We start from the raw sequence: 65,489 nt of genomic DNA, 5'->3' as shown, positions 1-65,489 counted from the left end.
GATTGAGGTTGCCAGTAGCATTGTGCGAAGATTTCCCCCTCCTCCTAAGTGTTTTTGGATTACTGGCCAGCTGGTATTATTTTGTGGGGCACACCAGGCGTTTAGTTGTTGAGTTATGGTGGCTCTATAATATGCTGTTATATTAGGGACTCCCATGCCCCCCTTCCTCTAGAGGAGAATAATATGGAAGCTGCTATGGACAAAAGTATTTTGATATACGGAAAATCAGCAAATATGCTGAGTTTGCTGAACGGTATGCTGGGAAGGGCATGGGTGAAATAAAAAGCTATTCATTCTGTAATAGCTATTTATTCATGCAATCGGGCGCTCGTGGGACGGACTGGAGCGACCAGTACGACACCGCCCCCACGTCCATCCTCACAACAATCTCTTCTCACAGCCTTGTACGAGGAATGGCGGCTATTCCTGCCCAGACTTACAGAGAACTTGTGGGAAGTATGTAATACAAGGAAAAGGAGGGCCGACACGTTACTAAATAGAAGAATAAAGCACTTTATCTGAAAAACATGCAGGGTCCAAATACTTTTGTCCATATAGTGTATGTAGCCTTACTGTCCGCCTGCAGTAATATAGAGCCACAATGTCCCCCTGTATGAATATTTAGCCATTAAAGTCCCCCTTTAATAATATATAGCCATATTGTCCTCCTACACTAATATATTGCCCTTAGCAATAATATTCCCCTGTAGTAATATATAACTACACTGTCCCACTGTAGAAAATAATGTCCCCCTGTAATAATAAATACCCATCCTGGCCCCTATAGTAATATATAGCCATACTGCTCCCTGCATTAATAAATAGCCAAAATGTTCCCTGTAGTAATACATAACTATACGGTTCCCCTGTAGTGATAAATAGCTGTACTGCCGCTCTGTACTCATATATTGTCATAATGTCCCCCTTTAGTAATAAATAGCCATAATGTCGCCCTGTAGGAATAATTAGCCATAATGTAGAAATATATAGTTAAGGCGACCAGATTTTCCCAGGGTCAAAGTGGGACAAAGGAATGTGGACAGGGGGGGGAGTTATCATAATGTATGATTTTACTTCCGTTGTTATAAAAAGTACAGGGCCGCATCTGCATCCAAAAAGCAGTACCATTGGTGCAGATTTTGACTGGAAATCAGCTGATTTTATATTATTCAGTGCCCCCCCCCCCCCCCCCCCTCTCCTCCTCCGAAGGCTTCTCACTGTCAGCGCTTCTCGGTTTACGGGTCCCAGCAGCCTGTAGTGGCCTCACCTAACCAACATCACCTGACCAGGCCATTCAACAGCATTTCTGCCATGTGTAAACATACCCTAAGTCAGCTATAGGTATGCTGCCACAAGCAGAGTGGCCCAGTAGTAGTAGTGCCCCTCACAGTGGCCTTAGTAGTAATGGTGTCCCCTATATCTATTCCAGTAGTAATAGTGTCCCTCACAGCGGCCTTAGTAGTAATGGTGTCCCCTATATCAAACCCACTAGTCATAGAGTCGCTCACAGTAGCCTCAGTAGTTATAGTGTCCCATATATCAACTCCAGTAGTAATAGTGACCCCCACAGTGGTCTCAGTAATAATGGTGCCCCCAACAGTAGCCTCAGTAGTAAAAGTGACCCCCACAGTGACCTTAGCAGTAATAGTGTCCCTCCCATCAACTCCAGTAGTAATAGTGACCCCGACAGTGATCTCAATAGCAATAATAACCCCCAAGGTGGCCTCAGCAGTAATAGTATTACTACTGGGGCTGATATAGAGGACACTATTACTAATAGTGTACCCTATATTGACCCCAGTAGTAACGCTGACCCCCACAGTAGACCCATTAGAAATAGATCCCCCCTGAAACCCATATACTCACCCTTCTCCTGGTCTTCAGAGCGTTACTGCTCTTTTTTTCTGCACTGCTGTGGGCAGAAGTGTGTGCACCCGCAGCAGCACCTCCTCCCCTCTCCTCCCTCTCCTCTCCTCTTGCAGAACAAAGTAGGAGAGGTCAGGGGAGGAATATCCTGGATTCACCCACTGTCTTCAGTGTTTGTATCCAGCAGCGGCACCGCTGAATGATTACCAGCTGAGGAGCCGCAGCACCTTGACTGGTAATCATCTCAATGTTGATCAGACATCTCAAAAGCGGGGCAAAAGCGGGACAGACAGCCTGAAATCAGGACGAATAGCTGTCCTGCTTGGGGCACGGGGAAAATGGGACACAGGGTCCCAATGTGGGACTGTCCCGCCTAAATAGGGACATCTGGTCACCTTTATATAGCCATAATGTACTAATACATAGTCCCACTGTCCCACTGTAGGTATATATGTATATCGCCATACTGTCCCCTGTAGTAATTAATATTCAAATGTAACCATGCAGTAATATATAGCCATTATGCCTCCCTGTTGTAATAAATAAGCATACTGTTTATTTTGTAGTAATCCGGGACAGTTGGGAGGTGTGATATCACACAACAAAATGCTGGGACTTGTAGTCACGCCTCTTATATTCTCTAACTGTAATTTCCTTTGTTATAGTGGTATTTGGGGACATTTTATTTGTTTTCTTTTGATCTCTGCTGATCAGCTGATTCCCGGAGCCGCAGTAATTTAGGTCAGCACAGGAAGTAGAAAGTGCTGACTGTAATGCAGTGGTACAGATTAGTATTGCAGGTGCAACTTCCCTTGAACTCAGTGGGAGCTGAGGCTGCAGTACAACCCAGGCCACTGTGCTGCAGTCAGCATCTTCTCTCTGCGCTGACTTCAGTGACAGCGGCCCCAGGAATCAGCTGATCGGCGGAGATGTCAAGAAGTGGATTCCTGCTGATTATTTATTGATGAGGAGAGAACTACAACTCCCAATGTTTGCCCTTGGCTATAAGATCTCATCCAAAAATCTAAGTGTAAATTAATCACACCATGTCTGTGCCTATTCATTTGTATGTATACACATACATTGACATACTTCTTCAGATCTATTCCATTAGCCTGAAGAAGAACCCTGAGTAGGTAGGAAAGCTCACTATAACATCATGTATTTTTGTTAACCACTAAAAGGTATATCTACAAGATTACGTGGTTTCTCTTACTGAGAACAATCACATTTTCCATAGAACTGGTACGGCTGGAATGAATCTTGTAAGGAGGAGTGGGAGGTTCGGATTAGAGAGGAATGTAGTCTTAGCAGAGCAGAGAGATGGGTCGGGTGGTAGACTGAGATGAGGGGGGATATGTAGGGTGGCACAGGATTGTGAAGAGCCTTATGGATGAGAGTGATACATTTAAATTGTATTCTATATTTGACAGGCAACCAGTCTAGTGACTGGCACAGGGTGGAGGCATCAGTGTAGTGACTGGCACAGGGTGGAGGCATCAGTGTAGTGACTGGCACAGGTTGGAGGCATCAGTGTAGTGACTGGCACAGGGTGGAGGCATCAGTGCAGTGTCTGGCACAGGTTGGAGGCTTCAGTGTAGTGACTGGCACAGGGTGGAGGCATCAGTGTAGTGACTGGCACAGGTTGGAGGCATTAGCGTAGTAACTGGCACAGGGGGGAGGCTTCAGTGTAGTTTCTGGCACAGGGTGGAGGCTTCAGTGCAGTGACTGGCACAGGGTGAAGGCTTCAGTGTAGTGACTGGCACAGGGTGGAGGCATCAGTGTAGTGACTGGCACAGGGTGGAGGTATCAGTGCAGTGACTGGCACAGGATTGAGGCTTCAGTGTAGTGACTGGCACAGGGTGGAGGCATCAGTGTAGTGACTGGCACAGGGTGGAGGCATCAGTGCAGTGACTGGCACAGGGTGGAGGTTTCAGTGCAGTGTCTGGCACAGGTTGGAGGCTTCAGTGTAGTGACTGGCACAGGGTGGAGGCATCAGTGTAGTGACTGGCACAGGTTGGAGGCATTAGCGTAGTAACTGGCACAGGGGGGAGGCTTCAGTGTAGTTTCTGGCACAGGGTGGAGGCTTCAGTGCAGTGACTGGCACAGGGTGAAGGCTTCAGTGTAGTGACTGGCACAGGGTGGAGGCATCAGTGTAGTGACTGGCACAGGGTGGAGGTATCAGTGCAGTGACTGGCACAGGATTGAGGCTTCAGTGTAGTGACTGGCACAGGGTGGAGGCATCAGTGCAGTGACTGGCACAGGGTGGAGGTTTCAGTGCAGTGACTGGCACAGGGTGAAGGCTTCAGTGTAGTGACTGGCACAGGGTGGAGGTTTCAGTCCAGTGACTGGCACAGGGTGGAGGTTTCAGTGCAGTGACTGGCACAGGGTGGAGGCATCAGTGCAGTGACTGGCACAGGGTGGAGGTTTGAGTGCAGTGACTGGCACAGGGTGGAGGCATCAGTGTAGTGACTGGCACATGGTGGAGGCGTCAGTGTAAGTTGACAAAAGGATGAGCCTGGCTGCTGTATACAGGATGGATTGGAGCGTTTAGTGAGGAGAAGTCTGATCAGCAACAAGTTGCAGTAATTAGGTTGAGAGTTTTTGAAGTCTCCACTGTTAGGAAAGTGAAGAATTCAGGAGATGCTTTTGAGGTCCGGGAGACATCAGCGAGCGAATGACTGAATATGGGAAGAGAAGGAAAGGGGAGAATCAAATATGTTTCCAAAACAGACTGGGATGGAGATACCAGGATTAGTTTGGTTAGTAGGCGGCGGAAACACCAGAATTTCGGTTTTTAAGAGATTCTGTTATATGGCTCATGTATTCGACTGTGATTTCACCGTGTATTTTGTGTGTGTTGCACGAACGTGTGATACATGGTAAATGAACTCAGTGGACTTTCCTTGATCCATGCACAAAGGCATGTGGAGTCTGCGTATCGATATGTCTGAGAAATCGCAGTTCGTACGCAGCGTGAGCCCTGCACACTTGTATGGGCAGTGTATGATATGCTGTCCATATGCAATACATTACATATAGGCAGCATTTCCATACACATCCCCACTCTGAACAGAGCGGGAAATTAAAAAAAAAAAAATCACACAGGGCACGTCCGTGGGCCTGTTATTCACTGGCGTGCGCAGTGCCATACTCAGCCCATACGCGGTCTCTGCCGGCTCTCTGCCAGTAGAGCATATGGCTGCCGGATGTGTAAAACGCTGTGGGGAGACCCGTAATGTTTTATACATACGGCTGTGGGCATGAGCCCTTAGAGGGAGAGATGACATAGTGTTAGAAATAGCAGACAGACAATTACTGGTGTTTTGTAATAGCGAAGATGGGATGTTACGGGAAGAAGTATATAATTAGGTATTGTCAGTGTTAAGATGATACTGATAGTTTGCCCAATAGAGGCCATGTAGATTGAAAAGAGGAGAGGGCCAAGGACCAAACCCTGAGGAACACCAACAGCAAGAGGAAGAGGAGAAGAGGAGCCGGCAAATGATACACTGAACAAGTGGTCAGAAAGGTAGGAGGAAAGCCATGAAAGTGCAGAGTCCTAAAGGCCAATAGAGCGGAGCCTATTGAGGAGAATTTGGTGATTGGTGGAGGTCTGCCACTTGGTACCCCCAACAATCAGATGTTTGCCAGGCCACTATCACGATGTACAGAGCAGGAAGCTCTGTACACCCTCTAGTGGCCAAGTATGGTATTGCAGGCACAGCTCCCATTGAAATGAATATGGGCAGAGCTATCTGTTCCCTGCCCTGCACACTGTGACAATGGCCCAGCAAACAACTGATTGGCAGGATCTTGTGTGGCCAACTCCCACCAATCATGTTTTGATGACTTAGCCTGAGAATAGGTCAGCAATTTTTTCTAGAGCTGGAAAATCCTTTTAAATTATAAGTAAGTTTTAATGAAAACTTTTAGGGCACCTACATTTCTTATTAAGATGAGTACAGAAAGCTGAAAGTTTAGCGAGACTGCCTGGTGGTGAGACATCTGCCCAGCATATCTGTCCTATATACTTGCCCTGCTTTAGGATGTCAGAGTAGCTTGATAACCCTATAAGTAAAAGTAATCACCAATAAGGATTAGACCTGCCGGATGCTCACTACTAGGGAATAAGCTGCTATATCATATCATCCGCCCTTTCTGTATGAAACGTTGGCACAACTTGGCATAAAGCTAGTTCCCATTGCGGTACCTCTTGCATGAAGCTGAAATTCTCCCTTATACAGGAAATAGCTGTGATTAAACCAATAGTAAAATCAATTGGTTCTTGAGGTTAAAGACCCACTAAAATGTTTTCATACACAAGGGAAATGCTAATACCCAATTGTTAACTTATTTATATATTTGCAAGAGGGATCTCAGAAGAGACTCCTCAGAATTATGGGTAATATTAAGTATTTCATGGGGAATGCAGGTATCTACTAAGATGTAAGACAATGTGATTCAGGAGGCAACACAATTTGAGTGAAATCTTTAATCCCTTCCTGTACTGTGGTGTAATTAAGCTGTTGGCAAATGTGCCTAAATACACAATAGTCTATAATTACTGCACTGTAGTCAGGAAGACACAGGATGTATGGGACCAATTGTGGTGATGGAGGGAAGGATTGTCATTGACAGTCACCCTCCTGTGCCGGTGATTAAAGGGGTTGTCCCGCGGCAGCAAGTGGGGGTATACACTTCTGTATGGCCATATTAATGCACTTTGTAATGTACATCGTGCATTAATTATGAGCCATACAGAAGTTATTCACTTACCTGCTCCGTTGCTAGCGTCCCCGTCTCCATGGAGCAGTCTAATTTCAGCGTCTAATCGCCCGATTAGACGCGCTTGCGCAGTCCGGTCTTCTCCCTCCGCTCGTGCCGGAGAGCTGCCCCTCGTAGCTCCGCCCCGTCACGTGTGCCGATTCCAGCCAATCAGGAGGCTGGAATCGGCAATGGAACGCACAGAGCCCACGGTGCACCATAGGAGAAGACCTGCGGTCCAGCGTGGGTGAAGATCCCGGCGGCCATCTTAGCAAGGTAACTAAGAAGTCACCGGAGCGCGGGGATTCGGGTAAGTACTATCCGTTTTGGGTTTTTTTACCCCTGCATCGGGTTTGTCTCGCGCCGAACGGGGGGGGGGGGGGGGGGGGGGGGGTTATTGAAAAAAAAAAAAACTCGTTTTGGTGCGGGACAACCCCTTTAAGTTAAGGAAAAAAATCCCCCAAAACACATTTAAACCTGTAGATGGTGCTACTAATATTAATTATGGCATCTGCAAAGGCTAGGGGCCACATTTTTTTATTTTATAGTGACAGCTCTGGGTATAAAATGTACTACATGTCTCCTAACCATCCAATTTTCAGTGAGATAGTCACACATTTTGAGAACTGTTCCACCGCCCCCCGGAAGAAGGAGACATGTGCTGAGGGGGCAGATAATAAAAATCTGTATTTGTATAGCGCCAACTTATTCTGTAGCGCTTTTAAGCACAGACAATGCAACAATTACATGTGATATACAGTCACTTTGAAACAAATGGGGTAGGGGGGATACAGGAGGTACAAGGATGGGGGAACACAGGCAGTACGGGAATTACATATGGAAATCACTTATTAGGAAGCAAACAGGTTAGAGGCAGTAAGGAGGTGCAGGGTAAAGGTCGTATGCAATAAGCAGAGTGGTAGGTGTTGGGCGCCATAGGGAGGGGCAGGGTGACTAGATCAGGAGATTTGGTATGACCTGAAGAGGTGCGTTTTTAAGGTGCGACTGAAGTTTCGTGCATCAGCAATTGTCCGGATGCCTTGGGGTAGAGTGTTCCAAAAGGATGGTTGCTGCTCTGGTGAAACCCTGTAGGCAGGCATGTGAGGTTCGTATTAGAGGGGTGTTTAGTCTGAGTGTGTTAGTGGATCGGAGTGAGCGGGCTGGGTGGTTTACGGACAGGAGAGAAGCGATATACGGTGGTGCGGTGCCATGGAGAGCTTTGTGGGTGAGGAGTTTAAATTTAGTTCTGCAGTGGATGGGCAGCTAATGCAGTGACTGGCATAGTGCAGAGGCATCTGCGGAACGTCTAGATAGAAAAATGACCGTAACTGCTGCATTTAGTATGGATTGGAGAGAGGAGAGCCTGGTGCGGGGAAGGCCAATAAAGAGCGAATTGCAGTAGTCAAGTCGGGACTGAATTAAGGTAACAACAAGTGTCTTTAATGTGTCCGTGGTGAGGAAGGGACGGATTTTAGCAATATTTCTGAGATGTAGGTGGCATGTTCGGCCAGAGATTCGATGTGGGGGGTAAAGGAGAGGTCACAGTCCAGAGAAGAGAAGGGGACGAACAACTGAGCCCTGAGGGACCCCGACAGCTAGAAGAAGTGGAGAGGAGATAGAGCTAGCAAAGGAGATGCTGAAAGAGCGGTCAGAGAGATAAGAGGAGAACCAGGAGAGAGCAGTGTCCTATTAGGCCTATAGAGTGGAACATAGTGAGGAGGAGGTTATAGTCAATAGTGTCAAATGCAGCAGAGAGGTCGAGGAGGATTAGTAAAGAGTAGTCGGCTCTACACTTTGCAATCAACAGGTCATTTAAAACTTTTGTGAGGGCAGTTTTGGGTGAGTGTAGAGGGCAAAAACCAGACTGGAGTGGGTTGAGGAGAGAGTCATAAGAGAGAAAGCGTGTGAGGCGGGAGTAAACTAGGTGTTGTAGTAATTTGGAGATGAAGGGGAGGGTTGAGACGGGTCGGTAGTTGGCAGCTTCGGTTGGGTCAAGGGTTGTTTTTTTTAGCAGCGGGGATATGATAAAGTGTTTGAATGAGTAGAAGAAGGTGCCAGAGGTTAGGGAGAGGCTGCTGATGGTGGTGTGGTAGGTAATAACAGCTGGGGAAAGGGACCGAAGGAGGTGAGAGGGAAGAGGGTCGCTAGCGCAGGTGGTGGGGCGAGCAGTGGAGAGCAGTCTATACTTACCTATTTCGCTCCCCACCACTTGGTTTACTCCTCTCTAATTCCCCACTCAGTTCTGGTTAACACAAAAACTTGCTGCCTAGCAGCTATGCAGCCAGACCCTGGCCTCAGCTGTACCAGCAGTGAGTCCAGGGATTGGCTACAGCGATCACGTGATCACGCTACTCAGCTGATTTTTTAAATTTTATTATATAAAAGGGAGGCATTATTGAGTTACTGAGAGGGTGATGAAGGGACATTACTACTGTATGCAGGGAATTACTAAGTGAGGACACTATTAGTGACTTTTAGTGTCCCTCTCACAATAATAGTGTGAGGGGTACACTGAGGGGCACTATTACTGTGCTGGGGCCACTAAAGAGTACTATAACTGTGAGAGGATTACTAAGGGGAACTATTTCAATAAGATGGTCACTATTAATGGGTGTCTTATTCACTATTCAAGAAATTTTCATGAAGTCTTTGCAAATGCATTCAATGAGGTTATTTACATTTCTGTGACCATAAGGGTATAAAATATTACCACATCACTAAATTATTTGTTCTAGTGTTTAAAATTGGAGATGTGAGACAATGAAATTAATAAAAAGTACCGTAACCAATTTATGGTTGGAAGGTGAAATTTGTAAAAAACGTTCCACACATGTATTAGGAATTTTTATGACAAAATATGAATACATGGGCCAAAGTACATGATAAATAACTACATTTATTGTAATTTCACGTTTGGCGCTTTCTCTTTGCCTGCCATCTGTATTATATCTCTGGAGCGTCTCTCTTGATTGTCCAGCAGTAGCCTACTAACATTGCCTGGCTCCATTTCCCTTCATACCTTTTCTCATTGGCAGCAATGTCCTGATGGCATCTCTCACTGTGTTCATCACTGACGACTCCACAGTTTTCTGGGAAGAGGTCGAGGTGGGCATGGAGAAAGGCAATCTTCAGAGACATGTGAACCCCAGTCTTGTGGTAGCACATGAACATCTCATCTACCAGCTCTTTGTAATTGGATGCACGCTTGTTTCCAAAACTCCGGAATAAACCCTCTTAAATCTATTCCACGCCGCCTTCTCGTCAGCCTGAAGACCGTCACGGAACAGATTGTCCTGGTAAAGCTCCCTCATCTGTGGACCAACAGAGATACTCTCAACTTCGCATGACTAATTGACCCCTTGAGTGGCACGCCGGGGAAATTTTCCGGGAGGAGCTCCACTGCTCATAGCAACGTAGCCCGGAAGATTTCAGGGCTATGTATCACTATGGGAGCTGCAGAGCACAATGCCACAAGCTGTGGCATTGTGCTCTGCCTGCACAGACCCACAGAGAACAAAGCAAGGGCTTTGAAAAACCAGCAGAAGATATTGCCGATATGCAGGCAATCTCCTGCTTTGTTTACAGGTTGCCATAGAAACCATCGGCTTGTCAGAAGCAAGCCGATGGTCTCTGTTGCAGGGAGAGCTGGTGTTTGGCTGTCAGAGGACAGCTAGGTACCAGCTCTTACAGCAGAGATCAGAGAAAACCTCCGATCTCTGCTGTGTTAACCCTTTACATGCTGCTGTCTATGTGACTGCAGCATGTAAAGGGCTGTCACTGCAGCATGTAAAGGGCTGTCACCATCGGACCCCCGGAATGTGATCAGGGGTCCTGATGGGTCCCTGTGAAAGTCCCCTAAAGAGACAAAAAAAAAAAAAATTTTATAAAAAAAATAATAAAAACACTTGTCTCCCTTTACTTTGTAAAAAATCAAAAATACAATCACACATGTGGTATCCGTGTGCGTCGTAAAGACCCAGAGAAGGAAGTTAATACATTATTTAACCCCTTAATGACATGGCCCCTTTTTTTCTTTTTCCCCCTTTTTTTTTCCTCCCCCCTGTTTAAAAAATCACAACTTTTCCCGCAAAAAACAAGCCCTTATATGGCCGTGTCAATGGAAAAATGAAAAAGTTATGGCTCTTGAGACACAACTGCAAAATTAGTTGAAATTCAATGATTAGACCATTTTAAAAAACCTGCCCTGGTGGGCACGACAGGGTGGTAGGAAACCCGCCACTCAAGGGGTTAATTGAGGAAATTTTGATGTCAAAAACTTGAAGCCTTCACTTTCTTGTTGCAGGCTCTTTACACAGTTTTTCATTAGTCCTAGCTTGATGTGTAGCGGAGGGAGTAAAATCTCCTTAGAATCAAACAATGGTTCATTGTGTACATTTTTTGTACCGGTTGACGTGTTTCTCTTGCAGGCCAGTCTTTGTTAATGTCCTTTCTATTAGATTTAATGCATTACAATTCTCCGCAATCAGTACTTGTATAATAAAAAGTAGAGCTAATTATCAATTTTGTCTGTCATTTTCGTTTTTAGCAGCATCAAATCCATATAAATGTACTATTTTTTTACATGTATAATGTTATTGTTGAGCAGTGTTATATATGGTACCCGTGTATCCTGTGCACATTGTATTCCGAAACACATTTCTTATGATTTTAGATCTAAGAAGCTGATCAGTTCCTGCACTATAGAGGCTCTTGGCAAAGGTTCTCAAATCAAGCTGCAAATCAGAGCGGAAATGTTTACGAGTAGCAAGAAATCTCTTTCACTTTCACTCTGGATGCTTTATTTCAGATTCAACAGATCCAGCTGTACTATATAGACCTAGCATCAGTATACAGAACCGACTCCTCTATACAGAACTGACTTCACTATACAGAACCATTATGGATTCCGTCAACATGAGAGGTTATATCAAGAATTTCAGTCTGGATAATTGCCTCTATGGTAATCGGGGATACAACCGGGTTCTCCTGCAGCTATTTGGTTATGCTGGTCATGGCAAATCCTGCTTCATCAACTCCTGTAAGTATGTGGTGGATGATGGACCCTACAAGGTCTATGCTAAGGTGGCCGAGGCAGAGAACGCCCCCAAGACCATGATAAGAAATGCGTATAAGCTGACAGATACCATCACCCTGGTGGACAACCGAGGATGTGTGATAATGGATAAGAAGGAGACTGGAGAAATCTACGCTCAGTTGGGTGAGTGCAGGAGAGCTTTTACTTCTTTACTAAAGTGTCATAGTGTCTGTGGAGCCGTGTATCTAATCCTATCATGTGTGATACTGTCCAATGAGCTTCTGTATCTGCCTATGACATGAGATACCAAACCGTGAACTTCGCAGCACTACGTCCCTCACAAGGCTGGTCTTTGATGTGTTCGACTACTCAGGGTACACCAGTCCACTAAAATGAAAGGGGCGCCACCAGGCCCTGACTGCCGGTTCGACCGACTGTACAAATTACGAGTGGGCCACTCTGCTGCATGGGCTTTGTGGGCCACCGGTGCCGCCTGGCAGTCCTCTATGGCAGAGTTTGCAGTTAATTGTAACTGCATATTTAAGAGGTAGATACAATTAAAAGTAGCAGTGCTGATGCAGGAAGCCGCACTGGGCCCTCTACATTGCCACCCAGCATCTTCTATGTGACGCAGGCAGCACGATTATGTCATCCCGTCACTTGCATCGTTCCACAGGATGTCGATTGGAAGAAGCAGATGAGGGAAGGTGCCGTGGGACAGCTAAGTAAGTTTATTATTTGCATCTAGGAGACATTATAGCTACTGTAGGAGACAGGATAGCTACTATTACTTGGGACAGTATAGCTACTACTGAAGGGGACATCATGGCTATTAATGAAGTGGATTTCATGGCTACTACTGCAGGGGATATTATAACTGTTACAGGGAACATTATTGCTACTACACGGGACATTATGGCTATTATTATTACATGGGGATATTAAGGCTACTACTAAAGTGGACATTATGGCTATTACTGAAGGGGTCATTATGGATATTTGTTACAATAGAAGGACAATATGGCTATTTATTACTATAAGGGAACATGATGGCTACTACAAGGGACTTTATGGCTATTTCTAATGAGGACATTATGGCTACTTTAGGGAACGTTATGGCTTTTACTGAAGGGGGCATTATGCCTATTACTCCAGGGGATATTGTGGCTATTACTATAGGGGATATTATGGCTACTATGTGGGGCAGTAAGGGTATTACTAAAGGGGACAGGATGGCTGTCTATAACTACAAATAGGCCATATGGCTTTTTATAACTGCGGTGGGAAAGGATGGCTATTTATTATTACATGGGGGCATTATGGCTATTTCTACAGGGGAACAGCATGTCTCCTTATATACTACAGAGGGACAGTAATGTTTGTTGTTTATTACTCAGAGAGCACTGTGACTTGCACTGTTATACAGTATTCAGGAGAAGCCAAGTGTGGCACTATTAATAGTGATGAGCGAGCATACTCACTAAGGGTAATTGCTCGAGCGAGCATTGCCCTTAGCGAGTACCTGCCCACTCAAGAGACAAGGTTCGGGTGCTGGTGGCGCGCAGGGAGCTGCGGGGGAGAGCGGGGAGAAACAAAGGGGAGATCTCTCTCTCCCTCTCTCCCCCTGCTCCCCCCTGCTGACTGCCGCTACTCACCACTCCCCCGCGCCGGCACCCGAACCTTGTCTCTTGAGCGGGCAGGTACTCGCTAAGGGCAATGCTCGCTCGAGCAATTGCCCTTAGCGAGTATGCTCGCTCATCTCTAACTATTAAGAGTTTATCTTAACATAGGGAATACACATATGAAAAAGCAAAGAGCCAAAAACATTTGTGTGGCAAGTTTTGAAGAGACAAGTTATGTCCAAGAGAAGCTGTCACATCGGTTTGGACTGGATGGAGAAGAAAATGACAATGCTAATTTGGGATGATGTCATGTGTTAGTCACATGTCAGAATATCATTGTTTATTCTGCCACTGGCTGTCTTTGATCAGTCATGCAGTCACTGTATGGTTTGTAGAGTGATGATGAGTAGCTTGTGAACTGACAATACCCATCATACTTTACTATTGTTCAGATCTAATTGGGCTGTACAAACTTAACCAGCAGAGACTGACTTAACAGTTTATCCCTTTATTGATTTTGAATCTGGTTCTGTATTTATGTCCTGAGCTTGGTTTTGATGCTGTACTTATGTTATTTCCTCCACATGGCTTGTACTGTAAATGCTGTGGATTTCCACAGAAGGACAATGTGCGGCTACAAACTGACCTAGATAAGCTGGGGGCTTGGGCAGAAAAATGGCAAATGAAGTTCAATGTTGATAAATGTAAGGTTATGCACATGGGCAGCAAGAATGGATGTTACCAATATTCACTTAATGGGGCACTGCTAGGGAAAAGTGATATGGAAAAAGACCTGAGGGTACTAGTGGATTGTAGACTAAACTGGAGTAACCAATGCCAGTCAGCTGCTGCAAAGGCAAATAAAGTTTTGGGATGCATTAAAAGAGCTATAGGGGCGAAGGACGAGAACATTATCCTTCCATTATATAAGGCACTTGTCAGGCCTCACATGGAATACTGTGTACAGTTCTGGTCTCTGGTGCTCAGGAAAGATGTCACAGTGCTTGAGGGGGTTCAAAGAAGAGCGACTAAACTGATACATGGAATGACGGCACTGGAATACCCAGAGAGGCTATCCAAATTGGGACTATTTACTCTAGAAAAAAGAAGGTTAAGAGGCGACCAAATAACCATGTATAAGTACATGAGGGGACAATACAAGGATCTCTCCCAGGATCTGTTTACACCCAGGACTGTGACTGCAACAAGAGGATATCCGCTACGTTTAGAGGAAAGCAGGTTTCGTCACCAACATAGAAAGGTGTTCTTTACTGTAAGAGCAGTTAGACTGTGGAACTCTCTGCCTGAAGACGTGGTGATGGCAAAATCCTTAGAGGAGTTTAAAAGGGGACTTGATGTCTTTCTGGAGAGGAAGGATATTATAGGCTATAAATCTAAGGTTATTTGTTAATCCGGGTATACAGGCAGGTAGGAACTATTAGGGGTTGATCCAGGGAACAGTCTGATTGCCATTAGGGAGTCAGGAAGGAATTTTTTTCCCCAAAAGGGCTAATTGGCTTCTGGCCTTTGTTTTTTTTTTGCCTTCCTCTGGATCAACACAGGAGGATAGACAGGCTGGACTAGATGTACATTGTCTTCATTCAGCCTTACGAACTGTTACTATGTTACTATGATTGGCTGCGGAAATTCCATAACATTTACATTGTGTGTGAAGCTGCTCTAAGAGCTAATTCCCATAGGCATATGTGAGTTGCTCCTGAGATTACTGAACGCAAATTGCATTAGAGATCACACAGACACACGTCTGTGTGCTGCATGATACGCGTACCAGCATGTAAGAAATCTCAATAACCCAATTGGCTATATTGGGTCCATGTGTTGTCCATGAAACACATGGTTGGTAAATATACTTGTGTAAATGGACCCTAAGGTTGTGTTTACACATAGTGGATATTCCACAGCAGAAAAATCTGCAGCAAATTGGCACCAAAATTCTGCATTAAATTTGGTGCAAATTTTGAGACAATTTTTTTGTGCGGATCCGCAGCAGATTTCACATGTTCATTTGTGGAACTGCACCAAAATATGAATTAAAATCTACACAAAGTGGTGCAGATTTTGATGCCGATTTGCTGTGTGAAAATGTCCAAAGTGTGGACCACTACTCGTGGGCCAGTGTTTTGTGCTTCTTCCTATGCTAAAATTTGTCAGCCAGCCCCCGTGTGGTACTGCCCACTGTTTTACCTAGCATGTTTTACCATAATGGGGGTAGATGGGGTGCAAAAAAAAGTTTTGCCAAGGGTCCGGCTTTGATCCCTCATCATTTAAATTGTGCTTGTTTTATTTCCTTAATTACACAGGGAACTTCCTACCACTGAATTGTAAAGTGAATTGGCAAACTGGCTTTAAGGACATGATGGAGACTCTGCTGAATTCAGAGAGACAGGATCAGTTGTCCGATCTGATTGTCCCTGTGCTTATCTACAGGTAACCCTGGATATCATGTTAATTGGCAGCGAATGGAGTCCTGTAAAACATTACATTTAGTAGAGAATACAATAAATAATCCCCTAAATATGTTTCTGGGGGAGCACAAAGACAACTAAAACCAATCGTTACTGCTCCTAGAAGGCTGGTACCCGGCTGTCCTGGAGACCCTACTCATACAGCAATACAGAAATGGGTTGTCGGATTACAGCATGCCCCTTGTGGGGACTGACTTGGTAGCCATTTTGGTCATCACCCTTCTTTTCCATAGACAAATACATCTGACAAGTGACAGATAGAACACATTTGAGCACAACACTGAGTATTTTTCCCTATTTGGTGTGTTTATCAGTTGAAAGAACAAAAAACAAAGTCAGCACTTCCAACAAAGTAATTAAATTGGCAGGAGGAAGTATGTCATGGCTGCAACAAATACAGTAACAGAAACACATGCCTCAGGACTAGAGATGAGCGAGCGTACTCGTCCGAGCTTGATGCTCATTCGAGTATTAGGGTGTTCGAGATGCTCGTTACTCGAGATGAGCACCACGCGATGTTCAACTCCATTACATTTCTTTCCCTGAGAAATGTGCGCGCTTTTCTGGCCATAAGAAGCACAGGGAAGGCATTACAACTTCCTCCTGTGACATTCCAGCCCTATCCCACCCCCCTGCAGTGAGTGGCTGGGGAGATCAGATGACACCCGAGTATTTAAATCTGCCCCGCCCGCGGCTCAGCACAGATGCATGCTGACAGAGATCAGGGAAAGTGCTGTCTTGCTGTAGCTGCTATAGGGAGAGTGTTAGGTGTTATATTCATCTTCAAGAACCCCAACGGTCCTTCTTAGGGCCACATCTGACCGTGTGCAGTACTGTTGAGGCTGCTTTTAGCAGTGTTACACAATTTTTTTTTTTTTGTATATCGGGCGTGCAGACCATAGCGTCCTCAGTCTGCAGTCATTTTACAGTAGTATAGGGGCAGTACTGGTGAGGCAGGGACAGTGGTACAGGGAAAGAGATATACTGGCTATATAGGCAGTGGGCTTTTTCAAAAAAATTGGGGAAAAATACTATATTTGGGCTGCCTGTGACCGTCTTCAGTGTACTGCGTGTCTGCTGGGGGTAGTAGTCGCTAAATAATACCCAGCTAAGCATTACAGCAGGCTTGCGCATAATTGTTTCCTGGCTCTGCTGTGCCCGTTACATGACCGCCATCATCCCGCCATAGGGAAACAGTATACATATATACACTGCATACAGTGTCTGTCTGGTTTTTCACCTCACCATTTAAAAAAATAGAAGCAAAATACTTAAGGCCTACCACTGGCCTTTGGCCACTTGACTGCTTCTGCGCTGTGAATTCCAGTAGCTCAGTCATACGCACCTACGTCTCACTACAGGCTTGCGCATAATTGTTTCCTGGCTCTGCTGTGCCCATTACATGACCGCCGTCATCCCGCCAGAGGGAAACAGTATACATAATATACGCTGCATACAGTGTCTGTCTGGTGTTTCACCTCACCATTTAAAAAAATAGAAGCAAAATACTTAAGGCCTACCACTGGCCTTTGGGCACTTGAATGGTTCTGCGCTGTGAATTCCAGTAGCTCAGTCATACGCACCTAGGTCTCACTACAGGCTTGCGCATTATTGTTTCCTGCCTCTGCTGTGCGTTCCGTAAGCAAAGTTAGCCTCCAACCACAGGCCAATAAGTGGCACATTTAATTGCAGCTTTCTGTTTCTGCTCTACTCGTAATACACCATGCTGAGGGGTAGGGGTAGGCCTAGAGGACGTGGACGCGGGCGAGGACGCGGAGGCCCAAGTCAGGGTGTGGGCACAGGCCGAGCTCCTGGTCCAGGTGTATCGCAGCCGACTGCTGCGGGATTAGGAGAGAGGCAAGTTTCTGGCGTCCCCACATTCATCTCACAATTCCCGGGGTCCGGGGGATGAGGCTGGGGACTTCCGGCAACTGTCTCAAGAGCTTTCAGTGGATGAGGAGGACGATGACGATGAGACGCAGTTGTCTATCAGTGAGGTAGTAGTAAGGACAGTAAGTCCGAGGGAGGAGCGCACAGAGGATTCGGAGGAAGAGCAGCTGGACGATGAGGTGACTGACCCCACCTGGTTTGCTAAGCCTACTGAAGACAGGTCTTCAGAGGGGGAGGCAAGTGCAGCAGCAGGGCAGGTTGGAAGAGGCAGTGCAGTGGCCAGGGGTAGAGGCAGGGCCAGACCAAATAATCCACCAACTGTTTCCCAAAGCTCCCCCTCGTGCCATGCCACCCTGCAGAGGCCGAGGTGCTCAAAGGTGTGGCAGTTTTTCACTGAGAGTGCAGACGACTGACGAACAGTGGTGTGCAAGGTTTGTCGCGCCAAGATCAGCCGGGGAGCCACCACCACCAGCCTCACCACCACCAGCATGCGCAGGCATATGATGGCCAAGCACCCCACAAGGTGGGACGAAGGCCGTTCACCGCCTCCGGTTTGCAACACTGCCTCTCCCCCTGTGCCCCAACCTGCCACTGAGATCCAACCCCCCTCTCAGGACACAAACACGACCGTCTCCCGGCCTGCACCCACACGCTCACCTTCGCTGTCCTCGGCCCCATCCAGCAATGTCTCTCAGCACAGCGTCCAGCCGTCGCTAGCGCAACTGTTTGAGCGCAAGCGCAAGTACGCCGCCACGCACCCGCACGCTCAAGCGTTAAACGTGCACATAGCCAAATTGATCAGCCTGGAGATGCTGCCTTATAGGCTTGTGGAAATGGAGGCTTTCAAAAACGTGGTGGCGGCGGCGGCCCCGCGCTACTCGGTTCCCAGTCGCCACTACTTTTCCCGATGTGCCGTCCCAGCCCTGCCCGACCACATCTCCCGCAACATTGTACGCGCCCTCACCAACGCGGTTACTGCCAAGGTCCACTTAACAACGGACACGTGTAGAAGCACAGGCAGGCAGGGCCACTATATCTCCCTGATGGCACATTGGGTGAATTTAGTGGAGGCTGGGACCGAGTCAGAGCCTGGGACCGCTCACGTCCTATCCACCCCCAGAATTGCGGGCCCCAGCTCAGTGCTGGTATCTGCGGCGGTGTATGCTTCCTCCACTAAACCACCCTCCCCCTCCTCCTCCTCCTACGCAGCCGCTGTCTCGCAATCAAGATCTGTCTCTACACTCTACACTCCACATGTTGGCCAGGCTCTATGAGCAGCGTAGAGCTATAGTGGAATACCAACTCCAACATGGGCGGCGTAGTGGGAGTCAGCCTCCTCAATTCTTTACAGAAGAGTGGGCCTGGTTGGCAGACATCTGCCAGGTCCTTGGAAACTTTGAGGAGTCTACCCAGATGGTGAGCGGCGATGCTGCAATCATTAGCGTCACCATTCCTCTGCTATGCTTCTTGAGAAGTTCCCTGCAAAGCATAAAGCCAGACGCTTTGCGCTCGGAAACGGAGGCAGGGGAAGACAGTATGTCGCTGGATAGTCAGAGCACCCTCATGTTTATATCTCAGCGCGTTGAGGAGGAGGGGGAGGAGCATGAGGAGGAGGGGGAAGAGACAGCTTGGCCCACTGCTGAGAGTACCCATGCTGCTTGCCTGTCATCCTTTCAGCGTGTATGGCCTGAGGAGGAGGAGGAGGAGGATTCTGAAAGTGATCTTCCTAGTGCGGACAGCCATGTGTTGCGTACAGGTACCCTGGCACACATGGCTGACTTTATGTTAGGATGCCTTTCTCATGACCCTCACGTTACACGCATTCTGGTCACTACGGATTACTGGGTGTACACACTGCTCGACCCATGGTATAAGGAGAACCTTTCCACTCTCATACCCGAAGAGGAAAGGGGTTCGAGAGTGATGCTATACCACAGGACCCTGGCGGACAAACTGATGGTAAAATTCCCATCCGACAGCGTTAGTGGCAGAAGGCACAGTTCCGAGGGCCAGGTAGCAGGGGAGGCGCGGAGATCAGGCAGCGTGTACAGCGCAGGCAGGGAAACACTCTCCAAGGCCTTTGACTGCTTTATGGCTCCCCAGCAAGACTGTGTCACCGCTCCCCAGTCAAGGCTGAGTCGGCGGGAGCACTGTAAAAGGATGGTGAGTAGAGATGAGCGAGCGTACTCGGAAAAGCACTACTCGCTCGAGTAATTTGCTTTATCCGAGTATCGCTGTGCTCGTCCCTAAAGATTCGAGTGCCGCTGCGGCTGACAGGTGAGTCTTACTGTTAAGGTGCATATAACCACGGACACGTGGAGAGGACACGTAGTGCCTCAAAAACATCTCCCTCCTCGTCCAACAATGAAAACATTCTTGGCAAATACCTTTGCATTGGTCCGTCTGATGGCAGTCCAAGAATTTCACCTTTAACGACACAACAAGAGAGCCCCCCACCATCCCCCTGCCATGGCCCACTTAATCCTGGCCACATTCCGAAAACCAACTAAATAAAACCGTGCTAATAGGTCCGCAGTCGTCCGATGACCAAAACATCAAGAACCCTGTCCAACCCCACATAAAATTGCATTTCCGGCAACAAATGGCTCCACATCATTTCTCACACCCCCAGGCAGCCAACCTGTAACTCTGACTGATCAAATCCACTCTAATGCCACTCCACTATACATAACAATGTCCTACAATCCAAACCAGACAAGGGATGATACCTAAAAGAGATAACCATGAAAAAACACTATTGATAACTACACATTCCACAAAGGAATAACAAAAACAAACCCAAGACCCAATATGAATGACCCCTGCAATAAATAGGGGCAAATATAACTTTTTTTAGTAACCTGACTCTCACTGCCCAATCGTCATGATCAGTTTTGCAGAGAAGCCAGCAAGTTGCATCAGTATTCACACTAATCCAAAAAGAGAGTGAGCTGTAGTCTGACTCCTTCAAACTAAGTAAACTTAAAGGGGTGGTCTCGCGAAACCAAGTGGGGTTATACACTTCCGTATGGCCATATTAATGCACTTTGTAATGTACATTGTGCATTAAATATGAGCCATACAGAAGTTATTCCACTTACCTGCTCCGTTGCTAGCGTCCTCGTCTCCATGGTTCCGTCTAAATTCGCTGGCAGCTTGCTTTTTTAGACGCGCTTGCGCAGTCCGGTCTTCTCCATTCAGCACGAGCCGCTTCAGTGTGCTCCCCGCTACAGCTCTTCTGCGCATGCGCAGACGAGCTGTCACTGCTCGGGAGCGCGCTGCAGCGGCCATTCTGTACCTTCCTCTGTTAGAGGAAGGTGCAGAAACTGGAGCTGCCCAGCGGAGAAGCCCAGCCCAGCCCAGCAGCCCCGAGAAGCCTCCCAGGTAAGTGATTTGTCGGGGGGGGGGGGGGGGGCTGCCGCTGCGCCGGGGGGGCTGTCGCTGCGCCGGGGGGGGGGGCTGCCGCTGCGCCGGGCTGCGCCGGGGGGGCTGTCGCTGCGCCGGGGGGGGGGCTGCCGCTGTGATGGGGGAACTAGCGCTAGGCCGGGGGGGCTGTCGCTGCGATGGGGGGGCTGTCGCTAGGCCGGGGGGGGCTGCCGCTGCGATGGGGGGGCTGTCGCTAGGCCGGGGGGGGCTGCCGCTGTGATGGGGGAACTAGCGCTAGGCCGGGGGGGCTGTCGCTGCGATGGGGGGGCTGTCGCTAGGCCGGGGGGGGGCTGCCGCTGCGATGGGGGGGCTGTCGCTAGGCCGGGGGGGGGCTGCCGCTGTGATGGGGGAACTAGCGCTAGGCCGGGGGGGCTGTCGCTGCGATGGGGGGGCTGTCGCTAGGCCGGGGGGGGGGGCTGCCGCTGCGATGGGGGGGCTGTCGCTAGGCCGGGGGGGGGCTGCCGCTAGGCCGGGGGAACTAGCGCTGGGCTCCGGAACCTAGCGCTGGGCTCCGGGGCCTTCACCTGGGCTGAGGGTCTAGCGCTGGGGAGCCGGGGGCTAGCGCCGGTTACCTGCTGCCTGGCGGTGGGCGTCTGGTCGGCGGCTGCGGGGCGTCTGGTCGGCGGCTGCGATGCGTCCGGTTGCCATGGAGACACAGCTGGCGGCGTCTCGGGAGCGCGCACGTCGGGCTGCAGCGAGCGACGGGGAAAGAGCCGGCGGCCATCTTGAGGAAACTTTTATAAGTTGCTGAAACGCTGGAACGGTAAGTACGAACCAGCTAGAAATGTCATTTACAGGGGTAATTAGTAATGTATGTTTAATGGGGGGGACTGGGCAAAAAAAAAATTTAACTGCTTCCTCGAGACATCTCCTTTAAATACCTTAACTCCACTAGGAGGCGCCAAGAATCCAGTTGCAGTTGCCACCAAATGCTAGGGAAAATCCAAAAGGAATTACAGCTCAAGGAGACCCCTTCATCCATCTCACATTCTACCAATTAACTTCAATAAAATTATGGGAATGCATGGCCATGATGTGCTCCCTCATTTAGTTTTAACTATCAACTCCAAGGATTCACCCCACCACTGTGAGCAGGCCTTGATAACCTTGAGCCTGTGAGTTCCTCCGCACCATCAAAGCCCCTTTACCATAGATCCAAATCCATTCAACAGCTGCATCAAACGATGTATATACAACCGAACAAAGTTTAGTGTTTATCCCATCATTAACTGATGACTCCCTTCGGATAGGAAAGATGATGAATGAACCAAAACTTGTTCAGCACCACCCCAAGCAGAGAAATTACCAGATTAGCAATTGGAATAGACTGAAATGTCAAAGCCATGCGGCCCATAGACTCCTCTTTTGATAGATCTATTTATCTTATTTCTATCTCACTATCTATCTATGCAGTTTCTTAAAAACATATGTGGTCTTTGAATACCACATGCAGGTTTTTAATGTGTTTTTTTTAATTGGGGTTGAAAAGTACAACAAAAAACATGAACACACCCTAAGGCCGCTCTCACATTTACGTTCAAAAAATGCAGCTCGAAATCATGGCATTTTTACTGCAATTTTGAGAAGCATCTTTGAACACATGGTACAGAATTTGACAGCACTTTTTAATGTGCCCCATCATTGTGATGGGTAAGAAGGTGCGTTAAAAAGTAAGAAAACACAAATATAGAACAGACAGTTCTCAAAAATTGTTTTGTTAGAAACACAGCGTTCAAGCTCAGGTCTAAGTGACCGCATTAAAATCAATGGGAGTGTTGTACTGCAGTTAGCACAGTGTTTGGAATGGTAAAAAGAGGTGTGTGTGTGTGTGTGTGTGTGTGTGTGAGAGTGGCCTAAGGGGCCACAAACAAGTTTTTCATGTAGTGCAAGAAATGCGTCATGTTTGAAAAGATTATGCCCAAGGGGCTAGTCCATGTATGGAAATTTCGTTTTGTAGCTGTATACAACACAATTTAGGTATGGTTATGGGGGTGCAAGGGTGCAGGGGAGCCCGAGCTGAACTTTTGCACCTGGGCCCCTGAGCCTTTAGTTATGCCCCTGCATGATCTTTACTATGCAACACTGCTAAGAGACAGAGTGGGGAATGAAAAAAATAACTAGTCACACTGCGCATGACAGCATGCATGAGATATGCTGCCATGCGCAGCGCACAATCGCTGCCTTTCACACCTATAGCTCATAATACATGCAGCGTTTTATGTATACGTTCGTGGGCATGAGCCCTTTTCCTGACTTTATTTGGATGCTTATGCCCAAGGAGCAGCATTTGTTAGTGTTAGGAGCTAGTCTAAAAGCAATGGTTGCCTGGATGTATTAGATGGGTCCACATGTTTTGGTCAAAAAATGTGCCAAGATCCTTGCATTTTTATTTGCTTACTATAACAATTTTATTCAGATATTAAGTGTGTATGAGTGCTGAAGCTTATGTTTTTGTTACTCTACAGGAACCTGTAAAATAATTACACAAAACTGTAGTAAAACAACAATACAATTATACGCCATCTCATCATGATGAGTTATTTTGACGTTCTTCATCTCTTGTCTTATAGCGCTAAATGCCTACTTGAAAATGAAATTCAAATGAAGGAAATTCTTACAGAAGCTAAAAAAATAACAGGTACAGTCCACTGTGGTAGTCTTGTATGTGCTCCAGATCTATGATCCTCCTCTTTTACCAAGCATGGCAGCCAAACATATACCAGGTGCAGTCCTCTATTGCAGTCATTGTATGTGCTTCAAAACTGTGTTATCCTTCCTTCATCAAACTCCAACTAATACACCAATAATACCACTACATCAACCAACACAAATTCACACCAATATCAATATACCAATGCATCAACCAATTCACCTGTGAATAAAAAAGGCCAACCAATTCCTAAACTAATACACCAACCAATAGACCAACCAATAATGCGTATGCACCAACCAACATCAATAGACCAACCAATACCAATAATACAAATACATCAACCAATACTTACACATAGTAATACAGTATGTTAGGCTGAAAAAAGATGTGCGTCCATCCAGTTCATCCCATTACACCACCGCCGACTCCCCCCCTCCAATGTTGATTCAAAGGAAGGCAAAAAATAAAAAACAATGAGGTAGAAGCCAATTTTCCACATTTTAGGGGAAAGAATTCCTTCCTGATCCAATTTGGCATTGAGAACAATCCCCGGATCACCGACCCTTCTGAGTAATCAGCGCTATAAGATGTAATATTGTAATGCTCAAGTAAGGCGCGCAGGACTCGTACTCTTTTAGTGAGTTTGTCATCACCACATCCTCACACAGAGAATTCCATAGTCTCACACCAACCAATAAACCAACAATAAAAACACACCAACCAATTCCAATAGACCAACTAATATGCAATCACCCATATCACTACACCAACCAATATCAATACTTGTACCAATAAACCAATGATACTAATACAACCAATACCAATAGACTAGCCAATACTTATACTTCCCAATGTGTGTAGACTAGAGATGAGCAAGCACCAAAATGCTCGGGTGCTCGTTACTCGGGACGAAATTATCGCGATGCTCGAGGGTTCGTTTCGAGTAACGAACCCCATTGAATTCAATGGGCGACCCGAGCATTTTTGTATTTCGCCGATGCTCGCTAAGGTTTTCATTTGTGAAAATCTGGGCAATTCAATAAAGTGATGGGAACGACACAGCAACGGATAGGGCAGGCGAGGGGCTACATGTTAGGCTGCATCTCGAGTTCCCAGGTCCCACTATTAAGCCACAATAGCGGCAAGAGTGCCCCCCCCCCTCCCAACAACTTTTACTTCTGAAAAGCCCTCATTAGCAATGCATACCTTAGCTAAGCACCGCACTACCTCCAACAAAGCACAATCACTGCCTGCATGACACACAACTGCCACTTCTCCTGGGTTACGTGCTGCCCAACCCCCCCCCCGCACGACTCAGTGTCAACAGCGCACACCAAAGTGTCCCTGCGCAGCCTTCAGCTGCACTCATGCCACACCACCCTCATGTCTATTTATAAGTGCATCTGCCATGAGGAGGAACCGCAGGCACACACTGCAGAGGGTTGGCACGGCAAGGCAGCGACCCTCTTTAAAAGGGGCAGGGCGATAGCCCACAATGCTGTACAGAAGCAATGAGAAATATAATCCTGTGCCACCGCCATCAGGAGCTGCACACGTGGGCATAGCAATGGGGAACCTATGTGCCACACACTATTCATTCTGTCAAGGTGTCTGCATGCCCCAGTCAGACCGCAGTTTTTTATAAATAGTCACAGGCAGGTACAACTCCGCAATGGGAATTCCGTGTGCACCCACAGCATGGGTGGCTCCCTGGAACCCACCGGCTGCACATTAATGTATCCCATTGCAGTGCCCATCACAGCTGAGGTAACGTCCGATTAAATGCAGGTGGGCTTCGGCCCACACTGCATACCCCAGTCAGACTGGGGTTCTTTAGAAGTGGACACATGCAGTTACAACTCCCTGTGGACCCACAGCATGGGTGGGTGCCAGGAAGCCACCGGCGGTACATAAGTATATCCCATTGCATTGCCCATCACAGCTGATGTAACGTCAGCTTTAATGCAGCAGGGCAAAAAATTAATTGGATAACACTGTAGGCGAGGGCCCCAAAAAATTGGTGTACCAACAGTACTAATGTACCTCAGAAAAATTGCCCATGCCCAACCAAGAGGGCAGGTGAAACCCATTAATCGCTTTGGTTAATGTGGCTTAATTGGTAACTAGGCCTGGAGGCAGCCCAGTTAAAATAAAAATTGGTTCAGGTGAAAGTTTCAACGCTTTAATGAGCATTGAAACGTATAAAAATTGTTTACAAAAATTATATGACTGAGCCTTGTGGGCCTAAGAAAAGTTGCCCGTTCGGCGTGATTACGTGAGGCTTCAGCAGGAGGAGCAGGAGGAGGAGGATGATTAGAATACACAGATTGATGAAGCAAAAAGGTCCCCGTTTTTGATGGTGATAGAGAACGGTGCTTCCATCCGCGGGTGCAGCCTACGTATTGCTTAGGTATCGCTGATGTCCGCTGGTGGAGAAGAGAAGTCTGGGGAAATCCAGGCTTTGTTTATCTTGATGAGTGTAAGCCTGTCGGCAATGTCGGTTGACAGGCGGGTACGCTAATCCGTGATGATTCCCCCAGCCGCACTAAACACCCTCTCTGACAAGACGCTAGCCGCAGGACAAGCAAGCACCTCCAGGGCATACAGCGCTAGTTCAGGCCACGTGTCCAGCTTCGACACCCAGTAGTTGTAGGGGGCAGAGGCGTAACCGAGGACGGTCGTGCGATCGGCTACGTACTCCCTCACCATCCTTTTACAGTGCTCCCGCCAACTCAGCCTTGACTGGGGAGCGGTGACACAGTCTTGCTGGGGAGCCATAAAGAATGTTCCCCTGCCTGCGCTGTACATGCTGCCTGATCTCTGCGCCTCCCCTGCTACCTGGCCCTCGGAACTGCACCTTCTGCCACTAGCGCTGTCGGATGGGAATGTTACCATCAGTTTGTCCGCCAGGGTCCTGTGGTATAGCATCACTCTTGAACCCCTTTCCTCTTCGGGTATGAGAGTGGAAAGGTTCTCCTTATACCGTGGGTCGAGCAGTGTGTACACCCAGTAATCCGTAGTGGCCAGAATGCGTGTAACGCGAGGGTCTCGAGAAAGGCATCCTAACATGAAGTCAGCCCTGTGTGCCAGGGTACCTGTACGCAACACATGGCTGTCCTCACTAGGAAGATCACTTTCAGGATCCTCCTCCTCCGGCCATACACGCTGAAAGGATGACAGGCAAGCAGCATGGGTACCCTCAGCAGTGGGCCAAGCTGTCTCTTCCCCCTCCTCCTCATGCTCCACCCCCTCCTACTCAACGCGCTGAGATATAGACATGAGGGTGCTCTGACTATCCAGCGACATACTGTCTTCCCCCGCCTCCATTTCCAAGCGCAAAGCATCTGCCTTTATGCTTTGCAGGTAACTTTTCAAGAGGCATAGCAGAGAAATGGTGAGGCTAATGATTGCAGCATCCCCGCTCACCATCTGGGTAGACTCCTCAAAGTTTCCAAGGACCTGGCAGATGGCTACCAACCAGGCCCACTCTTCTGTAAAGAATTGAGAAGGCTGACTCCCACTACGCCGCCCATGTTGGAGTTGGTATTCCACTATAGCTCTACGCTGCTCATAGAGTCTGGCCAACATGTGGAGCGTACAGTTCCACCGTGTGGGCACGTCGCACAGCAGTCGGTGCACTGGCAGATGAAACCGATGTTGCAGGGTGCGCAGGGTGGCAGCGTCCGTGTGGAACTTGCGGAAATGTGCGCTGACCCGGCGCACCTTTCCGAGCAGGTATGACAAGTGTGGGTAGCTTTTCAGAAAGCGCTGAACCACCAAATTAAAGACATGGGCCAGGCATGGCACGTGCGTGAGGCTGCCGAGCTGCAGAACCGCCACCAGGTTACGGCCGTTGTCACACACGACCATGCCCGGTTGGAGACTCAGCGGCGAAAGCCAGCGGTCGGTCTGCTCTGTCAGACCCTGCAGCAGTTCGTGGGCCGTGTGCCTCTTCTCTCCTAAGCTGAGTAGTTTCAGCACGGCCTGCTGACGCTTGCCCACCGCTGTGCTGCCACGACGCGCGACACCGACTGCTGGCGACGTGCTGCTGCTGCTGACACATCTTGATTGCGAGACAGAGGTTGCGTTGGAGGAGGAGGAGGAGGAGGGTGGTTTAGTGGAGGAAGCATACACCGCCGCAGATACCAGCACCGAGCTGGGGCCCGCAATTCTGGGGGTGGGTAGGACGTGAGCGGTCCCAGGCACTGACTCGGTCCCAGCCTCCACTAAATTCCCCCAATGTGCCGTCAGGGAGATATAGTGGCGCCTGTGCTTGTCCATGTGTCCGTTGTTAAGTGGACCTTGGCAGTAACCGCGTTGGTGAGGGCGCATACAATGTTGCGGGAGACGTGGTCGTGCAGGGCTGGGACGGCACATCGGGAAATGTAGTGGCGACTGGGAACCGAGTAGCGCGGGGCTGCCGCCGCCATCATGCTTTTGAAAGCCTCCGTTTCCACAACCCTATAAGGCAGCATCTCCAGGCTGATAAATTTGGCTATGTGCACGTTTAACGCTTGAGCGTGCGGGTGCGTTGCGGCGTACTTGCGCTTGCGCTCAAACAGTTGCGCTAGCGACGTCTGGACGCTGCGCTGAGAGACATTGCTGGATGGGGCCGAGGACAGCGGAGGTGAGGGTGTGGGTGCAGGCCCATAGGCACTCGTGCCTGTGTCCTCAGAGGGGGGTTGGATCTCAGTGGCAGGTTGGGGCACAGGGGGAGAGGCAGTGGTGCAAACCGGAGGCGGTGAACGGCCTTCGTCCCACCTTGTGGGGTGCTTGGCCATCATATGCCTGCGCATGCTGGTGGTGGTGGCTCCCCAGCTGATCTTGGCGCGACAAAGGTTGCACACCACTGTTCGTCGGTCGTCAGGCGTCTCTCTAAAAAAAACTGCCACACCTTAGAGCATCTTGACCTCTGCAGGGTGGCATGGCGCGAGGGGTGCTTTGGGAAACAGTTGGTGGATTATTCGGTCTGGCCCTGCCTCTACCCCTGGCCACCGCACTGGCTCGGCCTGTGCCCACACCCTGACTTGGGCCTCCGCGTCCTCGCCCGCGTCCACGTCCTCTAGGCCTACCCCTACCCCTCAGCATGCTGTATTACCAGTAGTGCAGAAACAGAACGCTGTAATTAAATGTGCCGCTTATTGTCCTGTGGTTGGAGGCTGACTTCGCTTACGGAACGCACAGCAGAGGCAGGAAAGAATTTTGCGCAAGCCTGCTGTAACACTTAGCTGGCTGTGTATGAATTAGGACAACTACCCCCAGCAGAGACCCAGTACACTTGTGGACAGGAAATACAGCGGTGATGTAAGAGGCAACACAGAGGCAGGAAAGAATTTTGCGCAAGCCTGCTGTAACACTTAGCTGGCTGCGTATGAATTAGGATAACTACCCCCAGCAGAGACCCAGTACATTTGTGGACAGGAATACAGCAGTGATGTAAGAGGCAACACAGAGGCAGGAAAGAATTTTGCGCAAGCCTGCTGTAACACTTAGCTGGCTGCGTATGAATTAGGACAACTACCCCCAGCAGAGACCCAGTACACTGAGGACAGTCACAGGCAGCCCAAATAGATTTTTTTTCCTAAATGTTTTTGGAAAGGCCCACTGCCTATATACACTAAATATGTCTTCTGTCCCTGCCTCACCACTACTGGCCCTGCACTATGTATAATTACTGCAGGGCGCAATGCTCTGCACGGCCGATATACAAAAAAAAAGTGCAACACTGGAAAAAGCAGCCTCCACAGTACTGCACACGGTTAGATGTGGCCCTAAGAAGGACCGTTGGGGTTCTTGAAGCCAAAAATACTCCTACGCTCTCCCTATAGCAGCTCCGGCACCAGCAGCACTTTCCCTGATCTCTGTCAGAACGCATCTGTGGCGAGCCGCGGGAGGGGCCGATTTATATACTCGGGTGACACCTGATCTCGCCAGCCACTCACTGCAGGGGGTGGTATAGGGCTTGAACGTTGCAGGGGGAAGTTGTAATGCCTTCCCTGTCTTTCTATTGGCCAGAAAAGCGCGCTAATGTCTCAGAGATGAAAGTGAAAGTAACTCGAACATCGCGTGGTACTCGTCACAAGTAACGAGCATCTCGAACACGCTAATACTCGAACGAGTATCAAGCTCGGACGAGTACGTTCGCTCATCTCTAGTGTAGATACTAAGGTAGAGTTTTTCCTGTTTTCTGGTCACTAGAATAGCTATGGCATGCTCCTGGTGAAAGGCCTCGGATAGCATTGACATTGTCAAGATTAAGCTTTCATAAATTATGGTTAACAAGAAGCTGGCAGCCTTCCTTTATGATCGCGAGGAATTATTTGAGAGAACTTGGGCTTCAGGCTACCAATATTCCCTTACCATGAGATTATGGAGTTATTTATAACAAGCTCGGATCCAGTCTCTGCACACCAGCCAGTCCATGACTACCTCTTCTCCCCCTCAATTACAATCATGCACAGTATAGCTTCCATATTACTAACAGTCGCCTAGCTATGTTTATTCTTGACTCCACTTCTTTCCCACTCTCCTCCTCCTACTGTTCCTACATTTCCTCCTGTGTCCTTGTTCTTTTGTGTTTGATTTCTATGGTAAAAGCCCTCCTATACTTTTTTTCAAGCTGCATAATTATGGAATGATATGAGGGGGAGTTTGTTTAATCCCCCTTTTGTGTATTTAGTTTACTCTCACTTAGCATCAATTAGTAATAAAGATTGCTTGAAATCCATATGTATTAGAGATGAGCGAACGTACTCGTCCGAGCTTGATACTCGTTCGAGTATTAGCGTGTTCGAGATGCTCGTTACTCGTGACGAGCACCACGCGATGTTCGAGTTACTTTCACTTTCATCTCTGAGACGTTAGCGCACTTTTCTGGCCAATAGAAAGACAGGGAAGGCATTACAACTTCCCCCTGCGACGTTCAAGCCCTATACCACCCCCCTGCAGTGAGTGGCTGGCGAGATCAGGTGTCACCCGAGTATATAAATCGGCCCCTCCCATGGCTCGCCACAGATACGTTCTGACATAGTTCAGGGAAAGTGCTGCTGGTGCCGGAGCTGCTATAGGGAGAGTGTTAGGAGTTATTTTAGGCTTCAAGAACCCCAACGGTCCTTCTTAGGGCCACATCTGACCGTGTGCAGTACTGTTGAGGCTGCTTTTTGCAGTGTTGCACAATTTTTTTTTTTGTATATCGGGCGTGCAGAGCATTGCGTCCGCAGTCTGCAGTCATTGTACAGAGTATAGGGCCAGTACTGGTGAGGCAGGGAAAGAGATATTCAGGCTATATAGGCAGTGGGCTTTTTCCAAAAAATTGATCGCCGTCATCTTGCCAGAGGGAAATAGTATACATAATATTATACGCTGCCTACAGTATCTATCTGCTGGGGGTAGTAGTCGTAATTAATACGCAGCTAAGCGTTACAGCAGGCTTGCGCAAAATTGTTTCCTGGATCTGCTGTCTCTGTTACATGATCGCCGTCATCCCGCAAGAGGGAAACAGTATACATAATATTATACACTGCCTACAGTATCTATCTGCTGGGGGTAGTAGTCGTAATTAATATGCAGCTAAGCGTTACAGCAGGCTTGCGCAAAATTGTTTCCTGGATCTGCTGTCTCTGTTACATGATCGCCGTCATCCCGCCAGAGGGAAACAGTATACATAATATTATACGCTGCCTACAGTATCTATCTGCTGGGGGAAGTAGTCCTAATTAATACGCAGCTAAGCGTTACAGCAGGCTTGCGCAAAATTGTTTCCTGGATCTGCTGTGTCCATTACATGATCGCCGTCATCCCGCCAGAGGGAAACAGTATACATAATATTATACGCTGCCTACAGTATCTATCTGCTGGGGGTTGTAGTCCTAATTAATACGCAGCTAAGCGTTACAGCAGGCTTGCGCAAAATTGTTTCCTGGATCTGCTGTCTCTGTTACATGATAGCCGTCATCCCGCCAGAGGGAAACAGTATACATAACATTATACACTGCCTACAGTATCTGTCTGCTGGGGGTAGTAGTCATAATTAATACGCAGCTAAGCGTTACAGCAGGCTTGCGCAAAATTGTTTCCTGGATCTGCTGTCTCTGTTACATGATCGCCGTCATCCCGCCAGAGGGAAATAGTATACATAATATTATACGCTGCCTACAGTATCTGTCTGCTGTATCAGCTCAGCATTTTAAAAAAATAGAAGCAAAATACTTAAGGCCTACTACTTGCCTTTGGCCACTTGACTGCTTCTGCGCTGTGAATTCCACTAGCTCAGTCATACGCACCTACGTCTCACTACAGGCGTGCGCAAAATTGTTTCCTGGCTCTGCTGTGCGTTCCGTAAGGGAAGTCAGCCTCCAACCACAGGCCAATAAGCGGCACATTTAATTACAGCGTTCTGTTTCTGCACTACTGGTAATACAGCATGCTGAGGGGTAGGGGTAGGCCTAGAGAACGTGGACGCGGGCGAGGACGCGGAGGCCCAAGTCAGGGTGTGGGCACAGGCCGAGCTCCTGATCCAGGTGTATCGCAGCCGACTGCTGCGGGATTAGGAGAGAGGCACGTTTCTGGCGTCCCCACATTCATCTCACAATTAATGGTTCCACACGGTAGACCTTTATTAGAAAATGAGCAGTGTGAGCAGGTCCTGTCGTGGATGGCAGAAAGTGCATCCAACAATCTATCGACCACCCAGAGTTCTGCGCCGTCCACTGCTGCAACTCTGAATCCTCTGGCTGCTGCTCCTCCTTCCTCCCAGCCTCCTTACTCCAATACAATGACACATTCAGAGGAGCAGGCAGACTCCCAGGAACTGTTCCCGGGCCCCTGCCCAGAATGGCCAGCAATGGTTCCTCTCCCACCGGAGGAGTTTGTCCTGACCGATGCCCAACCTTTGAAAAGTTCCCGGGGTCCGGGGGATGAGGCTGGGGACTTCTGGCAACTGTCTCAAGAGCTTTCAGTGGGTGAGGAGGACGATGACGATGAGACACAGTTGTCTATCACTCAGGTAGTAATAATTGGAGTAAGTCCGAGGGAGGAGCGCACAGAGGATTCGGAGAAAGAGCAGCAGGACGATGAGGTGACTGACCCCACCTGGTTTGCTACGCCTACTGAGGACAGGTCTTCAGAGGGGGAGGCAAGTGCAGCAGCAGGGCAGGTTGGAAGAGGCAGTGCGGTGGCCAGGGGTAGAGGCAGGGCCAGACCGAATAATCCACCAACTGTTTCCCAAAGTGCCCCCTCGCACCATGCCACCCTGCAGAGGCCGAGGTGCTCAAAGTTCTGGCAGTTTTTCACTGAGAGTGCAGACGACCGACGAACAGTGATGTGCAAGGTTTGTCGCGCCAAGATCAGCCGGGGAGCTTCCACCACCAGCCTCACCACCACCAGCATACGCAGACATATGATGGCCAAGCACCCCACAAGGTGGGACGAAGGCCGTTCACCGCCTCCGGTTTGCACCACTGCCTCTCCCCCTGTGCCCCAACCTGCCACTGAGATCCAACCCCCCTCTCAGGACACAGGCACTACCGTCTCCTGGCCTGCACCCACACCCTCACCTCCGCTGTGCTCGGCCCCATCCACCAATGTCTCTCAGCGCACCGTCCAGCTGTCGCTAGCGCAAGTGTTGGAGCGGAAGCGCAAGTACGCCGCTACGTACCCGCACGCTGAAGCGTTAAACGTGCACATAGCCAAATTTATCAGCCTGGAGATGCTGCCTTATAGGGTTGTGGAAACAGAGGCTTTCAAAGGTATGATGACGGCGGCGGCCCCGCGCTACTCAGTTCTCAGTCGCCACTACATTTCCCGATGTGCCGTCCCAGCCCTGCACGACCATGTCTCCCGCAACATTGTACGCGCCCTCATTAACGCGGTTACTGCCAAGGTCCACTTACAACGGACACGTGGACAAGCACAGGCGGGCAGGGCCACTATATCTCCCTGACGGCACATTGGGTGAATTTAGTGGAGGGTGAGACAGAGTCAGAGCCTGGGACCGCTCACGTCCTACCCACCCCCAGAATTGCGGGCCCCAGCTCGGTGGTGGTATCTGCGGCGGTGTATGCTTCCTCCACTAAACCACCCTCCTCCTCCTCCTCCTACGCAACCTCTGTCTCGCAATCAAGATGTGTCCGCAGCAGCACGTCGCCAGCAGTCGGTGTCGCGCGGCGTGGCAGCACAGCGGTGGGCAAGCGTCAGCAGGCCGTGCTGAAGCTACTCAGCTTAGGAGAGAAGAGGCACACGGCCCACGAACTGCTGCAGGGTCTGACAGAGCAGACCGACAGCTGGCTTGCGCCGCTGAGCCTCCAACCGGGCATGGTCGTGTGTGACAACGGCCAAAACCTGGTGGTGGCTTTGCAGCTCGGCAGCCTCACGCACGTGCCATGCCTGGCCCACGTCTTTAATTTGGTGGTTCAGCGCTTTCTGAAAAGCTACCCACGCTTGTCAGACCTGCTCGGAAAGGTGCGCCGGCTCAGCGCACATTTCCGCAAGTCCCACACGGACGCTGCCATCCTGCGCACCCTGCAACATCGGTTTCATCTGCCAGTGCACCGACTGCCGTGCGACGTGCCCACACGGTGGAACTCTATGCTCCACATGTTGGCCAGGCTCTATGAGCAGCGTAGAGCTATAGTGGAATACCAACTCCAACATGGGCGGCACAGTGGGAGTCAGCCTCCTCAATTCTTTACAAAAGAGTGGGCCTGGTTGGCAGACATCTGCCAGGTCCTTGGAAACTTTGAGGAGTCTACCCAGATGGTGAGCGGCGATGCTGCAATCATTAGCGTCACCATTCCTCTGCTATGCCTCTTGAGAAGTTCCCTGCAAAGCATAAAGGCAGACGCTTTGCGCTCGGAAACAGAGGCGGGGGAAGACAGTATGTCGCTGGATAGTCAGAGCACCCTCCTGTCTATATCTCAGCGCGTTGAGGAGCATGAGGAGGATGAGGAGGAGGGGGAAGGGACAGCTTGTCCCAATGCTGAGGGTACCCATGCTGCTTGCCTGTCATCCTTTCAGCGTGTATGGCCTGAGGAGGAGGAGGAGGATCCTGAAAGTGATCTTCCTAGTGCGGACAGCCATGTGTTGCGTACAGGTACCCTGGCACACATGGCTGACTTCATGTTAGGATGCCTTTCTCGTGACCCTCGCGTTACACGCATTCTGGCCACTACGGATTACTGGGTGTACACACTGCTCGACCCACGGTATAAGGAGAACCTTTCCACTCTCATACCCGAAGAGGAAAGGTTCCAAGGGCCAGGAAGCAGGGGAGGCGCAGAGATCAGGCAGCATGTACAGCACAGGCAGGGGAACACTCTCTAAGGCCTTTGACAGCTTTCTGGCTCCCCAGCAAGACTGTGTCACGGCTCCCCAGTCAAGGCTGAGTAGGCGGGAGCACTGTAAAAGGATGGTGAGGGAGTACGTAGCCGATCGCACGACCGTCCTCCTACCACTACTGGGTGTCGAAGCTGGACACGTGGCCTGAACTCGCGCTGTATGCCCTGGAGGTGCTTGCTTGTCCTGCGGCTAGCGTCTTGTCAGAGAGGGTGTTTAGTGCGGCTGGGGGTAATCATCACAGATAACCGTACCCGCCTGTCAACCGACAGTGCCGACAGGCTTACACTCATAAAGATGAACAAAGCCTGAATTTCCCCAGACTTCTCTTCTCCACCACCGGACAGCAGCGATACCTAAACAATACGTAGGCTGCACCCGCGGATGGAAGCATTGTTCTCTATCACCATCAAAAACGTGGACCTTTTAGCTTCATCAATCTGTGTATAATATTCATCCTCCTCCTCCTGCTCCTCCTCCTGAAACCTGAAGTAATCACGCCGAACGGGCAATTTTTCTTAGGCCCACAAGGCTCAGTCATATAATTTTTGTAAACAATTTTTACACGTTTCAATGCTCATTAAAGCGTTGAAACTTTCACCTGAACCAATTTTTATTTTAACTGGGCTGCCTCCAGGCCTAGTTACAAATTATGCCACATTAACCAAAGCGATTAATGGGTTTCACCTGCCCTCTTGGTTGGGCATGGGCAATTTTTCTGACGTACATTAGTACTGTTGGTACACCAATTTTTTGGAGCCCTCGCCTACAGTGTAATCCAATTAATTTTTTGCCCTGCTGCATTAAAGCTGACGTTACATCAGCTGTGCTGGGCACTGCAATGGGATATATTTATGTACCGCCGGTGGGTTCCAGGGAGCCACCCATGCTGTGGGTCCACAGGGAGTTGTAACTGCATGTGTCTACTTCTAAAGAACTCCAGTCTGACTGGGGCATGCAGTGTGGGCCGAAGCCCACCTGCATTTAATCGGACGTTACCTCAGCTGTGATGGGCACTGCAATGGGATATATTTATGTACCGCCGGTGGCTTCCTGGCACCCACCCATGCTGTCGGTCCACACGGAGTTGTAACTGCATGTGTCTACTTCTAAAGAACCCCAGTCTGACTGGGGCATGCAGTGTGGGCCGAAGCTCACCTGCATTTAACATGACATTACCTCAGCTGTGATGGGCAATGCAATGGGATATATTTATGTACCGCCGGTGGGTTCCAGGGAGCCACCCATGCTGTCGGTCCACACGGAGTTGTAACTGCATGTGTCTACTTCTAAAGAACCCCAGTCTGACTGGGGCATGCAGTGTGGGCCGAAGCCCACCTGCATTTAATCGGACGTTACCTCAGCTGTGATGGGCAATGCAATGGGATATATTTATGTACCGCCGGTGGCTTCCTGGCACCCACCCATGCTGTCGGTCCACACGGAGTTGTAACTGCATGTGTCCACTTCTAAAGAACCCCAGTCTGACTGGGGCATGCAGTGTGGGTCGAAGCTCACCTGCATTTAACATGACATTACCTCAGCTGTGATGGGCAATGCAATGGGATATATTTATGCATCGCCGGTGCGTTCCAGGGAGCCACCCATGCTGTGGGTGCACACGGAATTCCCATTGCGGAGTTGTACCTGCCTGTGACTATTTATAAAAAAACGCGGTCTGACTGGGGCATGCAGACACCTTGACAGAATGAATAGTGTGTGGCACATAGGTTCCCCATTGCTATGCCCACGTGTGCAGCTCCTGATGGCGGTGGCACAGGATTATATTTCTCATTGCTTCTGTACAGCATTGTGTGCTATCGCCCTGCCCCTTTTAAAGAACGTCGCTGCCTAGCCGTGCCAACCCTCTGCAGTGTGTACCTGTGGTTCCACCTCATGGCAGACGCACTTATAAATAGACATGAGGGTGGTGTGGCATGAGAGCAGCTGAAGGCTGCGCAGGGATGCTTTGGTGTGCGCTGTGGACACTGCGTCGTGCGGGGGGGGGGGGTTGGCAGCATGTAACCCAGGAGAAGTGGCAGCGGAGTGTCATGCAGGCAGTGATTGTGCTTTGTTGGAGGTAGTGTGGTGCTTAGCTAAGGTATGCATTGCTAATGAGGGCTTTTCAGAAGTAAAAGTTGTTGGGGGGGGGGGGCACTCTTGCCGCTATTGTGGCTTAATAGTGGGACCTGGGAACTTGAGATGCAGCCCAACATGTAGCCCCTCGCCTGCCCTATCCGTTGCTGTGTCGTTCCCATCACTTTTTTGAATTGCCCAGATTTTCACAAATGGAAACCTTAGCGAGCATCGGCGATATACAAAAGTGCTCGAGTCGCCCATTGACTTTAATGGGGTTTGTTATTCGAAACGAACCCTTGAGCATCGCGATAATTTCGTCCCGAGTAACGAGCACCCGATCATTTTGGTGCTCGCTCATCTCTAATATGTATCTTGTCAATCTCTTTACTGTTTTACTACCAATCTGGCCCATTATTATTTATCAATGTACAGTGAGGGTCCATACATTTTGTTACATTACATACTTGCAAAGCTATTGCTATATTGATTATTAAACTGTTTACCAAAAAAATAGAAAATTCTGTAAAAATGAATGTGAACCAACCAATACATTAACCACTACATGCAACTAATATCAATGCATTACCCAATACCCCAATAATACCAATAGACCAACCAATGTCCATTTACCAATCAATTACAATTTATCAGCCAACTCCATTATACTAATCATACTCATATATCAACTAATGCTCCAACCATACCAACACACCAATCAATACTAATACTTCAAGCAATACCATTAATATCAATATGACTTGCATATGTACTTATGTGACTCAAATAAGTAATTTAGATATATACTATATGACTTGTATATGTTCTCTGGGGAATGTTGGGTGAGCATTGATGCACCTTTGCTGCTATTCTCTGGGTCCATATGGGGCCTACTGCTGTTCTGGTGTCCTCCAATCAATACAATCTAAAGGTATCATCATGTATTATGAAGGTGGCTACTGACCCCTCATGCACCCAATATTGAACAGGCTTGTTCTCCTTATCTCCTAGGACTCTTCCCGACCGTGGTCCTCACCCATGAGCTTAGCGCACATCTGTCCAGCATTAAGGAGAAATTCCGGCAGATGGGAGTAAAGAACATGTTCTCTCTGGAAAACTACACAGAGGAAGACCACATGAAGACCCGGGGAAAACATGAGACCCTCTTAAGGTGTCTTCAGGATATCATCAAAGACGTGGAGTTCCGGATGCTGGAGGAACGTGATGCCATCGGTGAAAGAATTGATCGGAAAAGGATCCTGCTGGAATTTGCGCATAAAAGAGAACTAGAGAAACAACAGGAAAAAAAAAAAGGAGTTTGCCCAATACTGTAGGGTCATTGCTGGCTCCATTTCCGTCGACTATGATGCCAGGCAGAAGGTGACAGATACTTCAATAGGGTACAAAGTGATTGCAGGTGATACAGACAGATGAAGGCCAAATCTATGTACTGATTATATAGTCATATTAATCTCTTAAGTACCAAGCACGGTAAATATACGGCACTTGGTCCTGGGCTTTAATCCCTGCTGATAGTAGATGTATGGCGTGGGATTAAATCCTCTGCTCCTGCAATCAAGCAGGTTGGGTCCTTAACTTTCAGACACAGCTGAGGATCTAGAGGAGAAGGGAGAAGCGTTTTTTATCTGCTTCTGCCTTCTCCTCTCGTGGCTACATGGAGTACACATCAGTATCTGCTCCTCAGTCACACTGATAAATACATATAAATGTTCTTGAAGATAAATGGGAGAAAGATACCAAAAGCAGTAACAAAATTCCCAGATCTACCATTTGCCTCTAATAAAAAAGTGCCCCCTCTATCTATCCCTAACATCAGACTCTGCTGCAGAACATCAGGTATAGTGATGAGAACCTGGTTAATGGAGTTCTTGAACCATTTTAGTACTGGAAATTTAGCACTTTTTTATTTTCGCTTTTTCGGCCCCGTCTTTAAAGAGCCATAACTCTTTAATTTCTCCATTGACATGGTTATCTGGGGGCTTGTTTTTGGCTGGGTAAGTTGTATTTTTTAATGGTACAATTTTATAGTTTTTAAAATGTTTTTATATTTTTAAAAAGAAAATACATTTTTATTCTTAAAGAAAAACCTCCTTTTCCATCTTCTTATTTTTTTCCCACCAATTGGGTTGTATAAGAGCCCATTTTTGAGCTGTAGTTTTTATTATTACCATTTTGGGGTGCATAGATCTTTTTCAGTCGTGATTTTTTAATGGCTTTCACTGTGTGGGATCGTAGTATTTAAAGAGTTTGGACTTTCATGTACACGGCGATACCAAATGTGTGTTGTTTTTTTATTGCTCCATTTTTTAATAGGACAAATGAGGAAAGGTTTTTTTCAACTTTTAATATTTTTTTATCTGTTAAAAAAGGTTTAAGAAAGTTTTTTTTTTGCAATTTTTTTTAGTCCCCATAGAGTACTTAAACTTGTGATCATTTGATCGCTTGCACTATATAATGCAATACCTCAATATTGTAGTATATAACGATTTTTAATATCCAGGCATTCATATATGTGCATGTCCTGGAAGATTTCAGTAGGCTCCTGGCTGCCATGCTAGTCCATCACGACCTCCGATGGCGCAGTGTGAGGACCCATTGGGGTGACTGAAGAGATTCCCTTATTCCTGCTGACTGCTTAGACTCACAGCCAGCTTTGACCTGAACAGTTAACTGTTGCAATCAGAGCTACCTCTATGACTTGCACAACATGTTGAGACATATTTCAATTTCTGACGCAAAGACAGTCAGACATGTACCAAGTATATTATGAGACATGCTCCGCTTAAGAAATGTTCCTAATTTTATTCCAAAGTACTTTTTATTGAAGCACCAGTTTTAACAAAAATCTTCCACATAGCAGGTCTGAATCCAAAGAGCTCTCCGAGACTTCACATAGAAAGTTCTAAATGCTAATGAGTCAGAAGAGGAGTTATAGGGGTCATCCAGTTGTAAACAGTTGATGGCAAATCCTTAAGATAGGCCATTAATAAAAGATCCGTGTGTTTGCCAGGCTGGTGTGCTCATGCACTAAGCTGATTTCTGCAGGAAGCAGAGAGCTCCATTCCTACTGTAGTGGCCAGGCTTAGTTTTACAGGCCATTTACTTCAATAGGACCTTTGCCTGCAGTACCAAGACGAGCCACTGCAGTGGGAAGAGAGCTGTCTGCTTCCTGCAGAAATCAGCTTAGTGCATGAGCATACCGAACCAGACAACAGCTGATCACAGGGATTCCTGGGAGGCAAACTCCTGTTTATCTTCTAATGGCCTATTCCGTAGATAGGCCATCAATAGTTTTACAGCTGGACAACCCCTTTAAGGCACCAAACAATTTGTCATTAACCCTTCCACTCTCCAAAAGATCATTTACAAGTGGAAAACATTCCATAAAACTTCTCCAGACCAGGCCATCACAGTAAGGTCATCCGGAGAACACAAGATCCTGGAAGATGTCTCTAAGAAGCTGTAACTTCAACCTGGGACCTACAGGAAGCTCTCACAACTGAGGTAATAATGCAGTAGGTTACCATTAGAAAGACGGACACATGATATCTACATAGGAGTGCCCGTAGGAGACCACCACTGTCCAGGAAAATCAGCTCCAGAACACAATTTGCCAGAAGACGCATCTAAGAAGCCCAAAATGTCAATCTGGGACCTATATGAATCTCCTACCATTACTGAGGTCACAGTAGTGAAGGAGGCGACCATTACAGAGAGGGGCATAAATAACATTTTATAAAAATAATCTTTATTTGTATAGCGCCAACTTATTCCGCAGCGCTTATATTTGGGGTGCCAGGAGCAGACCACCACTGTCCAAGAGAAATAGCTGGAGAATGCAAGACACCCTACAAAAATCCTTAAGGCAACCCTACAAATTAGACTTTAATCATGCGAACTCGCTGATAACGGTGGAAGCGGATGACTATCTAATGTGTGTAGGGGCGGCTCAACTTTTCCCTGTTAAACTGCAGTCCCTAACTGTCCAGCTGGAGTAAATACCTGCACATCCATTGGCCGGTGTGTATGTAGGAAGTATGTAAGTGTACACGTCATCCCCATACACGCTGCTTAGCCCAAGCCTGAATCTAAATTCCACCAGCTGTAGGTTGTGTATTTAGACCTGGACTTCCGGTATGTGACACCGTCCACTCTATTATAACACTACACCATATCATGAACCACTGTACCCGACTCTATAGTCAGCTCAGCATCTGTGTAATGTGTCTTTACCAATGATTTTGCTAATTTCACTTGTTTTTCCTTGTTTTACGATGTACAAGCTGCTGTTGGTGGATCCGTTTTTGTTATTGTGCTTTCTATTATCCTCCACTGGAATGGCTTTTGCTGATCACTGTTTATATGATGGAGAAATAAATAGGAAAATGATGGTATAAGAGCTGCAGGTCTTCATTATTCGTGGATTGAGACTATTTTCATGTAACTCCGTATCTGTGCAGGATATTTGGAGAGCTGACCCTCTACAATCTCTATAACAGGCCTAGCTAAATTCAGGTGCTGGGGTGCAAGGATTCAGCTTGGGCGACCCCTCTGGCAAATTCTCTTCCCTTCAGGCAACCAAAGGCCAACCGTTCAAGTCCTGGTGGGAACATACAGTAAAAGTTAAAAAAAATTAAGAGTAAAAAAATGTCCAGGTAAAAAATAAACACTTATAGAAGGACCAATATTACCCCCAAATAGTCAGGCAGGGACTATATAGCATTAGATGCCAGCTCTACACAGACACATTGAAGACTGTATAAGTGATCACAGTAGCGATATAGCCAGTGATCACAGATGACATTCCCTCTAACTGAAGGCGTTCATTTTCTCTTTTCTTCTATATTCAGTCCAGGCAGCCATGACAACTTCTCCCGGTCATAACTTGTCTCTACAGGAATTGACATACAGACGTCTTTGGCGCATTGCTTTTCCAGCATTCTCCCTATGTTGTCTACAGCTCTCCACAATCTCCTTACCAATTGTGCCTCAGACAGTAATTACACAGTAAGAGCTACTTTTCGTCCCCTCCACACAGTAATAGTGCCCTCTTTTATGTCCTCATACAGTAATAATGCTCCCTTTATGTCCCCCATCAGTAACAATGCTCCCTTTATGTCCCCCATCAGTAATAATGCTCCCTTTTTGTCCCCATACAGTAATAATGCTCCTTTGATGTCCCCATCAGTAATAATGCTCCCTTTATATCCCCATACAGTAATAATGCTCCCTTTATATCCCCATACAGTAATAATGCTCCCTTTATATCCCCATACAATAATAATGCTCCCTTTTTGTCCCCATCAGTAATAATGCTTCCTTTTTGTCCCCATCAGTAATAACGCTCCCTTTTTGTCCCCATCAGTAATAATGCTCCCTTTATGTCCCCATACAGTAATAATGCTTCCTTTATGTCCCCATCAGTAATAATGCTCCCTTTATATCCCCATACAGTAATAATGCTCCCTTTATATCCCCATACAGTAATAATGCTTCCTTTATGTCCCCATCAGTAATAATGCTCCCTTTATATCCCCATACAGTAATAATGCTCCCTTTATATCCCCATACAATAATAATGCTCCCTTTTTGTCCCCATCAGTAATAATGCTCCCTTTTTGTCCCCATTAGTAATAACGCTCCCTTTTTGTCCCCATCAGTAATAATGCTCCCTTTATGTCCCCATACAGTAATAATGCTCCCTTTATGTCCCCGTCAGTAATAATGCTCCCCTTATGTCCCCATCAGTAATAATGCTCCCTTTATATCCCCATACAGTAATAATGCTCCCTTTATATCTCCATACAATAATAATGCTCCCTTTATGTCCCCATCAGTAATAATGCTCCCACTCATGCTCCTATCTGTAATAATGTGTCTGTACTAATTCTCCCCCCTTTCGCCCCTTCTATAAAAATTAATTTCGCATCAGTAATAATGTGCCCCTTATGCCCCATCTGTGTGTCCCTTATGTCTCCATGTATAATAATTTTGTCCTCACTAATGTGCCCCCCAATAAGCTACTATGGTATACTCATCTCTCACTTCCCCATTAATCTATTCAGCTATTGTCCTTCCAATGTCTAACCTCAGACATTGTAGTGGTCATGTGACCTTTATCATCTGGCCACTACCCAGAAAGAGAAGGGAGCGGTCTGCTGGGAATAGTCAGAGAGGTGAGTATAATGTTACTAGTAATTATTAGGAAATTATAGTACCAGTGTTTCTGGTGGTGCAATGCACCACACAGCTCTGCTACATGCACGTCACACGCACAGCTGTGCTACATGACATACATCCATGCTGACTATACACATTACAGGCAAAACACATTAGACAAACAGCCACTCGTAGCTCAACTACATTTATGCTGACTGCACACATGATACACACAGCTCTTGGATACAATGATGAGCCCCTGGTCATGTGATCCCTGACTCCACCCACACAGGTCAGCACATGATGTCACCATCATCACAGGTCCTTTACTTTCTGTCAGATTATCCAGTATACAGCACTACCAAACTCCAGAATGGCTCCTCCCACAACAGTGACATCACCAAAGGTCCTTCAGCCCACCGGATCTCTGTGGTGGTGGTGGGTTGGTTTCGCCTGTCAGGACCGCTGAGTTGTGTCTGACATAATAATGGCTTACATGTATTCTCAGTGTGTTAGGACCTGCCATAACGGTGCCGGGGGTGGGGCTATGACTGGACAGGGTGGGGATATGATATCGCCAGGGGTAGGGCTATGACATCTCCAGGGGGCAAGGCTATGACATCACCAGGGAGCTGAGCTAGGAGACTCACTCACACACATATTTACATACATACAAACAGACAAGTGGTCGTTAGTAGTTTGATCATTTTTGTACTCTTCTATGTATTGGCCCTTCACCAACCTGTCCGCTCACACACTTCCAGCCACTGCGCCACCATGATATCACAGGTGGTCAGTGCTGTCTCCTCCAATCCGTTGCCTCAGAACATCAAAGAGATCTCACAGGAAGGGTGTGAGCGCTCAGAAGGGGGAAGAACGTGTTTATTAAAAGGGAGAAAAGTGCAGGTCTCCCATGTGGTGAGGGGGAACCTGCAGGCCCCCCTAGCCAAGGGACCGGGTCACAACTGTGACCCCTGCAATGCTTATTGCTATGCCACTCATATGACAGTGTGTGAGACTACAAATGGCACATGGTACACTAGGTGGGGAGGATTTTACATAAAGGTCAGGAAGCTTCACTGTTATGTCTCCTGCTCCAGGATTAACATCTGTGTATTATATGGGCAGGAACTGGTTAAAAGAATAAGTCAGGCCGAAAGTGAAAGCGACTCTGATTCCTGGAATAGAGCTAAAAACAGCAAACAGGGAGGAGAAGAATGTGCGGACTTTCCTGAGTGCAGTAAACTGAAGCAGCAGAGCTACGTTTGCTCTCAGCTTTTGTTCATTACTTTACAGGGCCGGGCCGCTATTGTGTAAATGTAGCCAAGTAGAAAGTTCTACACAACAGAGTTGTGGCTTATTAAGTAATGCAGCTTCTCTGACATACAGCTGACTATTGTGTTCATCAAAACCCCCAAACCACTTTCTGGCATTTGTGAAGTTTTGGAAGAAGGTTGTGTGGTTGATAATCTGCGATCTGCTGCACCATCGGGGTGCTTTTACACGGACGCTCGTTCTTTCACTGGATGCAGAGGAATCTACTGTTCTGGAAATCTGCACCAAAATCTGTGTGTTTCAATGTGGATTTTGATGTGCAATTGCGTCTGATTTCTGCCATTTACAATTCCACCTCAGAATCAGCACGTTAGCCATGTGGACTTTTGAGCAGGACAGTAAAACCCGCTCCATCCTAAGAAAATCTTCCTCCCATGTGACAGCACCCTGACTGCTGCTTAGGATAGAACACATTTCCCACACTACCATGGAGTTGGAGAGCTTAGTAGTTAGAAACCTACAGTATGTGAGAACTATGCTCACGATCGCAGCTGAGATCCATCCACTGCTGAGAAGTCTGGTGGGCTTCGGCCACCACCAGTGCACTGCAGCCAGTCAGTCCAGGAGCCTCCAGTCCCATCATTCATAACATTCAGTAAATACTCATGACAGGGGCTCCAGATAGAAGATAGTACTAGGCCTCTGAAGTGCCACCTATTGGAAGTTGACTTCTCTGTAAATCAAAGGAAAGTCACCATTCATACATTCTAGACTCACATCTTCCAGCTATTTAACATAGCTGGGGTTACCTCCATTACTGGGGTACGGTTTGGAGAATCAGACACAACAGGACTCAACACATCAGTTTGTACTAAAGCTGTTGCCACTGAGAGGGTCATACTGGATTTGTCAGCTCATGCTGGAGTTAGGGTAATAAGGCCTTCATGCCCAGGGTCAAGCCAGGCCAAATCGACCCATGGTCTGTGACTTCTGTCTCATCTTGTACTCAGAGGCAGGCAACCCATCGTATATTCCGTGGATAACTCTGGCAAGATAGTACTCGACTCATCCTTGCTACTGAAATAACTTTAATTGAAATAGAGGAAAACAAGTCCAATGCAGAGCCGCAAACAAACTGTTGGTGAACGACTCAAACAATTCTCTTACAAGTCCTTACTTGGGCTGCGTTGAAATGTCCAACTATTTCTGTGCTCAAGAAGTCGCAGAAGCAAAGTCTCTGTATGTTCTGGGAACCAGGTTTACTCACTCTGGTGAGCTGGTGGACTTTTACCACCGTGGGTGATCTGGCTCTCTTGCAGAAGGAAACATAATGAGACTTGAGCCGACTCCCAGGGATAAGCGCTGCGCAAGAGTTGTGTGCTGCTCTACACTGAGCCATAGCTGGTGGCCCTATAAGGGTCAACTATCCCCAAAACACACACATTTCTTTTGGCTGAGTGCCTGCCGGATACTGAAACTCTCATCCGCCCACCATCACTACTTTAAAGGGCCAGCAAATAAAAATCAATACAAAACATATTATAAAACAGTAGACACAAGACACCAATACTCTTTACACACCCTCCTTTTCACTCTCCTGTCCTCTGATGAGGCGACCGATCTTGAACTAAGTTACTAACCAGAACACATCACAGTCAACTAAACAAAAACAAATTAACCAGTTCAGTCTCACTGGCCAGGAGCGTCAGGGTGAATTTATGTAGGAGAAGTGGGGAATGTAGGAAATTTGGGGGTTATTGGGATTCCGCCCCTATCTTCCATTCTGCTGGTTAATAAAAAATACAGGAGCTTGTAATGGAGACTGTGCATTTCCAGCCTTGGAGGCACTTCCTTGGGTAGCTGTTGACACTGTGGGGGAAAACGACGCTGGTGGGCTCTGTCTTTAGCCGCCTCCGGGTCATCAATCTAAGAAGCTGCTCCTTAGACCCCCTATCTGACCTTTCTAGAGTGAGCAGTTCTCACATTAGTAGTTGTCATGTGGTCATATGATATGAGATCTCTACACTTCCTCATGAAGCTCACTGCAACCTGCAAGACGATGGATGCTCAAGAGACGTCAAAGATTGAAAAACAAGCTGAAAGATTGTTACAGAGCCGTCATGTAAACGGCTCGCGATCCGGCTACATGTATACCCTACACACCCAGGACGTAAATGTATGCCCTGTGGTGTTAAGGGGTTAATCTTATGGTCATAGCTTTCTATCATTAATTCTGTATATCTGAATGATATATTGTGTTTTGTGGGATGACTTGTAGTCTTTACAGGATGGACTTTTGGGGTACACGTCACGTTTTGAAAAAAATATTTCAAAATAAACTTCAATTAAATTATTGTTTTCTGGGATTTTTTTTTACAGAATTCGCTCTGTTAATGAATATTTTTGATTTGTGCTAAATGTAATAAGAACTGGCTTCAAGATTTCATTACAAGTTGTACTGATTACTACTCTATCTTAGAACCTTACACTACAGACTGCTTTATTAATGATTAATCCGAGAAGTTACTTCCTCCTTTTCCTGCTTCACCTTTCACCCACATAAACTTCTGCTTAAAAATAACAAGCCATGAGGGGTTTTGAAAGACCTTTTCTGACTCATATGACTGAAGTATATTTGTCTCTGCTTAAGACTATTCTTGCTATGCTGAAATTATAGCGGGAATTAACCCTTTAGATTGGTCATCAAGAGTTATTATTTCTCATTTATGTATCCATGCATAATAGTAAGTGCCATTGGCCATTGGCAGGTGCAAGATGTTTTGTCTTCTTCATGCTCTACTGACTTTCCATGAAACTACTTAAGGCAAAACACACCAGTAAAAACCCCTAGAATGCTCCGCCCCCTATTTTGATGACGTCATTTTGGCTATATAAACCTCTAACTTTGTAGTAATAAATTGAGACTTACTTTGATTCCATAAGTGATTGGCGTCTGTGTGTATTCCTCCCGGGCGCTCGTGCCCATTTTTATTATTCTAATTTGGAACCGTACAAAGAGAATAGTAATCGATGGATTTGTCGATAACTCTGTGGTATAAATGATATGGTAACTGTATTCTACAAGCCATTTATTCTAGACAACACCAATTTTATATGGTCTGTTAGGTTTTACTACTTCTGCACAGTAAAAACACTCATTTTTATACAACTTCTTTGGGTCCTTTCAGAAGAGCAGAAAACTTCTGCAAGACACACTACAAAATGCAGAAAACTCCTTAGCAAAATCTGCAGGTCTACTTGCTGGCGAATGGAGCAGAAATCCGCAGCAAGCAGGTTAAGCTGCATCCTTAGCTGCGTCTTGCAGAAATATTCCACATATAGAAGAATGATTAACCCCTTAAGAACACGGCCCTTTTTTTACCCCATCTTTGATTTTTCCTCCCCCCTTTTAAAAAATCTTAACTCTTGTATTTATCCATCAATGTGGATGTCTGATGGCTTGTTTTTTTGCGGAACAAGTTGCACTTTTCAATGGTACTTTATAATGTACCATATACTGTACTGAAAAATTCTAAGTGGAGTGAAATTCCGCCATCTTTGGTTGCGCCTTGTTCCTACGGCGCACAAACTGCTACAAAAATGACCTGATAATTTTATTCTATGTGCCATACCCTGTTTATTTTTCTATTAACATAGTTGTGCGAGGGCTTATTTTTTGTGGGACGTCCCGTAGTTTCTGTTGGTACCATTCTGAAATGCATACGACTTTTTGATTGCCTTTTATTACATTTTTTCTTGGAGATGGAATGACCAAAAAAAGCGCAATTTTGTCTTTCTTTCTTTTTTTCTGACGACACTCACTGTGCAGGGTAAATAATCGATTACTTTGATAGATCGTTATTTTACAGATTTGTTTTGTCTTATTATTTAAATTATTTTATTATAAATATGGCAAAAGGTTTTTTTTAAACTTATTACTTTTCATTTTTTTCAATAATAAGTAACATTTTTAAACTTGTTCTCACGTTTTTTTTAGTCCCCAGAGGGGACAAGAACTTGCAATTCTTTGATCACTCCTGCACTATGAGGTAATGCCATAACATTACATTATACTGTGAACTGACAGGCATTCTATCAAGCCACACCGTGGGCATTGCTTTATAGGCACTCTGCAATGGCAGCCCTGAAGCCTTTCAGAACTCCGCCCCCCCCCCCGCCTGCTGCTATTACAACTGCATGGCAACCTGCGATCTTATCGCTGGGGGCCGTGCTGGACCCCCTAACATCGGTTGGGGCATTTAAATGCTGCTGTCAGAATTGACTGCAGCATTTAAAGGGTTAACAGCTCTGATGAGCCACACAGTTTATCAGGGCTGTTGCGGGCAAAATCGGAGCTGTTGTGGGCAGGTGTTGGCTGTAAGAAACAGCTGGCACCCGCATTGTATCATGTGTGATTGCCTCGCGATCTCCGACCATAAACACCCCAAACCTGCAAGACATAACTGTACACCCTGCAGCGCTAAGGGGTAAAAAGCAAGTGCTTCTGTAATCACTCTTTTTCTGTAAATAAAGACCCACATGTGTGGCAATCAGAGAGCAAGTTGATGGGGGGTCAAAAGTCCATGCTATCCCCTCCCCTGGGCGCATCTGAAGCTCCTCCTAATGACAGCTCCACCTCCTTCTGCTCATCTGACACTGGCCCCCTCTGCGGTGGACAGGCTGAAGTGACAGTTTAGTGCAAGACATGAGAGTACAAGTTTAGTACACACAGCTCACAGTTCAGCTTACTGGATTCAACTCGAGTCTCCAACAAGGTTTATGGCATTTTAATGGGAAAATAGCGGTGCACGCTCTACTGCTGTTGCTGGTAACATTTAGCAGAATTCGCAGCTGGGGCTCCTAAGAGCACATCATAGATATGTGTGAGCCCTGAATGAAAACCATTTGTAAAATGTTGTATCACAGCCAGCTGTCTCATGACTTTCTTGTCTCAAATTCTACAGCCAAAATAGAACATTTCTGTACTATTCAGAAAAATCCCAATGATGTGAAATATGTAGTGCAAAAAAGACAAGTATTATCAGAGTGATACTGTAACTGCCATTATATTACATGCTTTCAGAGCCCGGAGGCCCCTTCATCAGGTGTATACAGGTGAATGACAGAACATAGAAGATGTTACATAATACTGTGTGCATGGGGTGATACATCATTAAGATAACCCGTGTGATAAAACTGAGGATGTGACAGATGGAAGGAAAATAGAGTTGATGACTGAGAAGCTCACACATCTGGGGTCAATCTGATGGGGGTGAAATGTCCATGTAGGTAGTCATAGCTTCAGGGCTTAGCTTGAATCCTTGTGTCAATGACTGGAAGGTTCAGGGTTTTCTCTCTCTGTTGTTTTTATAAGGACATTTCAGTATTAAGAGCTTTACATCTCCCATCCTGTATCCTGGTCCAGAGAAGTGTCCTTCCCCAGGTATATTCAGAGTCTTACTATTGAGTCCTGGTCCAGAGAAGTATCCTCCCCCAGGTATATGCAGAGTCTTACTATTGAGCCCTGGTCCAGAGAAGTGTCCTCCCCCAGGTATATCCAGAGTCTTACTATTGATTCCTGGTCCAGAGAAGTGTCCTCCCCCAAGTATATCTTGAGTCTTACTGTAGTAGACATGATAATTAATTAGTATAAAATGTCTATCGATTTGCACTAGTCCAGAGAAGTGTCCTCCCCCAGGTATATCCAGAGTCTTACTATTGAGTCCTGGTCCAGAGAAGTGTCTTCCCATGGCTGTATCCATATTATTTATATTGTGACTGTGGCTTTATCCTGGATTGTAGGTTCTGCTTAGTTTCACTAATATCCCTTAAACAAAAAAAAAAAAACATACTACGCCCTGTTTAAAGGGGTTTTCCGACTCAAAGAGAAAAATTTACTCAGGGCAGGAAATAGTTACAAACAACAAACTTAGCAAACTTATGACTCCGATGTTCTGCCAGCTCAGTGCCGCACCCTTCTTCACCACCAGTTTTTGTTTACATTGGCAGCTGTGGTGACATTCCATATACAATCACATAATGAATTGGCTTCAGCAGTCTTGACCCTACTGAACAATACATAAAGGAGCTGATATGTATTATTAATGATTTTAACCATCTATCAGTCACTTTGCTGCAGTGTTTTTCAGTACAATAACAAAATGGGCAACTTCTACGTGATACCAAAAATACATAAATGTAATGCAGGGAGACCAATCAGTTCCGGTACTGGACCTCAACTGAATGTAGTGCTGGCTTGGTGAAGAATAGTCTAAAGCCCTCTGTGAAGTATACCCAGTTATGTCCAGGTAAACATGGATATTCTTTGTAAACTCTCAGACCTAAATCCAGGATGAGAGAGTATAACACTGGCAACTGTGGTAGCAAATTCTCTGTACTAAAACATGCCCTGTCACGGATGGGATAAAGTGGACCCTGACCAATCCCGTCTCTTTTACCAATTTATCAGAGATCGACTGTTCCGAGCGCTCTCGCCACTATGACTGCTTATCACGGCAGAACCTCAATCGATCACTTTAGCAGGATCATAAGTGTGGAGTCATTAGAATACAGCTGGATCTGGACCCAGCTTTCCCAGGCTTCTGCATGCATGCAGACTGAAAGCTCAGTTCACCCCCTGCTGCGTTCTAATGGCCCAGCGCCCTGCAATACCCCCCCACACACACCCTGCCACCACCAGCTGTTAGAAGAAGCTGGGACCCAGATTATGAATTATGAACACAATCTTTGGAGTCATGGTTCATTTTAAAACAGACAAGGCTTGACTAATAAATTGCAGATTTGTTCTAAAAAGAGCAGCAGTGCAAATATATATAAAAGTTTGTTACATGGGAGTATATGGGTATACAGGTATACACAACAAGACAGTATTTTAAAATAAAACAAGGAGAAAAATAAATTAAAGATACCAGTTTTGGGCGATCGAGCCTAAAGTTCTGATTGGTGGAGGTCCTAGAAACAAAACATCCCGATTCGAAAACCCGCCCGATTCCGAAAAATATACTGTAATTCTTATAGGGATAGAACATTCACATGACTAATAACGCTTATTAAAATCTTCTTTAATCTGGCTTTCAGTAACATGGAGTCTGCGGGAAGTACCCGAGGTGTTAAGCCTCACTGGCAGGGGGGGTCAATTAACATCCTCCTGTCACTAGCTAACCTTATTGCCATTCTGATCAAAAGACTTTGTGAGGAAGAATGCATATCAGACGCCTTTCAGATGTGAGGAAGGAAAGAGAGATTAGAACATTAAATTCATCTTTCCAAGTATTCTGAGCGGCAAGTTGCTATGGATAGTTGGGGGCAGTTTATCAATATCTCTATATCACATGCCCCATGAGGATGGCATAGCTGCATGCCGATACAGTCTACACAGCCAGCCCAACAACTATTGAAGTTACAATTAGTTTTGATTCAAGTGAAACATACCAGCCATGTATGGGAAGTGCCATGGGTATTGTAATGTTACAACAAAATGACAATGTTTTCATGGCCAAGACAGGGGAGGGGTTTTTATTAACCTGTACCATTAGACCTCAAGCATACTCCCATTACACTGATGATCTGCTAATAATTTGGACTCTGAAGATGAGCTGCTCAGAAGTTTTCTCCACAGAATGGGAAGTCTCTGATTATTATATGGCTTAGGGCTCATTCACACGGACGTAATTTCAAAGCAATTTATGTGCGCAGTTAAAACGTGCTGAATGGAGCTGAATGTAAGTACACATGGATTCACATTAGCGTATATATATATATATATATATATATATATATATATATATATATATATACATATACCCTGAAAAGGGCATTTTGCCACCCTTCTCCATGAGCTTTGGCAGCATGAAGAAAAGTTTGCTGCATTCTGCCGAATTTCAGTTTCCAGCTTTGACACACTTCTGGTGCAGCTGTGTCCATCACCCCAGGAGAGCGTTTGCTCGTCACTCTCCAGTAAGATTAACCTTTTTTGTTATGTTACGTCACAGGAGGGGAAATATAAAAACATAAAAATAATCACAGAAAATGGCCATATACTTACTGACTAAGCAGGGCATATAGCTGCATCCTCTCACCATGAATGTCAATAACAGATAATAAATGCAAGGCATTAGTTGGATTTTGGCAAAGATACATGAGCCCACTAACCGCACCAAGGTTCCTTGCTTGTAGTGAGTCCCTATACTACTATAAATACGTCACAGAAGGGGAAATATAAAAACAAAAACAATCAGAAAATGGCCATATACTTACTGACTAAGGTAGGCAGATAGCTGCATCCCCTCAGCATACAGGTAGCAAACTACCAAATGAGGGAGCTAATTACACCTGTGAGAGACACCGATGAAACAGTCACTCACACAGCCTCTTAATACATCATGGATCAGAAGGTCTGTCACTTTGTATCCACTATGTATGGGAGTATACACCAAGCAGTTACCCCCCTCTATATTAAGAGGCAGTGTGAGTGGCTGTCTCATTGGTGTCCCCCACAGGTGTAATTAGCTCCTCATTTGGTAGTCTGCTGCCTACATAATGAGAGGATGCAGTTATCTGCCCTCCTTAGTCAGTAAGTATTTGGTCATTTTCTGTGATTGTTCTTTGTTATGTTACCTTTATTTTTCCATTTGTTCTATGGAAATGTATTTTGCTTTGCATTATGTGTTGTCCTACTTTTCTTCCGCTCCTTGGTAATTCTTCGGCCACAGCTAGGCTTACTTAGCTTCAACACTGTAGCTAGGCATGCTTATTGCGTTGCTGCAGCTAGCCTTGCTTAGGTGCGTGGCCGCAGCGTTTTCCTTCAGGTTTTTTTTGGCCTAAAATATTTCTCATTCTTTAATTTTTGCATTTCTAAAATATTATCTTTTTTCTTGTTACAGATTCCTGGCCACCGGCAACGCATTTGCATCTTTGCATTTGCAGTTTTTGTACATTGGCCATAATTGTGAGGAGGACCTACAACACCATTTGACAGCCAACATTTTTTTTAAGCTAGAATTTTTTTTTAGTTAGGTAATTGCAAGACAATGAGGACCCTTGCCGTGGGTTGCAAGCTTACATAATATGGCCAAAATTAGCTCAAGTGACTAATGTGTATTAGCTGACTTTGGTCATATTATAAACTAATACCTCATTTTCCCTTTTACTTTTTTGGGTCATCAGGAAAAATTTTATATTATATAAAAATAAACACTTTTTCTGGAAAACATGTATTTTGTCTACTGTCTTGCTTTTGAGCATTTTGGGTTGGAGTGCTGCGCAGCTGTCAATCAACCCAAGTGGCGTACCATTGTCATAGTGAGTGCTCAATTGATTGGCTGAGAGTAGCCATCGCTAGCCAATCAGAGCCAATGCCTCTTGGGGGCTGTATTTATGAATGCCGCAACCACTACTAGATGAGTAGTCAATGACAGCCTGCAGAGGTACAGAACAGCCCAGCCGGAGGGCAAGAGTTGGTAGGAAAGTACTGTGTTTCCCTGAAAATAAGAGGATAGAACTAAAAAACTGGCAGTGGAGAAGGCGCAACACTCCGGGTTAAAGCAAATAGAAAGTGACCAAAGGTTTGGGAAACTTCTTCTCTTTTTAAATAAAGTACGTGATCAGCTTATGAAAACGTGTTTCGGGGATAACCTCTTCGTCAGTTCAGTTGGTGTTTAAAACATACAAGCTGTGGGGTGCTGGTCAGCCAGGGCAGGAGCAGGAAAAGTTCTTCCACCTTTCTCCGATCACTGTCACTCTTCCTTGCAGTCCTGGACCGCTAACAGAAGATCACTTCCCGCTTCTTGGAATCATAAATTGCACCTGCATGAAATGATGGCTTTATTTGGTTCGACAACGCTGCCAGCCAATCTATGCAGCCTTCAAAGAATGTGATGGCTGATGATTAGTTTTTAGAGGACTGCTCAGTGTAGTGCTCAAAACAATCGCAGCAATCGCATAGTTTCATTGAGCGCTCCATTGGTTCGCTGACTGAGCGAGAACTAATAAGAACCATCGCTTCCTGGAGGCAAGATTTTTTGAAAAAATACATTTTTTTTCTAGGAAATATGGCAATGGTACTAATAATAAATTATCTGAAAATAAGACCCTGTGTGTATTTTTGGGTGCAAAAAATAATATAGAAGTAAGGGTCTTAACAGGGTTCTTTCCACGGAAAAAATATTGATAATCTATCCAGAGGAAAAGTAGGGTGGACACCCCAACCATAGAACAGCTGCAGCAGGGCGCTGAAGACTGCCCAGGGGAAAGCTACTCATGCTGGTGAGTGAGACGCCAGAAACCACCCAGCAGACCAGCAAGAGCATCCCTGCACGTGACATGGCTGCAAAGGTGCTGAGAGGAGTCCTGGCTGGATACCCGCCACCTGAACCACGCTTCTACTGGGGAATAAGCCAGAGCTGCTGGAATTCTCCAGCTTCCCCCGAACAGGAGGAGAGGACAGAGGAGCTGCGGAATCCTGACTTTGTTAGGGAGAGGGAAGAACTTACTGCGCCAGACACTGCTGAGGCCTATGTTAAAAGACCATCTACTCTTCGACCGGCAGCAAGAGACCTGCTAGAAAGAAGGATAGGGCACATGAGGTATTTGTGGAGTCGCATTATCTGCCATGGATTTTGGTCCACCAGGACAATTACACAGTGAAGGACTTGTTGCCTGAGTTCCTCCAACCGTTCATCATGGAGTAACGAGACACTAACTTCATCTTTGTGTACAGAAGATAGAGACAATCGCCCGTTGAATTTATCTACTCTGTGGCGGCAATCATCTGACTGTTTTGAGCCGTCCCCCGTGAGAGAGGACAGAGATGTAAGTGTTGCCATGCGTGCTAGTCCCTCACCTTGCTCCTCCATTGGAATTTGTTTCTGAGAAAGTAATGCAACCCCTACTGGCCATACCACCAAATCAGAGTCTAACGAGCCAGCAGTTTCGTTCATCAGAAAAGAGACCTGGTGTTTACAGACTTTTATATGGTCCTTGTTTTTCCAGAACTGCTTTTGGGACTTATTATTTTTCTTTTTCCTCTTATTACCCAAAAGGACTCACAAGTTATTTTATTCCCTAATGCATATTTGATTTGTCTATGATGCCTAACTTAATTTCTAAAAAGTTTATATTGCATTTATATAATCTTATTGCAAAGTTTAAAGTATCATTAACATTATCGTGCCAACACACAGGAGGGCGTATTAACCCTTTCCATTCCACTGTCTGACGTCTAAAGACATTATGATTTAGGGCTGTACAGCTCCGATGTTGGAAGACGTCCGTCGGGGTTCTCTTACTGTATATTGCCAGCCTCTCTGCCGTCGGAGCTTATTCAACATGTCACCTCATGCAGTACTGACTTTAGCCAGCAGATAGCGCCATTGTACAACAGAAGAAAAAGAGTAAGCCCCCTAGGAAAACCTGGACACAAATTGGATTGGAAAGGGTTAAGAGTAAAGGCCCACGGGCTCCTGCACGGGAGCTAGCACAACTGGCTCACACATGGAGCGGCCAGCAGGGGGGCGGGGCAGTGCAGAAGATTTCTCTCCTCTCGCTCCCCCACCCCTCTCCATTGAGATACACAGCGGCTGTTCGCTATGTAACGTCGGCTGTTTAAACTCAACGATGAGTGATGAGCTTCATCGCTGATCTTTTATGCAGCATAATAGTTACTACCAAATTATCTCCCCCAGCAGTAACGAGGTTGGGTCCAGAGCTACCCTTAGGGAGGAGATGGTAGAGCCTTGTATCCAGGTTAACATCTCCACCCCGCTGTCTCCTTGGCTGAGGGCCTGCTCCTCAGATACTGCATGATCTACTATTGATAACCTATCATAATGAGTCTTTCTTTCAATAGTCTTTCAGGGGAAAAACCTTTTAAATACGGGGAAGCAGGGGGCGGAGCCTGACCGCTGCGCTGTATGGCCGCGTGAGAGCAGAGCTCCAACGGCAAGACACCTCCTGAGGATTACAGCGGCTAGCTGAAGCGCCGATATGAGGAGAGTCGGGAAGGAGAAGGGACCGGAGCACTCAGGGACCCCGCGGGCGAGCAGGGACAGGCAGATATGCAGCGCTATCTAAAAGAAAAGAGTTCCCGCTCACCGCTGCTCCCTGCCAAGATGGTGCCGGCACAGACCTCCGCTGCAGCTCACAGTAAGGAGGGGGAGGAAGGGGCCATCTCGGACAGCGAAGATGAAGAGGCTGTGTCAAGAGGCTTTATGAAAGACCTCATCATGAAAGCCTTACACCCCATCATGACTGAGCTGGGTGAAATTAAGGAAGATATTAGGCACCTGGGACGGCGGGTGGAAGATTTGGAAACATCTACTTCCTCCATAACCACTCATGCTACTGAAATGGCGCAGATCCTGCAGGAGCATCATAATCATCTCAACAGAGCCCTATTGATGCAGGAGGACTTAGAAAATAGAAACAGGAGATGTAATATACGCATCAAAGGGCTACCAGAATCGTGGGCCATGGATTGTCTCCCCAAAGTAGCCAAAGAAATTTTTTCAACCTTGCTCGGCTCAGAGAGAGTTGTTCCCATCACGATAGAACGGATCCATAGGGCCCTCAGACCCCTCCCGGCGAACACAGAGCCACCAAGGGACGTGATTTGTAAATTGCTGTCCTTTCAGGACGCGTTCGCTATTCTAAGGGCAGCGAGAAGCTATAGAGACTTAAAATATTCAGAGGCCCCCCTGCAGATTTACCAGGACCTTGTCCCCACCACTCTGGCCTGGCGTCGCCTCCTTTGGCCACTCCTGGACGTGCTTAAGGAAAAAGGAATCAAATATGCCTGGCTATTCCCGTTTGGCCTGGGCATTTCGCATAAAGGCCGTAGGATCAACATCAGAGATCCAGGGGACTTGCCGGCGTGCTGGCAGTTTCTAGAGATAGAGCCGGTAGACCTACCGTGCTGGCTTCTGCTCCCGGAGCTGCCCAACTTGCCTAAGCTCCCTTCACCGGCGGTGTGGAATACTGCCGGTCCTGCAAAGTCGCCCAGGAGCAAGAAAAAGAAAAGTCGAGATACCACTCCAGCAGGAGACTGAATTTTCTATCTACTTACCCACTGGTTTGGTTGATCCCCTTCGGAACTCCCAGAAGGGAGTTGAAGGTCTGCCTGCTCCAACTTGACATACTATATACCGGAGTGCCTTGGGACAGCGGCTGGACTTGGACTTAGTCCCGAAGTTTCCACGCCGCAGCCCCTGTTGGTTCGCTAGGAGTTCCCCGTTGGCCTTGCTGGACTCACTGTTTGTTCTCTTTCCTCTCCGCAATTTGCTGAGGGCTTCTCTTGCCCTTCTTCCCTAACTCACTTAAGTTAGATCTTTCTTGTTTTGCATTATGCCTTTTAACTAGATCCTCCAGGGTGTCTGTCAGGGCAGGCTTCGTGCAACTCGGTATCTCTGCCTGGTATTGTTTCCATACCAGTTCCCCTCCTTTAGTGGGATATACCGCCTTGCACACCACCCCCACTGACTGTCCTAGGACTAATTGGTCTTTTCCATAACTAGTTCATAGATTCAGTTGCTGTGTTATCCCCCTCCTTGCGTGTCTTCTTCCCACCCCGGGTGTTTGTCCTCTCCCCATATCTACCCTGCTCATCCCTAATATTTGGTATAGTACATACAGTCTTACCAATTTACTAGTCTTTCTCCTCTCTAGGTTATGTCTGTGATACGATATGTCTCCGTCTCTACGGCCAGCTGCGGATGATTGTCTTCGCCTCTCCTCCTTCAATGTGAGAGGGATCAATTCTCCGTTTAAAAGGCATAATGTAGCTCAGCTACTCCGAAAATACAGCACAAAAATTGCATTCCTTCAGGAAACCCACTACAAGAGGGGTAAGTGCTTAGCCCTACCGGGCAAACAGTTCTCGCAAGGCTTCCACAATCCACATCCAACATCAGCTTCCAAGGGGGTTTCCATCCTGTTTCATAGGTCTATTCCCTTTATATGCGAGGCGCAACATATGGATGGGGAGGGCAGGGTCATCTTCTTAAGAGGGCACATCAATAATTTTAGGATCACCCTTGCCAACCTATACACACCAAACGTCGGTCAGGTCTCATGACTGGTCGGGCAACTGGAGACCCTCAGGGAGTTTGCGGTGGGCCCTATCATTTTGGGCGGAGATCTGAACCTCACAATGAATCCTTTGCTGGACTCGTCTGTGGGACGCTCTCAGATTTCCCAAGTGAAGCTGAGGCCACTACACCGATCTCTCTCGGAGATGGGATTGGTCGATGCGTGGCGCCAGTGCTCTCCTTCCGTTAAAGATTATACTTACTTCTCTCATGTACACGCCTCATTTCAGAGGCTAGACTACATCCTCATAGCCTCAAAGCTCCTCCCTTTCTTGGTTGACTCAACCATCGCCACTACCACTATCTCTGACCACGCCCCATTGCATATAGATTTAGAACCACTATGCAATGCTCCTCGGGAGTGGAGATGGCGGCTGAACCCCTCCTTATTAGACTCTGAGGAGGACAAGGCCTTGCTCTCCAAACAACGAATTCTTTAGTTTCAATTCAGGAGGAGACCAGTCAGCGACTCTAGTGTGGGAAACGCACAAAGCGTTCATTAGAGGCTTACTGATAGCTCTAGGCGCCAGGAAGAAAAAGAGCCAACAGAGAGAAATAGACGTTCTAATGAAGCAAATTGCAAAGTTAGAATATTCCACCAAACTCTCACTCTGCAAAGAGAACCTAACCAAATTGACCACTCTTAGAAAGGAAATAAAAGTATGCTTGAAATCAAGATTTAACAAAAGATGCCTCCATCTTAAGCATCTAGTTTTTGTCCAGGGTAACAGGGGCAGTAAATATATGTCAGCGTTGATCAAAAAAGCCCACACCAAAAATCAGATTAACGCAATAAAAACCTGCGCAGGGGCGAAAGCCACGTCCTCCTCCGACATTGCGGCAGAATTCCAGCAATTCTACTCCCAACTATATAATTTACGCCCCCAGAGGGATCGGGATGACATTACAAAGGCTAGTGGCCAGATAACAGAATTCTTAAAAAAGCTCCATCTCCCATGTCTAGAGGCAGAATCAGCCAATGTACTCTTAGCCCCGGTGACGGAGGCGGAGGTGAACGGGGTCCTTGACTCTTCCCCCCCAGGAAAGAGCCCCGGCCCAGATGGCCTCTCTCTTATTTATTATAAATCTCTCCGCTCCACATTAGTTCCGCTCCTAACGGAAATGTTTAATAATCTTCTGAAAGGTGGTTCGCTTCCAAAGCAGGCCCAAGAGGCCCACATTACTTTAATACACAAGGAGGGTAAGGACCCGGAGATGTGCGGTAGTTATAGGCCCATCTCTTTGATAAATCTCGATGTTAAGTTATGGGCCAAACTACTCGCCAAGCGTATGGAGAAATACATTCCACATCTGGTGGATAGGGAGCAGGCGGGCTTTGTGAAGGGAAGGGAGGGGAGGGACAATTGCATACGTATCCTACATGCAATGCATTATGCGAATGTAAAAGGAATCCCACTAGCCCTAGTAAGTACCGATGCCGAAAAGGCTTTTGACAGAGTCGACTGGACGTATATGAGATCTGTCCTGCTCCACTATAACTTCCCTACCCCCTTTGTCGAGGCCATTTTCTCCCTATACGCGGAGCCCTACGCCAGGTTAAAAATAAATAATATCTTATCTCCCTCCTTTGAGATAAAAAATGGTACGTGCCAGGGGTGCCCATTAACCCCCACTCTGTTTATACTGGCCTTGGAACCCCTGCTTCAGAGTGTTAGGATGGATCAGGAGATACGGGGACTGAATGCTGGGGGCTGCACACTTTCTGCGACAGCCTTCGCAGATGATATTATTTTCCTAATCACTAACCCAGAGAGAGGCTTACCCAAACTGATTGCTTGCTTGGAACATTTTGGGACCCTCTCAAACTTTAAAATCAACTTTAACAAATCAACCGTCCTAAACGTATCTATCCCGGGAGCTAGATGCGGGAACTTGATGTCGGGATCCCCGTTCTCCTGGTCCAACACGACAGTCGATTTCTTGGGAGTAAAACTGACTAGGAAGGCAGGCGATCTTTATGCGGCGAACTTTCCCCCACTGCTAGCTAAAATCAAAACCCTGCTACAAAATTGCAATGTCCCTTACATTTCCTTGTTTGGGAGAAAAAATTTAATAAAAACCTACATATTTCCTATTATTTTATACCATATCAGATCCCTCCCGATCCAACTACCTTCTAGCTTTTTCAGTACTCTTCGCTCGTTGTTCATAAAGTTCATATGGAGACAAAAGAGCCCCAGGCTGGCATACAGCTTGATGATGAGAAGGAGAGAGGAGGGAGGAATAGGAATGCCAAATATCCACGATTTTTTACATAGCCGCCCACATTAGCTACTGGCTGAGACTAACCTCACCCTCAGGTGACCCACTTCTATACCAGATGACTAACGAAATGTACGGAGCCTCAGTAATGGGGAATCTGTGGTTCCCCAAGAGAGCTATATATAGAGACAGAAAATTTAGCCCCCTGTTAAAAGGACTCTGCGAGGCATGGGACTTGCGGAGGGAGACACTGGCCCCAATGCCCTCTCCTATCACCCCTCTGAGATTTCTACCCGCCCTCCTGGGACTACCGCCGGACCCGTGCACAAATAAACTCTGGCTGAAATTCGGAGGCAGACATCTCGGCGAGATTCAGACCCTGAGCCATCTAAGCCCTAAACAGGTAGTGGGGACCCTGTTGCCCGGCCAGCCATTGACTTTTCTCCAACAAGCACATGTAGAGGGAGTGATTGGAGATTTCACTAAGACATTTGTCTCCACTAGACCCCCCACAGTCTTTGAGAGAGCTGTGAAAGAAAATAGGCCATATGGCAGGAGAATTGCGTTCATTCGTAAACATTGCTTTCCTCCTCTGCCAGATGCAAAACCAGCGTTTCTTTTTTCATGGGAAAAAGAGCTACATATCACCCTGACATCTCATGAAATCCATCTAATTCTGAAACTCGCATATGGGCTTTCTTCTTGCATCATCACACAGGAAGCTCACTATAAGCTCCTTGCCAGATGGTATAGAACCCCACAGTGGCTATCCGATCATAAACTCTCACCCTGCAGCAAATGCTGGAGATGCGAAGGAGATACAGGCACCTTCTTACACATCTGGTGGAGTTGCCCAGCCCTGAACTCCTTCTGGCAAAGGATAACAGAGTCCCTCCAAAAAATAGCTCGAGACTTCATACTCACCCCTGAGGTGTTGTTTTCGTGGAAGCCCTCGAGCAGCTTTAACCCCTTGAAGCAGAAATTGCTAGCACATGCGATAGATGCTGCCAAGGCACTTATCCCTCTTCTGTGGCTGCAAAAACCCCCTCCTCTCTTGAGCCAATGGAAGGACAGAATGGATCAGACTTACAACCTGGAGGAACTCTCGGGTTGGTCTAAGGGTTCTCATGAAAAATTTATAGAGATTTGGGGCCCATGGAGTGTCATACGCACCATGATAAGTCCTTAAAGGAGATGTCCCGAGGCAGCAAGTGGGGTTATACACTTCTGTATGGCCATAATAATGCACTTTGTAATATACATTGTGCATTAATTATGAGCCATACAGAAGTTATAAAAAGTTTTTTACTTACCTGCTCCGTTGCTAGCGTCCTGGTCTCCATGGTGCCGACTAATTTTTGGCCTCCGATGGCCAAATTAGCCGCGCTTGCGCAGTCCGGGTCTTCTGCTGTTCTCTATGGGGCTCCGTGTAGCTCCGTGTAGCTCCGCCCCGTCACGTGCCGATTCCAGCCAATCAGGAGGCTGGAATCGGCAGTGGACCGCACAGAAGAGCTGCGGTCCACGAAGATAGAGGATCCCGGCGGCCATCTTCAGCGGTAAGTATTGAAGTCACCGGACCGCCGGGATTCAGGTAAGCGCTGTGCGGGTGGTTTTTTTAACCCCTGCATCGGGGTTGTCTCGCGCCGAACGGGGGGGGGGTTTAAAAAAAAAAAAACCCGTTTCGGCGGGGGACATCTCCTTTAAGTTCTAGAGGAGTGTGACAGAGACGCGTCCGCGGTGTCTGAGAGACAGGGAGAGGCTTCGGCATCTGGGGCGCCCCCCATGCCGGGATCCTTCTCCCCCCCCCACAACGGACTTAATTTTAGGGATCCTTCCCCATTTTCCCTTAATCCCTTACCCCCTCTCCTTTTCCCACCCGTCTGTCGATGTCTGTTCCCCCTGTTTGATTGTGCCATGCCAAGCTGGATTCGCTTAGCCTGGTAGGGTCATCGTCCTATTTTCTATAATAGTTCCAGTCATGATTATCCGATGTTTGACCCGTGATCCTGGCACTTTGTTTATTGTACTTATATATGTTTTAAAATCTAATAAAAAATTTGGATTTGAAAAAAAAAATACGGGGAAGCAGACTACAATCATGGAAAAAAAAAAGTTTAAAAAAAATTTTAATTACTTTTTGAAAAAAAACATTTATTTGAACAGGTATAAACTGGAAGATTATAAATTATTCTTAATTATGGAAAGCCTTCAAACAAAGGCTAGTTTTTTAGTTAGGAGCCTATATAGTTACCATTTTTTATCAAATACCCTGACAGTTTTTCAACATTTCTAAAGCAATTGCTCACAAACTTTGAAACTCTGGGCTGGTTTCGCTGCTGCCATACCCCTGCAAGGTAGAGGGCATTTCAAAGCTACGTTGTGTAGTAGAATGGCCAAAATGCTGGGGGACGTTAGGCCACATACTCTGGGCTGTTGGGTCTCTGCTTTGTTGGCCGAAGTGGCCATAAGCCTAGCTTTGTGGCAGTTGTGGGAGAAGTGGTGGTCGTGGGGAAGTGGATGCTGGCGCTGGCTGGGCAGCAGTGAACAGCCGTTGACAATTGTCTGCATTTTACAAGGGCATAACGAGCCTTGAAAGGTGTATTACGGGGCATTGCCACTTCAATGGGAAAGGATATATGCTAGCACGTATTTCTTCTGGCATTGTTCGTAGAGATGCGGCCATTTAACTGAACCTTGCAACGAAGTGTTTTGTAACTCTTCGGTCTCCAGAGCGTCAGAATCATGCAAGTTATTGCTTGACCTGGGAAAAAGACAGTTAAAATTAGTAGGTGAACTCTTAAGGGCATTTTACATGGGACGAGCTGTGGGGAACACGATGTTAAACACTCAACCACTTGTATACTCGCTGCCATGCTGTCACACAGGAGCGAATATCGCTAGATCACTCACAGAGTGGCCAGATGGGAAGCAGAGCGGCAGGGGAAGAGCGATCTCCATTCAACAAAACAAATTTAAAGAACAAAAATAACGATATCAATTGTATGACCACAAATGCACGAAGTCTGATTGGTAAAGTGGGTGAGCTTGAAGCGAGAATGACTAATGAAAGTTATGATATAGTTGGAATAACGGAAACATGGCTTGATGATAAGTGCGATTGGGCGGCGAATTTACAGGGGTACAATCTCTTCAGAAGAGACCGAGAGAACCAGAAAGGGGGAGGGGTATGTCTGTATGTCAAATCAAACTTAAATTCGAGACTACCGGAGGATATAGGTGTAGGAGACAAACAGGTGGAATCTCTGTGGGTAGAAATAAAGGGAGAAAAAAAAACAACAAAATCTTGATAGGGGTTTTCTACAGACCACCAAAAGCAACAGAAGAAACTGAAAACTTACTACTAAGGCAGATAGAAGAGGTGTCAAAGCGCAACAAAGTAATTATCATGGGGGACTTTAATTATCCAGATATAATATGGGAAAATGAGACCTGCAAATCTCACAGGGGTGATAAGTTCTTGAGAGTAATTAAAGATAATTATCTGAACCAACTAGTGCAGGAACCAACAAGAGGGAGGGCCATTCTGGACTTAGTACTAACTAACAAACCGGAATGAATAAAGGGGGTACAGGTTGAGGGGAACTTGGGGAACAGTGACCACAATATAATGAACTTCCAGCTGTCATTCAATAAGAAGCCTTATCAGGGAGCGACAAAGAAACTAAACTTTAGTAAAGCAAAATTTGATCAGCTTAGAACTACTATCGGTAACATTAATTGGGACAACATCCTCAAAAATAACGGTACAGAGGACAAATGGGAAAAGTTTAAAAGGATCCTAATCGCCTCATGTGAGAGGTTCATTCCCTTTAAAAATAAAAGAATCTCAACTAAAAGGAAACCAATGTGGCTCGACAAGGCGGTAAAAAGGGCAATAAACGAGTCGGGAAGGAATTTTTTTCCCAAAAGGGCTAATTGGCTTCTGCTCTGGGGGGGGGGGGGGGGGGGGGGGTTGCCTTCCTCTGGATCAACAAAACAGGAGGCTAAACAGGCCGGACTAGATGGACATTGTCTTCATTCAGCCTTACGAACCATGTTATTATGTTTCTATGTTTACACTGAACAATCTCAGCTCTGGATTTTACGGCCGCATCCGCATTTGGATGAAAAGGTAACCCAGCTGTTTGGAGTAGATATGTGGGCATTTCTGCTTCCCTCCGTCTCCGCTCTTCGCGACCGATTGGTAGTCCTTACAATATTGGTCCATGGCCCTCCTCCATCTATCTTTGATTTTCTGCACTGCAACAGAGGTGGGCTTTTACCCACTAGTGTTCTTTTTTAAACGCTGCGATATCACTGCGTTTTTTTCAATGGGACTTTCTTTTTTTTTTTAAGTCAAGCTTTATTGGTATTTTGCAAATATACAGACAAACGTAAGGGTACAAAGGCTGAGGTTGGCGCTCGGGATCCATCTCATGAAAAGAACATAACGTAGATATACAGGATGAGCTGTACTGCGTATCGAGGGCTTAGATTAGCAAAAACATTAAGGGTCTGCAGCTAGGAGGAACTTCTATCATAAGGGTACAGAGTATA

General features: G+C 46.8%; 1 protein-coding gene across 1 annotated transcript; it reads left to right on the top strand.

The window, feature by feature from the left end:
* The first annotated feature begins 11,202 nt into the window (after nt 1-11,202).
* On the top strand, nt 11,203-41,564 carry LOC136577230 (uncharacterized). The gene is made up of 4 exons (XM_066577037.1): nt 11,203-11,851; nt 15,612-15,738; nt 23,663-23,730; nt 38,164-41,564. Exons 1-4 carry the CDS (start codon nt 11,533-11,535, stop codon nt 38,484-38,486), a joined length of 837 nt encoding a protein of 278 aa, XP_066433134.1. The 5' UTR covers nt 11,203-11,532; the 3' UTR covers nt 38,487-41,564.
* The last annotated feature ends 23,925 nt before the right edge of the window (nt 41,565-65,489 follow it).

This window comes from Eleutherodactylus coqui, chromosome 8, assembly GCF_035609145.1.
Source record: "Eleutherodactylus coqui strain aEleCoq1 chromosome 8, aEleCoq1.hap1, whole genome shotgun sequence".
NCBI classification, from domain to species: Eukaryota; Metazoa; Chordata; class Amphibia; order Anura; family Eleutherodactylidae; genus Eleutherodactylus; species Eleutherodactylus coqui.
The sequence above is the reverse complement of the archived record's forward strand: the minus strand, read 5'-3'. Positions and strand labels throughout refer to the sequence as shown.

Coding starts and splice junctions, on each gene's coding strand:
- LOC136577230 (XM_066577037.1), top strand. CDS start 11,533: ATGGATTCCGTCAACATGAGAGGTTATATCAAGAATTTCAGTCTGGAT. Junction 15,739..23,662: donor GTCCCTGTGCTTATCTACAG/GTAACCCTGGAT, acceptor CTTGTCTTATAG/CGCTAAATGCCTACTTGAAA. Junction 23,731..38,163: donor AGAAGCTAAAAAAATAACAG/GTACAGTCCACT, acceptor CTTATCTCCTAG/GACTCTTCCCGACCGTGGTC.